The sequence below is a fragment of the Triticum aestivum genome, chromosome 2D (assembly GCF_018294505.1).
Source record: "Triticum aestivum cultivar Chinese Spring chromosome 2D, IWGSC CS RefSeq v2.1, whole genome shotgun sequence".
Lineage (NCBI taxonomy): Eukaryota > Viridiplantae > Streptophyta > Magnoliopsida > Poales > Poaceae > Triticum > Triticum aestivum.
Window position 1 is genome coordinate 2,688,734 of NC_057799.1, and position 72,089 is coordinate 2,760,822.

Here is a 72,089-nt window from a genome sequence, read left to right on the forward strand (position 1 = left end):
TTTTGTCGGGTGCTCCAGAGCGACATGTAGCTGGCCGCCAAACGCCCCTGCTGCATCGAGGTGATCTTCGCGGCCTCTTTGCTACCACGACCGCAAGGTGTTTGACACTTTGCCCACAAAGGTATGGACAGTGGAGATGATTTTTTCTTCAACCACTTCATTTATTCATTGGATGATTCGTCCTCGGATGACAAAGATCTTGTGGTGGTTGCACTAGTCGCTCACGACCACATTGAATGGCAGTGGCCTCGGTACAGGGGGTCAGTCCCTGGCCGTGCTCCCAACCTGAAGTGCAAGAGAGAGAGAGAGAGAGAGAGAGAGAGAGGCCAAGCCCTACTCTATGCCGATTACTTTGAGAATACCGCGCTCTTCAAACCGGAGAAATTCCATCGCCGTTTTCGTATGGCAAGGCATGTGTTCAATCGTATCCGAGAGGGCTTGGTTGGTCATGTCCCATTCTTCGAATGCAAACCGGATGCCCTTGGCAAGCTTGGATTTTCCTCTTATCAGAAATGCACTGCGGCCATCCGTATGCTTGCATATGGAATTCTAGGCGATGTTGTGGATGAGTACGTTCGCATGAGTGAGTCCACATGTCTGCTGTCAATGTACAACTTCTGCAAGGCCGTGGTGGTAGTGTTTGGCCCTGAGTACTTGAGGCAGCCAAATGTCGTTGATACAGAAAGGCTGTTGGCGATCAACGCCGATAGAGGCTTTCCAGGCATGCTTGGCAGTATAGATTGTATGCACTGAGAGTGAAAGAACTACCCATTTGCTTGGCAGGGCCAGTACAAGGGGCATGTTAAAGCATGCACTATCATATTAGAAGCGGTGGCTTCGCAAGATCTTTGGATATGTCATTCTTTCTTCGACATGGCAGATTCTCACAATGATATCAACGTGTTGCAGCGTTCTGCAGTCTTCGCAAGGCTGCAGAAGGCCACTCCCCACCTGTCAACTTTGTGATCAATGGCCACCACTACAACAAGGGATACTACCTAGCTGATGGTATATATCCTCAGTGGTCAACTTTTCTGATGACAATCTCGAACCCCCAAGGTGAGAAGAGACAGAGATTTGCCCAAATGCAAGAGAGTCCTAGAAAGGATGGGGAACGTGCTTTTGGTGTGCTTCAATCCCGATGGGGTATCGTTCGAAACCCTGCACTGACATGGGATGAAGGGAAGCTTTGGCAGGTGATGACTGCTTGTGTGATCATGCACAACATGATCGTCGAGGACGAGCGTGATAACAGCATCTTCGACCATGAATTTGATTTTCAAGGTGAAAATGTTGAGCCCCTGCACCAAGAACCGGCCATGTTTGCACAGTTTACCCAATTTCATCGTGAAATGCATGATTGGCACACTCATTTGGATCTTCAAAATGACTTGATTGAGCACATGTGGAATCACATTGGCAAACAATAGATGTATTGGTTCATTATGTTTATTCAAGATAATTTCGATTTGGTTGCAAAACTATTTTATTCGAGACAATTTCGATTGGGTTGTAAAACTATTTTTTTATTTGACAATTAATATTTGGACGTGCAAACTTGTTTTAAACATTGAAATATGAATATATGGGCATATTGACCGTGGCCGATAGGATGGGCCAAAGGATGCGTCCGCGTGTTGGGCGCACGACCATCGCATCTGTTTTAGTTTTATCCTCTATAAGTATCTATCTACCGCATACGGTCTGTTTTTCTTTCGTACCAGTGAAGATCTGGATTGCAAATTTACACCCACTAAAATCGTATAAAGACGAAAGAAAACATCGATAACCACACATGCATACGTGTAAAAAACCTTATTGGGGGAAAACAACGGATTTCTCATCGCGAGAGGGAGAGACAGTTAGAGAGAGAGAGAGTGGTGGTTGGGGGGGGGGGAATGACACCTTAGGATTAACCATATTCAAACACGTTTTGGTTTGGGTGACCACCGAAGCTACACCACAAAACAAATGTGATGTCTCGCTAAAATAAAGGACGTGAGCCTATTGTGATCTTGAGTGGTGGTTATTGGGTTATTAAGAGCGTGTGTTTTTTCCCGTTGCAAAGCACAGGTTCTTTTGCTAGTGTAGTACTATTTGCATAACTCATGTTACTAATTTAAACACACAGTAATTATCCCCCTACCCGCTCCCGTGCCGCTCCCTGGCGGCACCGGGACGTCCAACCCAGCCGACAGAGGAGGGCTGTGTTTGTACCCGTCCCGCGGCCGCCGCCGCCGGCGACGACCGCGTTGGCGGCGGGCCCCTGCTCCTAAGGTGTGAGGGCTCCCGCACGCTACTCTTGGTGGCGGTTCTGGTGGCTAGAGCGGCGGCTCCAGATCCGGTCGCGTCGGCGCTCTGGCCGGGCGGCGCATCAGTGGGCTGCTGGTGGTCTCCGTCGGCTGCGCGGGCGGCGATGAGGCTGCTGGTGTGCTAGGCGTCCTGCGGCGGCGGTGGGAGGTGCTGCCTGGCGAGATCCGGGTGTTGCCCTCGCTCTACCGGCTGGGGGCGGCTTGATGGTGCAGGACGGCCGACGCGCCCAGGCTTCGGCAGCGCTGCGGCTGCTGGCCTGGTGGTCACGCAGGACGGCCTCAGCGGGTGCATGCGCGGACGGGAGGCTCTCCCCTCGGTGCTCTGCGGTGATTTTGTGGGCGGTGGTTTGTGTCCGGCTAGTACGGGCAGTTGGTGGTCGAGCTCCACCGGGAGAAATCCTTTCTCTGGCCTTTGCCGAATCTAGCGTCGGCGGCGCTTGTGGGCATCGCACACTTCCTTGAAAGCGTCGTTGTTGTGTGGTGCTCCTCCCCTCTCCCCATGGCCATGGCCCGGAGGGAAACCTCAGATTCGTGGGATCGGGCAATGAAGGCGTCCTCACGTCTTCTTCCTCCTTGGGGCATTGTCTCGGAGCCGGCTGCAATCTTGAGACTGGTGGATGGCGGCATCTTCGCCGCGTGGTTTTGCTGAGGCGGCCATTTCAGGGGCGCGGATTTCTGTTTGGTAACGATGCTAGCATTGAGAGGAGCTCGGGTCGCGGCTCGGGCTTCGATAGTCGGATCTTCCTGGCGTGTCTGCGGTGCTATTCCATGGTTGCCTTGTTGGTCTGATGTCAGAACTGCGGTGGAGCGGGTCCAGATGGTAACGATGACAGGTTCTCGGTGGTTGTTTACGGAGGGCACGGTCGGCGCAAGCCTTTCATATTTCCCTTGTAATGCTCGTCGTCAAAGTCGGAGCTGTCGTTGTTCGCGCGTGTGGCTTTCTGTTGGCTTGGCCATGTTAGACGGTGGTGCCCATGTTTAGGTTGGGATGTATTTGTTTTAGCGTGGTTTTCCATCAATTAACCGCCCAATTCTCACTTCTTCTTAATCAATGAAAATGTCAAGTTTTTGCCTCGTTTCAGAAAAAACACACAGTAATTTGTTTTCATCCAGAAATGTCCGTACTATATCAATTAAGAATCTTCTATTGCACTTAATGGTGTTCCAAGTGAGCGTACTGCCTAGCACAGAAATTCCAAGATATCGGTCATATTGTAAACTTTTTTTTTTGAACAAAGTACAGACACAAGCGTCCATAGATACGTGCACACACTCATTCATATGAACGCACACACGCACCCTACCTCTATGAGCACCTCATAGAGACTGAGCCGGTATATCATCTTGAGATTTACGAAGTCGTCGTAGGCGCCTCGTCGTCGACGGAAACGTGTCCCCCCACTGAAAGCGCATTGCCGGACATCCTGAAATAAATTCAGAAATAATGCGAGCACCAGGACTTGAACCCTGATAGACTGGAGATACCACTGTCCCTCTAACCATCCAACCACAAGTTGGTTCGCATATATAAAGTTGAAAATACCAGCGCAATCTTTTTGAGTATCTAAAATTTGAAAATATTTTTTTGTTGATTCAACTATATCTGAAATACTTATTCCTAAAAAATTTAAATGTTTGTAATACCTAAATGAAATAACGAATATTCAAAAGAGATATTGTTGTTAGACAACATTATACCTACGATACACAAGGAAGCGTTGATGGGCCCTGACTCCGGAATTGGCTAAATGCCAATACAACCCGAGTTAGTTTCCATATAAGTGATTTAAGATTAAAGCCTTGATACACCTTTCGGAAGACTTAGAGTCTAAAGAATATTTATGGAACTTAAAACTGATACGGATAAAATGTTTTATCCATAAAGCTCGACTTGTTGAAATAACAAGTTCAAGAGTTGACTACGATGAGGTTGTTTTCATCGTAGCGATGCTTAAAGTCGGTTCGGGTTGAACTAGCAATTAATACATATTTCAATCATGAGATATGAAACATGGATGATAAAAGGATTTCCATCTGATGGAAATGAAAGCTAGGACTTGTATATGATACAGTCCAAAGTAATTTGTCGATCCAGAGGATGCTAGTAGGTATGCAAACTTCAGAGTTCCAGCAATGGACAGAAGAGAGCAAAATGGAGTTGGAATCTTCGGGTTTTGATGAAATGGTCAAAGGGGTTTTGACTTCATCAATGGGTAACGAAGATGCTTGTAATTCAAGAAACTAAGTGGGAGCGTAATAATATTTCTAAAAACCTTATGTGCTTGGCACATTGGTAATTGGAAATAAATTTCTTGACACAAATTAGGACTTCATTTGAAAATAGTTTTTCGATGAAGTGCTTAGGCTAAATAGCCTCAATATTAGGCATGATGATCTATGGAGATAGATTTACCTAATGGGGCTAAGCAATGAATACATATTGACAAGATGCTAAAACCTTTTAGCATTTAAAACGCCAAGGAGTGATTCTTGCCAAAGTCACATGGAAAGAGTTTTTGCAAGACTCGGTGTCCCAAAACACTGATGAGTAAAATACATGATGCAGATTCCACACACTTTTGTGTTTGGATTAATCATGTATTCCATGGTATGTAAAACAACCAGATATGTCCGATACTCCCATGGTGTTGCGAGTATGGATACTAAAGTGATCAAAGTACTGATCGTGGGACAACAGTGAAAGATGTCATTGAGTACTAGAGTAAGTACTGATGATATGTTTTCTTGCAAGCGGAGATCATGAAGAGTTCGTTGTAAAATGTTACATCGATAGTCTTCATCTTTTCACCGTGCGATTTTCGATTTAAGTTAAGGGTTTTGTGTAACACACAATGTGGTGGCACAGTTAGTTGGAATTTGTTCAAACTAGTTACTGTGGCGAATTCTATAACAAGGGCTAAGTATGTTGACGCTTTAGAAGCGACAAAGAAGATGTTGAATCATATAGTTCATTCATGAACTTAGTATAGTTCCAAGATGGCTTTTGACAATGGGACACTACTGCAGGTAGTTGCTCCAAAACTCAGTCTGAGGAATCCAGGTTCGACCTGTGATTCACATACATACAAAGCCAAGTCCACACAAAATATGAATTTTGTGAAAACGTGAAAACGCGAGGACATGCAAAGATACACACGGAACTGAAGTCGTGAGATCCGTTGGACATCAGGCTATACCACAAGCGAAGCATATTTACACCGGTGTGCCACAGGTGTAAAGTGCATTAGCATTAACTAGATTATTGACTCTAGTGCAAGTGGGAGTCTGTAGGAGATATGCCCTAGAGGCAATAATAAATGATATTATTTATCTCCGAGTTCATAATTATGTTTATGTTCCATGCTATAACTGATATGGTTCTCGAGTCTGCAATAACCACGAGGCTCGGAGGAAGACTCATATGCACGTGTGGAATAATAAACGGTAAAATGTATTCCTAGTCTGGCCTCTAAGACTAGCTCAAGTGTTGCATGATGGTTATGTTTTCCTGATCATGGGCATGTCTATGTCAGCAACCTTGAGGGCATAATGTTAAGAGAACATTTGTGTTGAATCGACCCGGCATGATGTTATGCTATGAGATTCATTCGTCACAAGTTTATTGGTACATAACACAGAGATGGTTAACGTTTGCATGATTCCTTAGACCATGAGAGTATCGAGTTTCTTAATGCTTGCTTCATGAACTTTGGGGTTTGTTAAACGTCATCCGTAAATGGGTGGCTATTACGGCGGCTTACAGGTTCATGAAAAAGTGTGTCAAGTAACTTGATAGCTCAAGATTGGGATTTGCTCCTCCGACGATGGAGAGATATCTCTGGGCCCTCTCGGTGTTACGGTATCCATCATCGTCTGGCCAGACACTTTGTGATTTGATCACGGGGATGCCGGAACACGATAACGAGAAAAGAGAACAATACCGGTAACGAGGTAACTAGCATAGTGGACAAGTTGTTGATCCACGGGAATGCCAACATGTCTCACCTCGGGTATTTGTAACATATCGCAAAGCAACAGGAATAGCACACGGCAACTGGAGGTTCACTCGAATATTTATTCGTGTGGGTATAGGGGGTCAATATGGGTGTCCACGGCTCCGATGTTGATCATTGATCGGAAGGGGTTCCGGGTCATGTCTATACTTCACCGAACCTATAGGGTCACACGCTTAAGGGTCATCTATCTGCTGAATACTAGACAGGGAGTCTGAGAGAAAATCACCGGAAAAGTTTCGGACACCGAAAAGTTTCGGACAGCGGAATCGTACCGCAGAGAGAGGTCATCGGATATGTTTCGATGATACCGAAAAGTTGTTTAGGGATACACCATTAAGTCAAATTGGTTTCAGCACATGCCTGATAATTCTTGGAGGATGCCAGAATCATTCTGGAAGCTTTTTGGAATTTTCTAAGATAAAAACCGGAAATGTTCCGGAGCTGCCGGAGCCACTTCAGATGCGTTTCGCAGATGAAAATCACTAAAACCGGAATTGTTTCGGAACGCGTTGAAAATCATTTTAGTGGGTACTGGAAATGTTCTTAGCCCACATAAATATTTTCAGTTCGATCAGACGCTGAAAAATGTCGTCGTGAAAAGTGAAAATCAGCTTTATGGTTACTTTAATGGAAAGTCACCTTTTGGGGCTTTGCTCCAAAAGATCTTGGGGATGACATGGATGGATAGGAGCCATTTTTTGGGCCCCTCATGGGGGTGTGGCCAGCCACATGGGGTATCCCCCCTTGGGGACCCTCTTGTTCCTTGGTTTCACTCCTAGGTCCTTGTGGAAGGACTTCATTCATGTGCATTTTGGGTTTTTTGTGAAACTACCCTACCCCCTTGGGATTTCCTATAAATAGAGGTGGAGGGGCAGCCCTCCACACTCATCCCTTCCTCTCATACACATGCCATGCATTATCTGGCTTCTTCTCTCCCTCCCACGAAAAGAGTTTCGTTGAGCCGTAAGGCTGTCTGGGTTCCGGCAGGAACTAGTTCTGGACGGCGAAGCCCTGCCGGATAGATGACACCGTATGTGTGCAACTCCGTAGAGAGATCGTAGTTTCGGTCTTAGTTCGTGAGTGCCTCCCGAAGGGCTGTCCATGTGACCGTCCGAGTTTTGAAGGTCCTCCCGAAGGGCTGTCCGAGTGACCGTTCGAGTTTCGAAGGTCCTCCCGAAGGGCTGTCCGCGACACCGTCCGGGGGGCTGTTCGACCGCCTCCCGGAGGGCTGTCTGAGGAGCAGATAAGGGTATACATCCTCGCGGTTGGGAGGTTGTAAATCCTAGCTGCGGGGATCTGCACCGCCGATCGTCATCGACTCTACTTCCCGCTGCGCTACGAGTCGGTAACGAAAAAGATCAAACCATGTATGCAGTCTCCATAGTGGTCCTGGGCTGGTGTGTAGGTCGGAAATTTTTTGTTTTCTGCTGTGTTACCCTACACCCCTGCACCAAGAACCGGCCATGTTTGCACAGTTTACCCAATTTCATCGTGAAATGCATGATTGGCACACTCATTTGGATCTTCAAAATGACTTGATTGAGCACATGTGGAATCACATTGGCAAACAATAGATGTATTGGTTCATTATGTTTATTCAAGATAATTTCGATTTGGTTGCAAAACTATTTTATTCGAGACAATTTCGATTGGGTTGTAAAACTATTTTTTTATTTGACAATTAATATTTGGACGTGCAAACTTGTTTTAAACATTGAAATATGAATATATGGGCATATTGACCGTGGCGGACAGGATGGGCCAAAGGATGCGTCCGCGTGTTGGGCGCACGACCATCGCATCTGTTTTAGTTTTATCCTCTATAAGTATCTATCTACCGCATACGGTCTGTTTTTCTTTCGTACCAGTGAAGATCTGGATTGCAAATTTACACCCACTAAAATCGTATGAAGACGAAAGAAAACATCGATAACCACACATGCATACGTGTAAAAAACCTTGTTGGGGGAAAACAACGGATTTCTCATCGCGAGAGGGAGAGACAGTTAGAGAGAGAGAGAGAGTGGTGGTTGGGGGGGGGGGGGAATGACACCTTAGGATTAACCATATTCAAACACGTTTTGGTTTGGGTGACCACCGAAGCTACACCACAAAACAAATGTGATGTCTCGCTAAAATAAAGGACGTGAGCCTATTGTGATCTTGAGTGGTGGTTATTGGGTTATTAAGAGCGTGTGTTTTTTCCCATTGCAAAGCACAGGTTCTTTTGCTAGTGTAGTACTATTTGCATAACTCATGTTACTAATTTAAACACACAGTAATTATCCCCCTACCCGCTCCCGTGCCGCTCCCTGGCGGCACCGGGACGTCCAACCCAGCCGACAGAGGAGGGCTGTGTTTGTACCCGTCCCGCGGCCGCCGCCGCCGGCGACGACTGCGTTGGCGGCGGGCCCCTGCTCCTAAGGTGTGAGGGCTCCCGCACGCTACTCTTGGTGGCGGTTCTGGTGGCTAGAGCGGCGGCTCCAGATCCGGTCGCGTCGGCGCTCTGGCGGGCGGCGCATCAGTGGGCTGCTGGTGGTCTCCGTCGGCTGCGCGGGCGGCGATGAGGCTGCTGGTGTGCTAGGCGTCCTGCGGCGGCGGTGGGAGGTGCTGCCCGGCGAGATTCGGGTGTTGCCCTCGCTCTACCGGCTGGGGGCGGCTTGATGGTGCAGGACGGCCGACGCGCCCAGGCTTCGGCAGCGCTGCGGCTGCTGGCCTGGTGGTCACGCAGGACGGCCTCAGCGGGTGCATGCGCGGACGGGAGGCTCTCCCCTCGGTGCTCTGCGGTGATTTTGTGGGTGGTGGTTTGTGTCCGGCTAGTACGGGCAGTTGGTGGTCGAGCTCCACCGGGAGAAATCCTTTCTCTGGCCTTTGCCGAATCTAGCGTCGGCGGCGCTTGTGGGCATCGCACACTTCCTTGAAAGCGTCGTTGTTGTGTGGTGCTCCTCCCCTCTCCCCATGGCCATGGCCCGGAGGGAAACCTCAGATTCGTGGGATCGGGCAATGAAGGCGTCCTCACGTCTTCTTCCTCCTTGGGGCATTGTCTCGGAGCCGGCTGCAATCTTGAGACTGGTGGATGGCGGCATCTTCGCCGCGTGGTTTTGCTGAGGCGGCCATTTCAGGGGCGCGGATTTCTGTTTGGTAACGATGCTAGCGTTGAGAGGAGCTCGGGTCGCGGCTCGGGCTTCGATAGTCGGATCTTCCTGGCGTGTCTGCGGTGCTATTCCATGGTTGCCTTGTTGGTCTGATGTCAGAACTGTGGTGGAGCGGGTCCAGATGGTAACGATGACAGGTTCTCGGTGGTTGTTTATGGAGGGCACGGTCGGCGCAAGCCTTTCATATTTCCCTTGTAATGCTCGTCGTCAAAGTCGGAGCTGTCGTTGTTCGCGCGTGTGGCTTTCTGTTGGCTTGGCCATGTTAGACGGTGGTGCCCATGTTTAGGTTGGGATGTATTTGTTTTAGCGTGGTTTTCCATCAATTAACCGCCCAATTCTCACTTCTTCTTAATCAATGAAAATGTCAAGTTTTTGCCTCGTTTCAGAAAAAACACACAGTAATTTGTTTTCATCCAGAAATGTCCGTACTATATCAATTAAGAATCTTCTATTGCACTTAATGGTGTTCCAAGTGAGCGTACTGCCTAGCACAGAAATTCCAAAGATATCGGTCATATTGTAAACTTTTTTTTGAACACAGTACAGACACAAGCGTCCATAGATACGTGCACACACTCATTCATATGAACGCACACACGCACCCTACCTCTATGAGCACCTCATAGAGACTGAGCCGGTATATCATCTTGAGATTTACGAAGTCGTCGTAGGCGCCTCGTCGTCGACGGAAACGTGTCCCCCCACTGAAAGCGCATTGCCGGACATCCTGAAATAAATTCAGAAATAATGCGAGCACCAGGACTTGAACCCTGATAGACTGGAGATACCACTGTCCCTCTAACCATCCAACCACAAGTTGGTTCGCATATATAAAGTTGAAAATACCAGCGCAATCTTTTTGAGTATCTAAAATTTGAAAATATTTTTTTGTTGATTCAACTATATCTGAAATACTTATTCCTAAAAAATTTAAATGTTTGTAATACCTAAATGAAATAACGAATATTCAAAAGAATCTTCCCGTGCTAACCTGAATATGTCTATAGTGGTGCATGTATTAGAATATAAACTAGTGGCCAAAGTATTCACATAAGATGCATACTGGGAGAAACCCAGCCTCTTCACACCTCAGCGATTCCTGGTCATCAGATCGATTTCTTGATGCGTTTTTAGCTGTCGGATCAAGCAACTGGAGGACCTTGGCAGTCGGATCGAGGCCTGGTACTGCTACAATGAATAGTGATGAATAGTGCGCCCTCCTGCAGTGTGCCACCGCGTGTAATTAAACTGCCCCCACCTAGGACATTTTCGTCATTTCACAGGGCTGGAAAAAGACCCAGTAGCGACAGGGGTGAGACCGAGAGTGAGGCGTTGAGTAGCGGCTGGAACCCTAGCCGCCCCCTCTCTCCCACTCTCCCCTCTTCCCCGCCCCTCCCCTTCTCTACTGCTTCCGCCCCACGCCCCTCCCGTTCTCTACTGCAGTCGCCGCCGCGTTCTTGTCCTCCTCTCCTCACCACCCCGTACATCTCCCGTTGGTGAGCTCGCTGCCGCCGGTGCTCTCCCACCAACAACTCATCGTCGACGGCCAATCGGGTTAGCCTTGATTGTGATAAACCAGCCCGCGCTCCTGTCCTCCTCTCCTCTCCTCCCCGTACATCTCCCGTCGGTGAGCTCACTGCCGCCGGTGCTCTCCCACCACCAACTCGTCGTCGACGGCCAATCGGGCCAGCCTTCATGATGATAAACTAGCCCGCGCCCCTAGCCGTCGAGACATGGGAAGGAACCAGAAGCAACCTCCACTAGGACCAGCCGGGACGAGGGCGGGGATGGAGAACGCGGTGTCCATCTCGTGGATCTGGGCCACGGCACCCGCTGCAGTGCCCGCAGCGGTGCTTTCGGAACCGGGCCGTGGTCAAGTGCTTCTCCAACCTAGGTCGCATGCTGGGAGAGGAGCCTTCGGCCGCATGCTTATTCTTGCTCTCTGTCGCGAGAGGCCTCGACGATGCCAAGGTCCACCATCCCTCTTCTTCTCTCCGCGGCTTGATTGCTTCGATTCCATCCATTTGCTCATCTTCACCTGATGTGGTCGATTTGTTTCTGTTCCACACGCAGCTGCATAGGAGGGGGACCGTCCGTCTGGTTAGTGTGCGAGCGCCCAACACCACATCACTTGCCATGCCTCTCTGGTACCTGATTCTCCTCCTCCTCCTCCTTCTTTTGCGTCTCCATTCACGGATCAGCAGTTCAACCCTTCTCCTCCTCCTTCTTTTCACTCTTCTTCTGTTCTAGGGTTGGATGTATACCTGTATGGCCATGTGCTTTCGTATACTCTTTTCTTATTTGTCTTGATTCTGGTATGGCCAAAAGTACTTGTGCTTGTTTTTAGTGGGGTGTGGGTGGGCTAATGGCGTGTTTTTGTAGAATAGGTGCAGTCCCATGTTTTGTTTTTTGCATTACTTTGTTGTTCTCCATAGTGAGACCAAATTATTTTTGGTATATTCCTTGCATAAATATTTACCATCATGTGGTCCATATGGCACTCACGTAATCGCATAAAACATGAGAAGGAGGGACTCGACCCAGCCACTTCCATCCAGTGAACTAGAGAGGCTCTTGCAGTCCTTGAGTTGCCAAGAGAGATCCCAGTTATCCTGCCAGGACATGGCTGGAGGCCGCCGGAGGAGAACATCATCAAGCTCAACACGAACGGCGCTATAAACTTTGCAGAAAATTGTTGTGGTTTTGGTGGTGTGGCTTGCTCGGAAGGAAAGTTCTTAGGTGCGTGGTGTAAACCCCACGCGGGTATTTCTGATCCACTTATAGCTGAAGATTTATTAATGCGAGATGGGGCTCTCTTTGCTAAATTACGAGGCTTCATGCATGTGATAATGAAAGTGGATTGTCTGGGGATGGTACAACTCTGGAAAACTTGCCACAATTCTCGTTCAATTGTGGCTCCTCTGTTACTTGAAATTGGAGAGCTAGTTAGTGATTTCTCTTTATTTGATGTTCAACATGTAAATCGATCAGCTAATGTCCCAGCTCATCTTTGTGCCAAGCGTTTGTGCATTGAGTGTGACTGAAAGCTTGCTCGATATGACTCCAAGCTTCCTAGTCACCAGTTTATTAGTTGATTGTCCTAGGAATGCTTTTGTTTGAATAAAAGCTTTCTGAATTGCCCAAAAAATGGTATCTTCCAGAAGCATGCATGTCTTTCTGCCATCAACTTACGGGCATACGGACCTAGTTGTAGAGTTTGGAAGTCTAAAAGTTAAGCGAAAACATCATCATAATCTTGCCAACACTAAGCTTTTTTTTTAAAGAATGGTGTTTATATTAATTTGGGCACACAGAATTGCTAGAACTGTGATAGACCAGGCTCAGCGCACAACAAACAAGTCAGTACTGACTCGATCGAAGCATCACTACTCACATCTTTTCTAGTAAAGTTAGCTAGGGCATAGGCGACGATGCCACTCCTGGGAGTCATCGGCAAGTCAAAGACATGCATGAAGCAGGTTCAACAATCGTTCTTTCCTTTCACTTGTGTGTATAATGTCATTGCCTTCCTCATAACCCTAGGTTGTGATAGCAGCCGTGACCTTTTCTTGCAGGACGGATGTGAGAGGGAAGACAGCAGTTTCTCCAATATAGATTTTCTTTCCATCTTTCCGACCTTCTCAAGGGCTCGAGGGGCTTCACGTGGATCGTAACCAGCAGCGGCGAGTAGCATCATTCCGATATAATCTGCTTCTATCTCCTGCCTGCATAAATAGTTAACATGATCAATATCAGTTAATTTGCATGGTTAATTTAGTACGTACAATGCAGTTAACTAATTAGGGTGCAGTTAGGGTTCATCATGGATCTGATTGCTTTGTTTTTTTTTCTTTTTCCTCATCTACGCAAAGCGTCTCATATGACTTTCCTAGCTGCTGGCGTGTTTTTGTGTGTGTTCGTGTTGCTGTGTGCATTATAGCTATGCAGAGAGTGGTTGGGTGTGTACTCATTGTGTTTTGTATCCTCTAGATGCTTCATTTTAAGTCAATATAATTCCCCCGTTGTCGAAAATTGTAAACACAATATGAACGATAAATTACGTACCTTCGTAGGAATGGGGCGGTGAGGAGGGCCGGAAACCACTTGTTGTCGATCAAGTTTGCGATCATCTCTGACGTGTGCTTTGCAAGAACGTGTCCGAACTATACATACAATATGTAGTAGCGCAAAAGAAAATTTAATACTACTATGTATGCTCCGCCTGATGAACAGATGATCTGAGCTACGTACCTCGTGCCCAAGAACAGCGGCGATCTCGGCGTCGGTGTGGAGACGGCGGAGCAGCCCGGTGAAAACTACGATTTTGCCGGTGCACAGCACATAAGCGTTGACGCTGTCGTGTCTGAGAACAACCGCCTCCCAATTGAGATCGTCCACCCAGTGGAGAGCCTTGTTGAGCAGGCTACGGTGGACGCCGCCGACAAGCTCCATGACGATGCGGTTGACGCGGACGCTGTGGTCGTCGTTCTCCTCGAGTATCCAGGATGCGTACTGCTTCTTGAAAGCGGCGAAGTAGGAGTCGGCGGCATGGCGCTCGCGTGCGGCCCGGCCGGAGCGGGGGACGAGGTGGGCGCGGTTGGTGTAAGGCACGGTCTCGACGTGGTAGCCAACGTGCATGGTGATCATCCCCATCGCCGGCCGCCGTGGGCTACGTATACGGTATACAGGAGATTCATCGGGGGTGCAACGTGTACTACTACTTTATACTAGCATAGCAGGGAGTGAGTGGAGGAGTATGAGTCGGAATTAAGTTCTAATATGGCACTGGATCGAATTGATAGATCGGAGCCGATTATGAACTGCAGCTGCAGTCGGAAAAGGAAACGGTTGTTAATCAATGCATGCTTCTTTTTAGATGAGATATACTAGCTCCCTTCGAAAATACTTGTCATTCAAACGGATATATCTAGTTGTATTTCAGTGCCAGATACACCTGTTTACTCCTATCGGCGCCGCCGCCGATCTGCCCCATCTCTGATGGCCTCTAGGCCATGGTGGTGCGGAGGTTTCTCAGCCGCCACGCCGGTAGGATGGATCCCGTTCTCGTCTTGTGTGGCGGCGGTGATGTCCCTCGGTAGGAATAATGTCTCATGTTCTATCCCCGTCCCAATGGTGCATCTAGCATCGTCGGAGGGCTGTGGAGGTTTCTCTACATCGGATCTCGCGGAATTCGGCCGGTCGTGGTCTTCGGTGGATCTGTTTGGATCCGGTCTTCGTTCGTCTTCGTTTGATGTTTACATGTTTGATCCTTCTGATCTATGACTTTCTTCATTGGTGATGGTTGCTGCTCTGTTGCGCTGGTCCTATGAGGCCTCACGACGACTTCCGGACTACCTACTACAATAAGGTTTGTACGCCTTCCCTAAGGGAGGGGCGATAAGGGCGGCGCGTCTTCGGCTCGTTTAGTTGCTTGTAGTTGTTGCTAGGTGTCCACAAACATGTTTGTAATTTTTATTACCTCTTTTGTTTTTTGTAGTGCCATGTTTAATGGTGAATAGATTTGATGTTTCTTAAAAAAAATAGATGCAACCGTTTAAGCGACAAGTATTTCAAGGAGGGAGTACTAATCACTGCACTACTAGTGCATGCATGCATGTACGATCACCATCAAGATCGATCGAGCTAGCCAAAGGAGAGTTTGAAAGCCTGGCTAGCAGGAAGGGAGTATAATGTAGTTACTAATGGCATCTCTAACGCGGACTATCAAATAACCCGTAAAACATCGGAACAAGCTATCCGGACACACTTTGTCATTAATGTGAAGTCGTATTTGTCCGTGAAGGTGTGCACACTTCCGTTTTCCCTCAAATCGGATGTAAACCCAGGGTGCTTTGTGAGAGTCCGGACCTATATAGCATAGGACTCCGACACCCACTGACTACCCAAAACTGAGATGAAGCCCGCGCATTTTGACCGGTCCGTATTGTTTCCGCATCAAAACCCGTGTTTTCACCCACTTGTTTTCTCCACTCTCGCCTCTTTGATCGCCGTCACCCTCAACACTAATTCGCACGACTTTTGCTGTCCACCGCCGCATGAGCCCGTTCGAAGATCTATTGAAGACGGCGGAAGTGGAGTATCCGCAGATGGTGGCCACTCGCAAGATCAACTCAGCAAGACGACAAGCCCGCCACCTCAAGAAGAAGGCCAATGACCGAGAGGAGAAGATGGCCGACAAAAAGAAGGGCAGCAGGCGAGGATGGGGGCAGGGGCCGGGCAGGAATAGGAGGCACCGCCGCGGTTGCAGTCCATGCACAAGCCGCCCTGGCCGGAGCAGTTTCAGCTGTCCTACTACTACTTCACCAAGCAAGCTCGGTCTCAGGAGCAATCCCCAGCCACGGCTACCACGTACATGACGTAATGCGTTGACCTCACCACGGCGGCACTCAATTTCGCCAACGCGACTGCTGGTCTGGAACTTTTGTAATCGGACGCATATAAAACCTACAAACATCCGCCTATTTTTGTTGTGCTCGGGCGCTATGAACACTACATTTTAATTTGTTCATACTGCTATGCATTCAAAATGAAGGAGGCAGGATCTGGGTGAATATTTAGAGAATATGGTTGGACGACCGACTCCCGTATTCGTGTCCGTAGTTTTGGGGAAAATCATGAGTAATTCCAGTAGTTGTTGTCACAGTGCTCTTATCTTACCACAGGAAAACGAGAAGGCAGATAGAAACTAGTAGTTGTTGTCACAGTGTTCTTATCTTACCACCTCTGGATCTAGATCGGACGCCCACTGTTACACGGTACCAATTGAGAGGGCCGAACTGGACTAGAGTAGCAGTATTGTTTTTCTTGACTTCAGCTGCCCCATTGTTTTTCGACATCAAGTTTTTACTTATTGCTACTGCTGTTTGCATCCACCACAACACCCGTGGTGACTAGTATAGGATCTGTCCTTTAGGTGAGATCATGGAATGAACCCCAAAATTTCATATTCAGACAATTCCGAAAATTCTGAAAAGAAATTATAACACACCCGCGGGATATGTCCAGAACTCTAAAAAATTCAGCTCAAACACAAATCTACAATCAGATAAAAAGAAACAAGACTATGAGTAGTGTAGCTTTTGGGGAATAGTATTTGATACTATTCACATCCACCACAATACCTGGGTACATGGGCCTGGCCGGCTGGTCCCATTTTCGCCTGTTAAGAAAACAATACTAATAGTTACTAAAAAAAAGTTACTTAAAAAAAGAAACAATACTAATAAATAGCTGCTGTCATCCCTGAAATCACTAATTAAGAGTACTACTTCCAAAGACCACTCCCAACTTCTCAGACAGTGCCCCACTTGTCGCGACCTGAGAGTCTTCTTTTTTCGTACATCTATTAACGTTTTATCTGTTAAACCGTGCGTCCAAATCTCGAACCGTCTTCACCATTGGATTCTTCGATGCGGGGTCTTTAAAACTAGATCCCATGTCGATAGATCTTGACGAACTTTTATTTTCACGAAAAAAACCGGGCGGAAAAACGAACCGGGAGCGCGTTTTTTTCCTTTCCGAAAGAGGCACGGCCGTGCCTCCCGCGAAAGCACAACCGTGCCTCTCGCGGAAGGAAAAACAAAACACGTTTTTGTTTCCATGTCAGAGAGGCACGGCCGTGCCTCTCACGAAAGCATAACTGTGCCTCTCACGGAAGCAAAACAGTGCCTCGCGTGGAAGAAAAAAAAACATTTTTTTTCCGTTTCAAGAAGCATTGCGAAAGAACACCCGTGCCTCTCGCGGAAGCAAAACAGTGCATCGCACGGAAGGAAAGAAAATATAAAACACTTTTTTTTGTTTGCCTCTTGCGAAAGGGAAACCGCGCCTCTCACGGAAGCAAAACCGTGTCTCTTGCGGAAGGAAAAAAATGTGTTTTTTTTTTCATTTTTGAGAAGCATGGTTGTGCCTCTCGCAAAAGCAAAACTGTGCCTCTCGCGGAAGCAAAAGAAAAAAAAAAGAAAAAACATTTTTTCGTGCAAAACTTTTTTTGTCCAAAAGCTAAGGAAGTCCGTTGAAAACCAAAAAGTCGAAAACCCCAAGAAATTTTTTTTAAGAAGCCGAAAACGCGTGTGAAAAATTAAAAAATTAAAATAAACAAAATCCGGTGGGAACCCCAGAGGGCGACACGTGGCGGCGGCTGAGAGCACGCTCAGTCCACCCCAAGTGATCGTTGTGAGGCTTCCGAAGGTGCGCTCGTCAATTAGTTGCTCTCGTCATCCCGTCAAAAATAAAAGCTGATGCATAATAGACAAAAAACTGTTGCTAATAGTAGACACTAGTATTCTCAAAAAATGAAAAGAAGACAATAGCGCCTTGCATTCATCTTCGGGAGCGAAATTAGTGCCTCCATGTGCAGGTGCTACTTAAATACTCCATCTTCGGGAGTAATAGTCTTGTCTCAAAAAAAAAAACTTAAAGAATAGTCGTGTTTTTTCCTTCAATAAAACACAAAATACCATAATAATAAGAGTTTTCTTTCAGCTACACATGGAGGGACATATTTATGCTAACAGGGGGGACATATATTTATCCTAAATTGTGACAACTCTACCATAATCCTTCGGGGGGACATATTTTACTCAGATTCGTGCCATAACGTGGGGAGTAACAACGCTACCATAGGGTTGGTTCTCAACTCATATTTTTTGTTCCATCTAGATGCTGCAAGTGCAATATTGGTTGATGTAGAATATGTTAGGCTTAAATAAATGAGATATCGAGGTGTCGACAGCTACAAATACTTCACTGTGCTGTCCTGATAAGAAAATTGCATAATCCGTTCAACACATAACTGTTAATTTTGTGAACATTATTAAAAAAATTGACCAATTTTCAAAGCGGATGATTTCTCTCGCAAAAAAAGTTGGCGATTATGTCTACGACCTTTTTTCTAAAGCAGCGAGTGGAGGAAAAAAAAGAGTACGGAGATGCCGTGGAGCGGACAACAAAGGAAAGATCGGGATCCCTATTTATCACCTCGGTCAACAGTAGTTTTTTGTTGTTTGAAACAATATCCGACCAAACGCACACCCGCCCTCGCTCGCTAGATAAATTGGGGCCGACCCATTCGCAGGGACCGTTTTATGGTTTTCCTTTTGTTTTTTTGTTTTTCATTTCATTTATGTTTTTGTTTTTTTATTTCCTTTTATTTCATACTTTATATTATATATTTTTCTTTGTTTTATATTTCTTCCTTTTCTTTTTCTTTTTTCTTTTTTCGTTTTCTTGTCTTTTCTGTTTTTCAATTTGTTTTTGCTTTTTCCAAATTTGCAAAATCTTATAGAAGTTTTTAATACTTTTAGGGAAATCACGGACAATTTTCAAATTCACAAACTTAATGAAATTTATTAACATGTTTGATAAATTCATTCACATTTTTATGAAATCATGGATTTTCCTCCAAACATGGCATTTTTTGGATTCCCTAAAATTTTTTCAAATCATGAATATTTTTTGAAATAAGGAACATTTTTAGAATTTGTGAAAAAAAAATTACAAGTTACAAATAATTTTTGAAATCTAAAACAATTTTTCGTAATCATGAACATTATATGAAATTTGTGAACATTTTTCAAATAAGGTTTTTTAAAAATATATGAATATTCTTGAAATTTAGAACAATTTCTTAGATTCGAGAACATTTTTTTAAATTCATGAATAATTTCAAATTTGAGAACATTTGTGAAATTCCCGAACATTTTTAGAAATCTATGAACTTTTTGAAACGCAAGAAATATTTCCAAATTGGTGAACAAGTTGGTGCACTCTAACCACCGCCACGTGTGGTTGCGATGGCCGGCTTCGCACCACATCATGCGGGGAATAGGGGAGCAACTAAGAGCATCTTTAGCAGACCCCTTAAAACTGTGACCCGTATAAGTGTTTTACGGGCCAAGAAAAACGCATTATAAGAGCCGATTTTAGCTGCGGCCGAACAGAGCCCGTATAATCGACCCGTAAAAAGGAATATTCTATGAATATACCTCCGTCCTCTCCTCAAGCCATTCCGATCTCCACCTCCGTCCCAAATAAATCCACAAATGCGAGAGGACGGATGAGGTGCAAAATTGAGCTGCCCGAGAAGAGCAGTACGCACAGGCTGTAGCCAACTAGCCATTCGTCCTGCGAGGAAGGGGAACAGGGGACGAGGTGGGAGAGGCTCACGGCGAGGAGGGACTCTTTGGCGGAGAGGCGCTCCATCTCGTGGGCGTAGCTGGCAGCGGGCTCCCACGCCTGCGCGTACTACACGTCGTCCCGCCGGGAACGGACGGGCGGCGGCCTGGATTAGCAGCGCGGTGGCCGGGGACGGACGGGGCGGCGGCTCAGATGAGCAGCGCGGCGGCCGGGGACGGACGGGCCGGTGGCCTGGAGCGAGCCATGAAGACTCTGATAGCACTTGGACTCCCGCCAACTGTCTTCCGCATATACAGGGCCCTTTGGGTTGGCTCCGCAATCTTTATTTTCACGTGTTTGGCAGGGATGTTTTCCGCGCCCCTAAATTTTTTTTACAGGTCGGGGTCGTTTACGGGTTCTATTCGGGTTGCTTTTTCTGTCTAAAACTGTAAACTGGCGGTTATTTTACAGTTTCGTGCGTTTTAAGGGGTCTGCTAGAGATGCTCTAATGAATGAGTACTCATTGCGGGAGCTCCACAAGAGTCACTTTTGGTGGGCTGAGAGCGTGTCACTTGTCGCGCTCTCTGCCACGTGTCACATGCTGGACGCTCCCTCGAAATTTTGTTTTGTTTTTATTTCTCTTTACGCGTTTTCGGGTTTTAGATGATTTTTTCAGTTTTCTTTTTGCTTTTTGTTTGGAGAAAAAAATGTGTGTAAAACACATTTTCTTCTTTCTTTTCTTCCGGGAAAGGCACAAATTTTCTTCTCATGGAGGTAAAGATTTGCTTCCACGAGGGGCCAGCTGTGCCTCTCGGAAATAAAAAAAAAATGCATTTTTTCTTCTTCTTCCGCAAGAGGTATATATTTGCTCTCTTGGAGGCACATGTTTGTTTCCGCGAGAAGCATAGCGATGCTTCTTGGAAAGTGATTTTTTACTTCTGCCAGAGGCAGAAGTTTGTTTCTGCGAGAGGCATAGATTTGCGTTTCGTGGAGGCACATGTTTGCTTCCGCAAGAAGCACAACAGTTTTGCTTCTTGTGAAGGCACAATTTTGCTTCTCGTGGAGGCACATGTTTGCTTCTACGAAAGGCATAGATTTGCTTCTCGTGGAGGCACAAATTTCTTTTTGCGAAAGGCACAGCTATGTCTCTCAAAAAGGGGAAAACCCGTGGTTCCAACTCGGTTTTTTTACATCCTGTTTTTCCAGTTTTTTTGTCGTGATTTTCTTTACCGAAACCTATTAACACAGTATCTAGTTTGTCAACGGAAGGAAAGAAGGTTTCTAACATCAGCAGCTTTGCACAATGCATGAAAATACTTTGCCAAGACTCCACCAATGAGCTGGTGGTGCACAACGTCGCGGGCCCTCGTCGGAGAAAGATGACCATCGCCTTGACATCCTCGAACACCGTGCACAACGACCGCTGCAGCTCGAACCTTCGGTGGATGGGGTATAGATCCCATGTGTTCTCTTTTCTTTCCTCACCTTGCCTGAGAGCAGCATGTCTGAACTTGACAAATTAATAGATTGTGCACCGTCTGGTTAGCTGCCCATTCTTAGGGCCATTTCTGTTAGAGTAAGCCACACAACGATGGTGATCAGCATGTGCGTGTATTGGTCGAGTCCGGACGCCGGTGCATGGCCGTGGCGAGTGGAGTCTCCGAGCCGGCCGAGTATCTGTGCGTCAGTTCCTGCATGTGTGGTGCGTGGGAGCTGCGTCTCCGCAGGCTACAAAGCCGGCCACGTCCAGGTTGTTAGTAGCGTGCATGTAGCTAGGTTGTTAGTGCATGGGTTAGTGGCCACTCTGGGTGGCTGGGCTCTGCGTGCCTCTGCGTATTAAAATGGCCGCGGTGCTCGTGTGCAGAGGAGCGAAAGGGAGATGTAGCCTCTGGGAGTGTATGTGCGCTCACCGTACGGTGGTGTCGAGTTCGTGCTCGGCGGAAAAAGATCCTCGTTGTTGCGGCGGGCGTATGTGCGCCGGCGAACTACCGTGTCCCTGTGTTTCTTCCCTTCCTTCTTCTTCCTTCTGTTGTTCGAGCGCAGCAAGCGTGAGGGAGAGAGCTAGGGTTCAAGGTTTCGGTTCCAACAATTTCTTTTGACAGCTTAAAAAAAAACTCTACGTCTGCATCTACATGCAAAGAAAGAAAGAAATCCACATAAACCTTTGCATTGTTAAAAACTAATTAAGCTCTGTTTTTGCGTTCGAGCAACAACACTCAGACAAAATTTGAACAAAACAACCCCCAACTCCATTCTTGTTTTTTTACACACAATTGTAATTTTTTTCTTAGAAAGAAGGCTGGCGCCCGGCTTTAAATTAATAAAGCCCTTACAACCAACGATAAAACACAACACCACACCGCACAACAAAGAGAGAGAAAACAAAAAACACCGGCAAGATACAAGGGTGCGCAGGAACAACAACAAAGCCCAGACACAATGGTAATACACATAGCATGTCTAACATGTGGTTGTTAGACTTAATCTTGATTCCATGTTATGCATGTTTCGCTTTTGTTCAACATGTAGTTGGTGTCTAGTGATGGACCTAATTTTGTTTGTAAAAAATTTAACAATCAATTTTGCATTTTCTGGTAGAATATTGAGCTAATCAACAAAGTGAATATACTAAAACAGAAAGAGGGAAAATAGTGAAACCATGTTCAACTAAATATAGTAAAATAAGAAAAATTAAACACCGCTTAATCATGAGAAAAGTCGTAAAAGAAAGTCATTGCGCAGAGCTGCCCTTGGAAGCTACAGTGAACTAATGACAAAACATGCAACGAGGAATACGAAAGGCTAGCAGTATTCGCATCCTTCGCATCCCTCTCTTTTTGGCCGGGTATAAAGCAGAAAAATAACGTACATAGCCCAGCTCGGTAGACAAACAATTGTGTACATAACCAGAATCCCTTAGTGTGTTCTGGTGCTCCTTGTTATCTTTTTTGTCTCTGTGATCTGTCAAGGGCTCAAGATCATCTAATCAGTTTCTCTCTGTTTTCTCTACAGGTTTTCTGGAAATCATTGCCATCCGTCGTAAGTAAAGCTCCCAATCATTTTCCTTATTATTATCATTTTCATATTTCGAACAGAGTAAAAATGCTTTACAAAATCCACTTCTTAACCTGCCTTTGTTGTCAAAATTTGTTGCAATGGGTGGGTTCGAATATGAATAACATTTTGGGAGCACCCTGAGAGAGTTATACAAACAAAGATACTATACTTTATGATTGTTGCAGGGCTACTAAATTACTCTTTACAAATTCATGATATTTAGGGCCTTTCATGATTGAGACACTTGACCTTGGCTGCACTGCGGCGCTTCTCTGCTTCTCCCGTCGCGTCGCCCCCGCGGGCGACCCGGGGGGAAACCCTAGCCGCCGGTACTCGGCCTCATCCGCTTCTCCCCCTCCTCGCCACCGTCCGCAGTGCCGCCGGGCGAAGCCTGGCCGGCAGGGTGGTGGCGGGGCTTCTCCCCACCCTTTCCGTCTCGGCTGGCGCGGGACAATGAGATCGAGAGGACCGTCGGGCGAGCGTGGGGACCGGTGGCGCGGCGGGCGGGTCTCCCAGCGGCGTCGTGCGCAGCGCGGCGGCGGCCTGCTTGTGGCGAGGTGGTGGCTGCATTGGACATGACAGGTGGTCGCGGGTGCCGCCGGATCCCGATCGGATCCATCTGGATCCTGTCTTTGGACTCCGCCGGCCACTGTGGGGTGGTGGTGGTCATCGCTGGCCACGTCGGATCGCTGGATTCGGCATTTGGAGATCTACGATGGGTTCTTCTCGGTCCTCCTTCCTGGTGGGCTGAGCCCCATGGCTCTTTAATCTCTGCAGGTTTCGGTTCATGGCTAGTTGCCGGATCCGGAGCAGACGTAGGTTTGTGGTATAGGATGGGACCAGAGGAAACTTTGGTTGGCTTGTTTGACCCGGCATCGGCGACGTCACTCAACGCCGTTACCCTCCATGCAGGCGAAGCCGAGGTATGTCCTATCCACCCCTGAACCCCTCCCGGACGAAAGTCCAAAATTCTGTCTGGATTGGGCGGCGGCGGCGTCCTGCGCGTCGTTTCCTCTATGGAGGCGCCGTCTGGGGAGGACCTCGTGTTCGGGGGAGAGATGATGTGGGTGGTGTGCTCCGCGTAGCTCCAGTAGTGGCGACGATGTGGAGGTTGCCATGTGGTGCGGCGTTGTATCTACCGCGTCGATGACGACAAGTATTGGCGGCATGGTGCAGCTGGATATTGTCGACAGATGCAGCTGGATGGTCGAGCGCAGGGCGGTGGTGCCGTCTGGCACCATGGTGGCGTCGACGGCAGGCTGGCAAGGTGTGTCAGTCCCTGCTCCGGAGATGGATCGGTGGAAGAAGGCGGTGGCGGGCTCGGATAGTGCGCCGGACCGATGTGTGACCCTGTCCCGGTATGTGGCCATGATGGGGCATCCGGCATTAGACGTTAGGTTTTGGTGTGATGTTTGTTTGGTATTAGGCTCGGATATTCGGCAGCCCTACATCAAGAGGATACGAGTAGCGACATGTGTTGCTAAGATGATGGCTCCAGACTTACTGATGTACTACTTTGTAAAGTCTCTCTGAATAATTAATAAAGTGGTTGCATGCATCGCCCAGATGCAGAGGCCGGGGGTACATCCTCCTTTTTGAAAAAAAGATTAAGACACTTTCTTTAAATTTTGTGTCACTGGTAGTACGGTTTTGTATTTCTCTTATTTTATGCATGTACACGGTTTAGTTTCCCACAGTTCATATTTTGAGAGGGCAATTGGGTGTCAGCTAATTAATTATGCACAATTGGAGATTAGCTGGCTCTTAAATATCACCTATGCATGCGTGCCTCGTGATATAGCAGCATCAGATTAATATGCTATAAGCATATGATGCCTACCAAGTAATTATGCTTTAGCTATGAGCAGTTGGCTATCAAGGCGGTTAGAGTTGTGTCGAATATTGTGTACAAGGTAGGTTATAGTTGGACTATGAGTTGTATTGTGTTTACATATAATCTGAAGTCGTGTCACTTGTATCCTAGGCCTTTCATATATAGTGGGGGTAGACACATGATATAACCTATGGCAACATAATAGCACAGGCGCGCAAGGGGGAGCCGGCGGCGTGTGCCGGCGTCCGGGTGGCCGGTGTGCGGTATTGTGATGGTGTCACGGGGAGGAGCGCCCATAGTCAGGCCCCGCGGATGTAACCATATCGGTGAACCTTGTTAACAAATCTCGGTGTCGTGCTCGTGTGATTGCTTGGGTCCTTGGATGATCGACGGTATGCCTCGGATTTATTCTAACATGTGGTATCATGAGCAAGGTTCGAGGAGGCCACAGATCATTGATCTAGAGGAAGGAACGGATGGATTCGTGGAATCAGTCGAACTCGGTCGCGGACGGCGACTGGACAGAAAAAACTGATGGCGCGGCGAGATGTTCTGTTCGGGTAAGCAATCGGAATCAGCCTGTGCTTGGAAACAGATCGGATCGATCTCGATTGATGAATAGCGTGCAGCGTCTGCGGCAGCAAGGAGCAGCGAAGGTACCGACCCAACGTGGAGAATCCGGCTGGTGGCGCGTGACCTAGGCGGGGCGGCAGCCGCGGCCCAAAGGCTAGCGGGAGCGGCGTCCCGAGGCAGTTTGGTCAGCGGGAAGCACGAGGACGACATGTTCGCGTGGGAGCTCCGTCCATGCGTTGCTGCTGCCCAGAGTAGAAGCCAAGAGGCAGGCACGTGGAATCATCATGCTAGTATTTGGGCTGTTGTAGACATAGGATTTGTTTGAGAAAAAAAAATTGTCACAAAGACCAGTCAAGACCGGGATGCTATCAAGAAAGAAAAAGAGATAAGTCCAGTAGCTATATACGTGTGGTGTTCATACGAGAAGGCTGTGAGGGATTTTGATTTGGTTTTCTTTGCTGGTACACTTCTGTGTATGGATGGCGTTGGTTACGGTGAAGGCTTGAGGAGTCTGGAGCGTGTCGCTGCAGCTGAACAAGGGCGGGTGGGTCAGACTTGCCAGTCTGACGGATCGACGCAAGTCGGTTGGTACAGAAGACGGTATGGGATCGGCGATGACGACATAGGAGCGTGATGCTGATGATGACCGACTTCTGGAACATGGAAATACGTGGCGCAGGCTTGAGGGCTTGTGTGGCTTTGACAAGACTATGGCGCGGAGTTGATTCAAGACGGTGCACATGTGAGCTTGAAGTCGACGGGGCGCGTGGTTGGACTGATCATCTACCATGGAGTCATGTTGAAGGTGGAGCTGTAGTCTGGAGGACTTCACTCAATGCTGATTGAGGGGCTACGAAGTAAGTGCACAGAGAGTCGAAGCCTATTCAGCGGGAAAAAGCGAGTGACACGTAGTTCGGACTGGAGCCCAGTGGTCTGATGGAAGCGTGAAACTCGTCATCGGTCGGTGATGGTCGGTGGTACTCTGCAGTGGGGGTTGAGTGGTGTGGTTTCGCGACCCTTGAGACTCGACCGGGACAGCGGAAGCTCGACGCGGTAATAGCGGCGAGGCGTGCGTAGACATGGAGACGGGCCAGGGCTCTGGTGGTCATACATGCAGTGAGACAACTGCGAATTTGACTCGGATGACTAAAAGCAACGGTGAAATTCCTTCAAGTTTCAGACAGGCGGTCAAGAAAGGAGCGGTGATGTTGAGTTCAGGTAACTCTTATGAGTGACACCCAATGTGAGTTGTTCACTTTTATGCAGGTCAGTGATCAGTGTGTGATGGCGTTGGACTGATACTCTAAAACTTGGGAGCACAAACTAGAGTAACAAGGAACTTAATTTTGCTCGAGTGTTGACCGTGGTCAAGAAAAGAAGGGACTATAAGTTGCAGGTGGAGTCATATGAAGTCTTTGGAGTAGCAGCGGTGCTCATCGGATAAGCTCAAGTCCAATGTACATGGAAGTTTGACGCATGGACGAATTCAAGGTGGTGGAGAATATTCGCCAAGGTGGAGTTTGTTAGAGTTGTGTCGAATATTGTGTACAAGATAGGTTACAGTTGGACTATAAGTTGTATTGTGTTTACATAGGATGTGGAGTCGTGTCCTAGTAGGACACTTGTATCCTAGGCCTCTCATATATAGTGGGGGTAGACACACGATGTAACCTATGCCAACATAATAGCACATGCGTGCAAGGGGGAGCCGGCGGCGTGTGCTGGCGCCCGGGTGGCCGGTGTGCGGTATTGTGACGGTGTCACGGGGAGGAGCGCCCGTAGTCCGGCCCCAGGGATGTAACCATATCGGTGAACCTCGTTAACAAATCTCGGTGTCGTGCTCGTGTGATTACTTGGTCTTTGGATGATCGACTGTATGCCTCGGATTTATTCTAACAAAGACCCCCCATCTTCAGGAATAATATAATTAGGTGTTGACGTCTGGTAGAGGGATCGGGTTCATATATATGTATCACCTAACCTAACGTGGCCTTGTTTAGAGTATTCAGGCTAACTCTTCTATTTTCCTGATAGGCAATCAGGGAGCAGTTGGCTCTTGAACGTCACCCATTTGGACAATGCTTATTGTTTATATAGGTAGCTTTAATTAGGAGATATTTTGACAATGTAAATCGCACTGTTTGTCGTACTGTTTGGAGAGTATTTGGAATAACTATCCTTCCTTCTTTTTTGATAGCCTATCAGCTCAACACGATCGACACATGTACGATTATGTAGAAGCTTGCCAATTAGTTATGCACAAGCGCAGGGAGTAGTTGGCTCTTAGGCATGATCCAAACTTTAATATAGTCTCATGTAATAATGTCCTTAAGTATATGTGAATAGGGAGTAATACTTCTTCGTTATACTTTGGTTTTTCTTCTTTGTTATACTTTGTTTTTTTGTTTTTCACCTTTTTTTTAGTTTTCTTTCTATCTTCTATACCTTTTTTCTTTTTTCTTTCTTGATTTTCTTTGTTTCTTCACTTTTCCTTTTGTTTCTTTGTCACATTTTATTTGTTTTCTTTCTTTCACTTGTCTATTTTTCTCAGTACACAGTGCACATTTTTTGTGCAAACATGAAACATTTTTTATACATGTTATGAACACATTTTCAAAAACACGGAAGCAGTTTCCAAAATATGTGTTGGTACATTTTATAGTGGCAATAATTTTTTAAAACTATTCGAACATTGTTTCACATTGTATAAACATTTTTAAAATTTCGCGAACATTTTCTTGAAACACGAGAATCTTTCTTTTAAATGTCACAGTACATTTTATAAATTGCAATAAACATGTTTTAAGTAGGAAAAGAGTTTTTCCATTGTTATAATTTTTTTACATGTCACAACCTTTTTTTTGAAACATGCGAGTATTTCTTGAAAATGTCACATACATTGTTGAAGTGGAAATAAACCTTTTTTAACGTACATGAATGTATTTTGATGTTTTTCTACCATGATAATATTTTTAATGGTAGAAACATTATTTTTCCATTGTACATGCATTTTAGATTTCAGATACATTTGTTTGAATCATGGGAACATTTTTCTATTGCAGCAATTTTTTAAAGCGATCAACATTTTAAAAGGTGCGTTAAATACTTTTTATACTATGTTAACAATTGTTTTTTTCCCAATTCTTAAAAACTTAAGTAAATTTCTGTTTTTAAAATATATATTCATTTAAAATAAAAATAAAATGGGAAAATGAAAAATAAAATAATGTGACATCATTGTGATGTGTTATTGTGACCTCAACGTCACCAGACCAAACCTCTATGGGGTCGGACCATCACCGGCTCCTGTAGGCACCCGCGCGAGGCTGACTTCTGCCTCACTATAAAGCGAAGCAAAGTCACGCCCACTCCCCCGTCCTGCGTCAGACACCTGGCCCTACAATCGATCAAGTTTGGTTCTTGTCATGTATGGCTTCCCCACCCCTTCGTCCTTACCTAGATCCCGTTCTTGGTTCCCCTTCCTTCCATCCACAAATGGACGCGAGCGCGCCCCCCCCCCCCCCCCCCCCCCCCACACACACACACACACCTGACGCTCAACGCGACCACCGACCAGGGCCATAGATCTATGCAGTCCAGGGGCGCAACCTACGCCCTACTGAGCCTTTCTTTCGAGATGGCTGATCGACACGACAACGCTGGAACCGGCCATCGACACAGAAATGTTTGAACTGGTCACTGTTCCTAGTGCAATAATTTTTCTAAAGATTTCTGTAATAATTATTTGATCTCAAATCTTGCCATTGCCATTATGATTGAAATGTGTAGGCTATAGCACAGTTGCAGTATATTATACATGTAAACCATACTTCCGGTTTTGCAGCATTGGCTAGGGTGTCCAAAATAGGATATAGCTCATTCGGTCAGACAAGTTTCTGTTCTTTGCTTCATCATTATAGTAAGCATTTTGAGTGCTACTTTTTGTGTTTGTACGCCGTCTTTTATTACGTCATTAACACATGTCTTTTATTATGTCCATTAACATATGCTAGAAGCCACGAAATACATTTTTATTTAGTACTCCCTCCGTAAACTAATGTAAGGCAGTTTTGCAGTTCAAATTGAACTGCAAAAACGTATTATATTAGTGTACAGAGGTAATACATTGTTGCTTGGAAATTATTATTTTTTGAAACGAGGCAAAAGACTTGCCATTTTCATTGATTAAGAAGAAGAGAGTTGTCCGGTTAATTGACAGAAAACCGGGCTAAAACCGATATAACACCGCCCACATGACATGGGCACCACCGGCCAACCTGGCCACCGACATGGAACAAAAGCCACGACGGCACATGCCAACAGATGGCCACACGCGCCAGCAACTGACAGCTCCGACTTTGACGATGAGCAACGCAAGGGAAATATGGAGGTCTTGCGCTGAACGTGCCCCCGCAAACGACCACCGAATGCCTGTCATCGTCACCACCTGAACTCGCTCCAACGCAGCTCCGACTTCAAACCAACCAGCAACCACGGAAGAGCACCTCGAACACGCTGGGAAGAACCGACTACCGGAGACCATGCCGCGACCCAAGCTTCGATCGACGCCATCATCGTGCTACTTTTTGTGTTTGTACACCAAGCGCTGCCGCGACCAACGCACGCAGCCACAGCCGCTCGTTGCCGCACACGTAGTCCACTCCCAGGCCGCGCCGATAGCCCGGGCCGAGGCCGCAGCCTCAGCACCCCACAGCTCGAAGCCGTGCCCAAGCGCACGCGCACCGCCGCCCACGGACAGCCGGAGCCGCGCCAGCCACCAGCCCGCGCCGGTGCCGCGCCCGACCTAGCCCGCCGCGCCCGCGCGCCAGATGCGCCCTCGCGCCTCGTAGAGAGATGCCCCGCCGCCACCCTCCCTGGAGCCAGACCGGGTTTCGCCGGCGGTCTCCTCAGGCGGCAGCGAGGTGAGGCGGTGGAGGGAGGAGGGAAGGTGGCGGCGCCGGCGGGGTTCCCCCCTTGTCGCCAGAGAGAGGCGACGCGGGGGTGGGATGGGATTTTCTGACTTGTCCGATCAAGGGCTCTGATTGCTTGGAAATTATATGGCGTGTTGAAGCAGTGCATCAGAGTGACATTCAGAATAATATATGATGATGGGCACACGATGCCTAATTAACGTCCCCCATCTTCTGGAATAATATAATTATTTGTTGACGTACGTCTAGTAGAGGGATCGGGTTCATATGTATGTATCACTTAATTTGACATTGTTTAGAGTATTCAGGCTAACTCTTTTATTGTCGTGACAGGCCGTCAATTTAATATGACTCCCATATGATTAGTTGTTGTCTTTAATTAATTATGCGCAATCAGGGATCAGTAGGCTTTTGAACGTCACCCATTTGGACAATACATATAGTTTATATAGGTAGGTCATCCGCCCTTGCCATGAACAGTAAACTAATAAAAAATAATAGGAAAATTCAAAAAATCTGATTTTTTATGGAAGATGTTTCAGTGCGTGAGATCCGTGCCAATTTTCAACGCGTTTGGACATCTGTGTTGCTCTCAGCAAAAAAAGTGGTACTCAGATGTCCAAATGCACTGAAAATTGGCGTGCGCCTCACTCACTGAAACATATTCCATCCCAAAAATTCAGATTTTTTAATATGTTTATTGAAGTTACAGTTCACTAGGTGCAGATGAGTGCAGGCTCAGAAATGGATTTTCTTATACATTTGTGTACTATTACTTTCTGAAAGTATCTGTTTATTGTCTTACGGACCACACACATGCTTGTGGGCTGCCCTTATTTTTTCATCACCCACGACCTAATAAATGCAACCATCTATGAGAAAGTCTTATTCACCCTGAGCTTAAATGTACCCTGATAAACAGTAAAACCAAAATATAGCAAAATAGTCTAAAAAATTCTGAAATTGTTTTGTGGCAAACTTTGACAAACGTTTTGTATGCTTAACAAATTTCAGCATGAAATGACATTCGGGGAAGTCTTGGCCAAAAAAAAATCAGTACTCCAAAATGTTTTCAGAACTAGCTTTATTTTTGTCACGCCGTCCAAATGTCATTTCGCGCTAAAATTTTGCAAGCATACAAAACATTTGTCAAAGTTTATCACAACTAAAATTCAGATTTTTGTTTAATTTTTTCACAATTTGTTTGGATTTACTGTTCATAGCGGTGCATTTGAGCTCGGGAGAAGACACTCCACCTCCCCATCTATGATTCTACTTATACGATACTTTGCATTATGAAGATAGTAACATAGACTAGTATGCAATGAAATAATGCTAGCATCCTCTAGGGCAGCCTATGATTACGCAAAAAGTTAGTAGCAATAGCCGCATTAGAGTACTCGGAACTACTCTTGTTATTTTCTAATGCTAAAATGGAAAATCAACATGATATGCACATGTTTAGTAGAAGCATGTAAACTAATTAGGCGCTAGCAGGCATCTGTTGGCCCTTGAAGGTCACCCGTCCATATAATACTCGTGTGTCTTGATTGTCTTGTTCCAGTATCAGGTTATTATAAATGATTCGATGTACCCCATTTTTAATTCAAGATTGTCCACCCCACCTAATTTATTTTCATTAACTTTTTCCTCTGTTCAACGTGATTAGCAAATTAGCCGTTGAATGTATATTTTCAACCGCATACAAGGAGTAGTTAGATCTTATTATATTAAACATTAGCTTTCTTATTTGTCCTTATACATACTCCTTATATATTTCCTAGAGGTTGTGGTAAAAATTGGAGAAGGTTTCCAAAGTTGCAACGTAGAATCCTTAGAAACATAACCATTTTTTAAAGGAATCGTGATTTTGGTATGAAACAAGGCAGGTTTGAAGGTGAAGTGATGGTTGCTTCACCGTTTCACCTTGAAATTCTACTACATAAAACAAACACCATCACATGTTCCATGTTAAACTTTAGCATTTTTTTCAGACTCATTTGCCATATTTAAGTCACTAAGTTCATTTCTAAGCATTTAAGGAATAAATTTGAATTGCAAATGCATGAAAAAGTTGGTAAAATGGGTTGAAATCCTATATGTGTTAATGATTTACGTTTCGAACTTATCCAAACAAAATTAAGAGGAACTCCAAACATCAGTGTGCTAAGACTCAACTCCGAACATGGAGCTTATTTATTTTCAATTCTAGAAAATGCAAACGAAGTCTGAAAACATGAAACTTGGCATGGTATCATTGTATGATCCCTAGAGGTTCTGGTAATATTTGAGGAAGTTTCGCAAAGATTACATCATAGACTACTTAGAAACCGAACAATCATCGAAGTACAATCATGGTTTTCAGGGGTGTTTCAGGGGGTCTTTCCTGGGGTTTCAGGGGAGGATAGTTGGTTTGGACAACGTGTGATGCCGCTTTTGCGCAGATATATACACCACACAATACAAAGTTAATTAGGAGTAGGGATAATATTGGGAAAGACAAGAGAGCAAGCAGAAAATGAAACCATGGAAGGCAGTCCCTGATGCATTGCCTACCCGTAGAGCATGCAATACCGGCGCTTACGTACTAGTGCTACTTGCCTAGGCATGGGACCCGCAGGGTATGGGTACGGGTGGAGGCGCCCCATACCTTTACCCATCCCTCCCGAGCTTACCCATCACTCTTACACATACCCGTCAACGGTTACAATTATTTTTCCATACTCGTTACCCGACAGGGTAGACGGGTATCCGCTGGTAAAATTACCCATGTTTGCAAAGCATCAATTTTAACAACTCATAGTCATAAACAACAACATATAATGATGATTTATATACAACAACAGATCATAGCAACAACACATACTTATAAACAAAAGCACATTTAACAAACAACATCAGTTTCTCGTGAACATCAACACATCAAAACAACATCACATAGTCATAAACAACAACACATAGTCATACATTTTGAGTCCACAAATTCATGAAAAAGTGTAGAAATAATTTTGAGTTAACATAGATTGTATACGAGTACATGGGTATATGGGTATGGGCTATACACGATCCTATACCTGTACCCACTCTACCCAATGGGTTCGGATTTCCCTATTTATATACCCATGAGTAACTTTTTGTCCCATACCATTACCCTAATAGGGTTTTTACCCACAGTGTACATGGGTAATGGGTACCCATTTCCATCCCTATACTTGTCCACTTCGTGGAATGGAAGACGAGGGTTCTTTCCATTCACTAGTTGTGTGTACAAGGCCGTGGAATTGTGGATTGGCATGCGTTCTAGGTGGCCTTTGCTGGGGAACGAGTACTTGGTTGGCAATGGTAATGAATGGCTGATGAATGTTCTTGCAAATTGTTCTGTCAAAGTGTGGGATATGGTAATCATGTTGATCTGGTGAGTGTGGCAGGTTTGTACTATCTCACCCATGGCAAGGAAGCTGCTCCGATGGAGGCCTCAATACACTTCGTGGACATTTATTTTATTTCAGTCCAGCAGGAAAACAAGTATAGTACTGAGGATAGTGTGAAAAGAGAAATGCGGCCGGAGGAGTGGTTGATGGTCTCAACTAAAAGAAGCCCAAGCAGTGTGCAAATCCAGGCAAGGTAGCTTAATCAGTGGATGGCTCCTCTCGACAACTGACATTTGAGCCGGATCAGGCATGATACTTCATAACGGAGTCATGAGCATTATTTTCTCTGAACACCGTCAGTTGTTCCATTGCAATGATGGTTTTGAGGCGGAGTTACATGCGATAATGGAGGGGATGGCACTGTTTGTCGAATTTTCTCCTCTTCCCATGGTTGTTCGATCAAATTCAACAATGACGCTATCTAATTTATCTTCTCATGAATTGGACAAGGCGGCTTATGTGCATCTCATCTTAGAGATCAAGGAACTGATGGTTGGTAGGGAGTTTGTTCCTATGAAAATTTCTAGGGAACAAAATAGATTAGTAGTCTGGCAAATTATGGTAGAATTGATCATAGCACGACTTCTTGGGTAGGAAGAGGCCACCTGTATTCCTGAACTTTCGTCGGCATATTGTAACTCTACATCTTTGGAATAAAGCTCTCCTTTCATCCGCAAAAAGAAAGGAAAAAGAAAATGAAAAAGAGAGAAATTGCATTCCTATGATGGAGAATATTTTTCAAGATTGCAAGTATTTTCAGTAAACGAATGTAACTATTCAGAACAAAACTTAGGATTATAACAAAATACGATACTGCCTACCCCAAAACTCAGACTTAATCTGTTAAAAAAAAACTCGACTTAGTCCTAGGCACAAATAAGGCCTCCCTAAGATTCATGGGATTAAAAAAAAGGCGTGGCTAGGTGTCAGTCGACTAAGACTTAACAAAATCTAAGTCAACTGGCATAACATGTAGGAAAGAAAAAAAACTAGAAATAAAATTTTGCACGGATCTCCATGTAAGATCCCATGAATATCGCGTCGACCGAGACTTCTCGACTAAGATTTAGCAATCCCGTTAAAAAATAAAAAATCACAAGAATGAAAAAAAACACATGCATGCTTTTTAAAAGAAAATCATAAGCATTTCATGTGTGACAAATTAAGTATAGTAAATGTATGTCAAGTGGCACTATTCAATCAATTAACTGCGACAGCACCAATACATACTCCGCTTGTATGTATATATATATATATATATATATATATATATATATATATATATATATATATATATATATATATACACACACATACATACATATATATATATATGTACATGATACCTATGATCCACATCAAGTTGAGCCTCTGTCTGCTTTAGACCACCGAGACTAGCTAAGCTAGCTAGCAATCACGATGAGGTTCGCGGTGAGCAAGTCTCCGCCGGTGATGGTCCGGCCATCGACAGAGCCGGTGCTGGTGCCGGGGAAGACGACGGCGACGCAAGTGGTGCAACTGTCGTCGTGGGACACGACCTACGTGGACTTCCAGGTCACGGTGCTCCTCGTTTTCGACGGCTCGGTTCACCAGCCCGTGGAGGCCATCAAGAAGGGCCTCTCCCGGGCGCTCGCCCACTACCACACCATCGCCGGCCGCCTCGCCGCCACCGCCGACGAAGACGGCGTGCTCCTGCACGTCGCGTGCACCGGCGAGGGTGTGCCGTTCGTGGCCGCGTCGGCGGGATGTGCCTTGCAGGATCACGGGCTCCTGGACGCGCCCTTCACGACCAGCCTCCTCGACGATCTCGCCGTGTACTATCCGGCACCTGAGGGCTGCCGGAGCACGGACCCGATGCTGCTGATGCAGGCCACCGAGTTCCCCTGCGGCGGGTTCACCGTGGGCGTGACGTAGAACCACACGCTGGCCGATGCCACCGGCATCGCCCAGTTCCTGCAGGCCGTGGGCGAGCTCACCCGCTCTGAAGCTGATGCGTCGGCGGTGCCGTCCATCACGCCGGTCAGGGACGGCCGCGCGGCGTCCCTTCCTCTGCTCTCGGCGCCGGTGGTCGCCGCGAAGCAGTCGCTGATGCTGGACCTCGGCGGCCAGGGCCTCATCTACCTAGACACCGTTGTCCCGATGAAGCTCATCGACCGCATCAAGTCCGACTATAAGGCCGCCCATTCCGGGTACTGCACAACGTTCGAGGCGACGGCCGCCGTGCTGTGGCGGTGCCGCAGACGCGCGATCATCGGCGACGACCCCGACGGCTATGACATGTCCACGCCGGCACCGCTGGCCTTCTTCGTGAACGTGCGCAAGCACGTAGGCACGGCGGCGGGGTATTATGGAAACTGCGCGGTCGCGCAGCTGGCGTTCGCGACGACCGGAGAGGTGGCCGGCGCAGGGGACGAGGGCATGAACGGCTTGGTGGACCTGATCAAGCGCGCCAAGGACGGGGTCCCGGGGCTGCTGAGAGGCATGAGAGCCGGCGGCAGCGCGGTGGACGGGATGGGGGAGGAGGAGATAGCAGCGGCGTTCGGGTACAACGCGCTGATGGTGACGTGCTGGCGGACCATCAGGTTCGACGACGCCGACTTTGGCGGCGGCGGGCCGGCGAGGGTGGTGGGGCGTTGGCAGCAGACGACGCTGCCGTGCGTGGCGTTAGTGTCCTGCGGGGCCACGGGCGAGAGGCTGCTGACGCAGTGCGTCAGGGCGGAGCACGCCGCCGCGTTGCTCGCCGAGCTGGACCAGCGCACACGCCTGGCCTGAGTAACTATGAACTGAATTCTTGCTGCTGTTTGCTGGCACGTACGTATGTGTGGTAGGGTGGTGTGCCGTTGTCGATCGTTGAGTTGTTCCGGTGAATAAGGTACTCCATTATGTTATGTGCAAGTCAAGTTCCCTGAAAATTAGATTAGGGTAACTCCATTTTTACCTTCTCGGACCACCGCCACACGCTCTCCCAGTACCCACCGGTGGTTAATACGACACAGCACAAGTATTTTATGTTAAGTGGTAACATTTATTTGGCATATCAATCCGTCTATTCCATTCGATCGACCCAACCTAGCCCATAGAAGACAATAGATAGTGTACCTCCTGATGTGGTCACTTTCTTCCTTCATAAAAAACACACCATAGCTGAAGCAAAAGGGGGCAATGCCTGTTGACAAGTATTCATGAGAGCTCTAAAGATTTTTGCTCGCTAAGCGGAAGAAGCTTAATGAACCGAGCCTTAACAAGCTATGCATCTTGTTAATTTACCCCGCCCCCCTTGCGACATAGCGGAGGCGAGATGCACCCTGAGGAAGATAGGTGAGTGTGGTGGCGGCGACGACAGGATGATGTGTGGTTTATATACCCGCGAGTGGCACCCTCTGGCGGGGAACAGCGGCAGCAGCACAGGCGATGGGGGGGGGGGGGGGGGGGGGGGGGTTCAGACACCCGCAGTCATAGTGAGCAATGGCCGATGGGAGAGAATAGCATGCGGCGTGAAGAAGCGGGGTGCCAGAAAAAAGAGAAGTGGCGATCTCATTATGAGGGGAGGAGGTATCAGCAAGATCATCTGGCTTTGCTAGGAGGGGGCAAATAGGCGGGGAGGTCAGCCAAAGTTGGCACTGCAGCTGCATGAAAGCAGTGGAAGGCGCATGATTCGCCTGGGCAGGAGCGTGGGCCAGACAGAGCACAGGACCCACATGGTTGTAGAGGCTAAGGCCTCCTTTGGTTCATAGGATAGAAATATCGTAGGAATAGAAAAATCATAGAGAAAGGCATGTCATTTGATGCATACGATAGGAATTTTTCCATTGAGTCTAGGCTAATGTTTTTTATCCTTTGAAATGTGAAGGATTGATTCCTATACTATATAGGAATAGGAATGCATTCCTATAAACCAAAGGGTTCCATGGGAATTTTTTCTTCAAAAATCCTATCCTATGAAATTCGTACAAGATTCCTACAAACCAAACGAGGCCTAAAGGGCACGGGACCCTCCAATATTCTCTCTCTTGTCATCTTAATTTCCCTCTAAATCCATGGCTGCACTTGTCCGTTGTTATGTGCTACTCTTTGCCTATGATTTGGCCTCTTGCCTCCTGTTTTTTTTCTCCTTTTTGGTTGAAGCACCAGCCTCCTCTACAAGAGACCGTTTGGCTCTGCAAACAACACTCTTTGTCTCTCTCTCCTCTTTTCATCCGACGTGACTGCAGGGCAGCACTCCAGCATGGAGCGTTGGCCATGCCCTTAGTGGCAGAACAACGATTTAAAAAAAAAGTAGTGGCAACCATGGAATATTGGATCTGGTAGTGGGACAGGTCTAATTTTCACTTTTCTTTTGTTAGTGCTTACCGCTAGAATTTTGTGTGTCAACTATAAAAATCGCGAACTGAGTGTAGCTCCGATGGTTATATTCCTTGTGGTGAAACCAATCACAAAAGTTCAAGTCCTAGACTTGGCATTGGTGGTCACTTTTTTCGGATTTATTTCAGGTTTTCTGGCTATGTGCCTTCAGTTGGAGGAGACGTGTCCGTCGACCGACTTTGTCATCTCAAATTAAAGTGTCGGCTCAGTCTCTCGGAGATGCTCATAGGGGTGTGGTGTGTGTGCATGTATTCATATGGGTGAGTGTACGTGTGTATGTATAAGCGTCTGCATCTGTACTGTGTTAAAAAAAACTAAAAAAACCTAGAGATTTGGTTCCGCATTATAGCAAACCCTGAAGTGGTGTCTTGTTGCATTTTCTCTCTGTTGAGAATGTGTACTACTTTAGGGATACAAATGTATAATGAGATTGCACTTTCAGAAACATAAATCTGCATTGTATTAAGATACAGATGTATAATGAGATTGCACTTTCAGAAACATAAATATGCATTGTATTATGATACAAATGTGCATAGAATGGGTCAATGTTAGTTTATCTAGACAAATAAATTTGTTTGCATATATTCATTTTGGGCAGTACCATTTGAATTAGTTACGTAACTAAAATTTCCCTCATCCCAGATGTAGGTGGGTTTTTCCTAGACACCAGACGCAAACGGATTACACAATCTAGTATTGCACATAGCGACCCACACTAATGCTCCGATGTACACATTCTATATACCTAAATAATTCATCTTCACTACTTCTATTTATCTCAACATATATACATGCCATTTCATCATATGTGTCACATCATCATAGACCCATCACAGCATGCCACCTAACATCGCATCTCACCCCACATGCCACCTAACAAAAGGCACTCAACATGCATGAGATTTTTTTCTCCCACTATATTATACATATTATATTCAATAATATTTTTCAAATACAATATATAATATGTATTTAAATCTTAGTTCTTATACTATTAGTCCGAACATGCTTGTTTCATGCAAGCAAATCTCATTGAACATATTGCAATCGATTCCCACAACAACATGCGGGATACCAACTAGTTTTTTTTTAGTAAAAACATGATTCCTCCCGGCCTCTGCATTAGTCACATGCAACCATCCACTGTTACTATGGGAACATATGAGAAAGCTTTGGCCACTGCCGCCGAAAAAAAGCTAGGTGATACAGGTTCGGATTGGCTCCTGCTAGCCCTTGCGGCTTGTTCAGAAATTGGCCATAGTATGGTAATTCTTTTCATATGGAGAATTTGGCAAATTAGGAATTATACTTCCCATGGGAAGGAAGTCGTCCCGATAGAGATTTCTGCAGAGATTTTACAAAGCTACTAGCAGTCCCTGTACAATGCTAAGAACTACTCGTCTGAGGAGATTTTTCGGGGAAAAATGCCTTTGGTTTTTGACGTGGAAACACCGACGCCAAGGCCTGCTAGACCTACACTGTCTTGGCCAGCACTACCATCAACAAAACAACTTTGCCAGTTGATGGTTCCTTCTCGGTGCTTGATGGCACGGCGGCTGTAGGTATGATACTTCGAAGTCATGACGGGAGTGTCATTTTTGCAACTTAAATATTCTTGTTCCACTGCACAGACGCTCTCAAAGCAGAAATAGATGCCCTGATGCAGGGGATGGCCCTTGCTTTACAGCATACGGACCTCCCTATAATTGTCCAATTGGATTCGTTAGCAGCTCTATCCATATTATCTCAAGATTCACTGGACCGCTCCGCGTTTGGATACTTTGCTTCGGAGATCAAGGTTTTACTGGTAGATAGAGAGTTTATTCCCGAGAAAATTCATTGTGGCCAAATAGAGTAGCAGATTTGTTGGCAAGGTACAGCCATACTGAGTGTACCACAGTTGTGTGGCTACACAGAGGACCCCCATGTATCGAGGAACTCTTGCCTCTTCACTGTAGCTCTATAATCTTGGAATAAAACTCTCTGTTATCCCGCAAAAAAAAGGTCGACGGTGGAGGCGGTGCGACAACCATTGTGGCAATCATTATCCACAAGCACAACATTCTTTTCAAATTGTGTGTTTTGTTTACTACGCTTTTGAAAAAAGGGTTTATCCCCTGAACAAAAAGGAAAAAAAAGGGTAAAAAGGGTTTACAGATAAACTATCTGTATATAGAAGTCATCTCCAATAAATTTTCAATCAACTTAATTACTACTCCCTCTGTCCCATAATATAAGATTGTTTTGCAAGCTGTTTGAGCTTGTAAAGCGATCTTATATTATGGGACGAAAATTGTTTTGCAAACTGTTTTAGATTGTAAAACGATCTTATATTATGGGACGGGGGGAGTATGACTTAAGCATATAAATTAGCAAAAAAAACTTCTACATGACTAATTAAGAAAACCTGTCGTAAAGTGATGAAAGGCCTCACCTGCGAGTAGATGGATGATGGATGACCTAGCTAGTGTGCTCTTCAGAAGGAAAGATTGGAATGGATGCATCACCAGAGCAGCAGCTTGCCGCAGACTTTGACCAGCTCAGCCTCGGCTCCGCAAGCATAATGATGAGGAGGCAGATGACGAGGCGCTGGCCAGCATGGGGACGAGGCCAAGGAAGAGCGTGAACACTTCGAGCTTGAGGTCGTCGTGGTCGCCATGGTGGTCACCGATGGAGAAGGAGATCGCGTCCCACCGGCTCATCTCCTGGGCCTCCACCGCCATCTGCTGCTGCTGCTTCTCGGCGTCGGCTATCTCCCATGTACAGTACTATAGTACCTAGCTGGGGTTAAATTTGCCAGTTTGACCTGGATGGGTACGTAATTACTTTTCTTGGTAATTACTAGTATTGGTTATTACTAACCCCGTCCTGGTTTATAAGTCCCCTTTGTAGTTTGTGCCAAATTTTGACCAAAGATTTAACTAAAAAAATATCAATGCATGTCAACAAAAATTACACCGTTGAATTTGTATTTGAATATAGTTTTTAATGATATAATTTTTTGTGACATGCATGAATATTTTATTAGTTCAATCTATGATCAAAATTTGGGATGAAATACAACGGAGACCAATGAATCGGGACGGATGTAGTAGGATCTTTATTGGTTGCGATGGATATCAACCAACCAACCAGGTGACAAGAAGGTTTGGGTTGGGAGCTGGGAGTGGAAGGTACGTACACTCGTGCATGCCTTCCTTTTGTTTTTTCTTCAACTCGTGCGCGGTCGATGCTTTTCTCTTCTCATTATCACGTACATCCTCTATAACACAATGCCCCCTAATTTTAAAGAGCTCACATTCAATTGAGATCTCCAACTAAAATGATCGAATGCATCGTCCAGATATATTACTTTGTAAGGTCTTTATAAATAATTAATAAAATGATCGAGTGCATCGCCCAGAAACAGAGGCCGGGGTATATCCTCCTTTTGTAAAAATATACCATATAGAAACATATTTCATGGTAAATCTAATTGTATTGGTTTGTTATCCTAGATGTTGATAATTTGTTCTATAATCTTCGTCAAAGTTTACCAACAAGTTAGACTTTTAAAAATAATACACACTATCTTATGGGGAGCTTTGCTACACCTTCATGCGGCTACGTGCATAGGAGCCTTATGTAGTGATGTGGCAGTAGTTAACTGAACATTAGTTTGCCACGGGGCCCACCCTGAAAATCGGGGGGACGGTTGGTTATATATTGTGAAAGAGAGTTTCGTAGGATTAAGTATATGATGTACGTAAGTGTATCATTTTCGATATTATCGTTATCGTTACATCATTTGGTATCTTCCAGAAGCATTGTGTCTTTCTGCCATCAACTTACGGGCATACGAACCTAGTTGTAGAGTTTGGAAGTCTAGAAGTTAAGCGAAAACATCATCATAATCTTGCCAACACTAACCTTTTTTAAAAGAATGGTGTTTATATTAATTTGGGCACATAGAATTGTTAGAACTGTGATAGACTAGGCTCAGCGCACGACAAACAAGTCAGTACTGACTCGATTGAAACACCACTACTCACATCTTTTCTATCAAAGTTACCTAGGGCATGGGCGGCGATGCCACTCCTGGGAGTCATCGGTAAGTCGAAGGCATGAAGCAGGTTCGACAATCGTTCTTTCCTTTCACTTGTGTGTATAATGTCATCGCCTTCCTCATGACCCTAGGTTGCGATAGCAGCCGCGACCTTTTCTTGCAGGATGGATAAGAGAGGGAAGAGAGCAGTTTCTCCAATGTTGATTTTCTTTCCATCTTTCCGACCTTCTCAAGGGCTCGAGGGGCTTCATGTGGATCGTAACTAGCAGCGGCGAGTAGCATCATTCCGATATAATCTGCTTCTATCTCCTGCCTACACATATAGTTAACATGATCAATATCAGTTAACTTCCATGGTTAATTTAGTACGTACAATGCAGTTAATTAATTAGGACGCAGTTAGGGGGGAATACCCTTTGGTTTCTGGTTGTATATATACACCCCATATGGGGAATTTTTTTAATAGTTCAAAAATATTTTTAGATTAAACTTGACTTTGTTCTGCACTAGTATATAAATTTTCACAAAAAAAAACCAACATTTACTTCAGGGCAAAAAGACAAAAATCATTTGCTATTATAGGTCACCATTCATACAATTTTGACCGAAATTTTGTCTTTTTCGAAAAGAAGTCAAAGGGTGATTTTATTTTTGTGAAATTTTTCTCACAAGTATAATAGAAGGTCATGTTTATTTCTAAAATATTTTCAGATTTTTTGACTTTTTTTTGAATTGCTAATTTATTTTTCCATATAAGGTGCATATACACCAAGGAACCAAACGTTCCTGTCCGCAGTTAGGGTTCATTTGGAAGTCTACTTATTCTAATACAAAGCCATTACGGATCTGATTGCTTTGTTTTCTTTTTTCTTTTTCCTCGTCTACACATATCATTTTATACGACTTTGCTAGTTGTGGTGTGTTTTTGTGTCGGTTTGTATTGGTCATGTGCATCGCAGAGGTCGGGTGTGTTCTCATGGTGTTTTGCATCGTCTTGATACTTTATTTTAAGCCAATAAAATTCACTTTTTGTCAAAAAATATAAAAACGATATGAACGATTAATTACGTACCTTCGTAGGAGTGGGGCGGTGAGGAGGGCCGGAAACCACTTGTGTCGATCAAGTTTGCGATCATCTCTGACGTGTGCTTTGCAAGAACGTGTCCGAACTATACAATATGTAGTAGTGCAAAAGAAAATTTAATACTGGTATGCATGCTCTTCTGGATGAACAGATGATGTGAGCTACGTACCTCGTGCCCAAGAACAGCGGCGATCTCGGCGTCGGTATGGAGACGGCGGAGCAGCCTGGTGAAAACTACGATTTTGCCGGTGTAGAGCACATAAGCATTGACGCTGTCGTGCCTTAGAACAACCGCCTCCCAATTGAGCTCACCCACAGCCACACGGTCGAGAGCCTTGTTGGCCAGGCTACGGTGGACGCCGCCGGCAAGCTCCATGACGATGCGGTTGACGCGGACGTTGCGGTCGTCGCTCTCCTCGAGTATCCAGGATGCGTACTGCTTGAAAGCGGCGAAGTAGGAGTCGGTGGCATGGCGCTCGCATGCGGCCCGGCCGGAGCGGGGGACGAGGTGGGCGCGGTTGGTGTAGGGCACGGTCTCGACGTGGTAGCCACGGTGCATGGTGATCATCCCCATCGCTGGCGGCCGTGGGCTACGTATACAGGAGATTCATCGGGGGTGCAATATGTACTATATACTCTATAGCAGGGAGTTAGTTGAGGAGTAGGAGTCGGAATTAAGTTATAATATGGCATTGGATCGAATTGATCTATCGGAACCGATTATGAACACGTATAGCTATATGAGCTGCAGTTGCAGTCCGGAAAGGAAACGGCTGTTAATTCTATCCATCAGCAGGCTTCTGTTTAGATGTGAGATAATGCAGGCCTGAGCCGATTCATCATGAAACGAATTTTCAAAAAAAAAAACAATGTGGATGTCGATATTGTGACTATGAACTTGATCAGAGTTAAAAAAAAGTTGACTTCTAAAAAATAATACACCTTATATTTTGGAATTGAGGGTATATTTGGTTTGGCGAGTGTGGAAGATGATCGAGTGTGTTTCTTTATTTATGATGTGTTTTGGTGGGACTTTGACACTATGATTCCGTGTTATCTGCTAATCTACACTTACTTATGTGGTGAATTTTCTGCATCAGTGTCTGCAAGCACTCTATTTATGCTACAATATCACGTACTGACGTTTTTTTACGCGATAAAAGGGTGTGCGAGGTTGATATGTTTTTATTGGATGTACCGACTAATTTGAAAAATCATTGATCCGGTCAAAATAAGAACTAAATCCTGAATACTTCAATCGAATGGAAACACTCCAAAATTAAGGAACATAGTGAATTAAAAGAATTAAATGAGAGTTCCTTAAGAAATTGTTGACCCGATAAAAATTAGATGGGCCAATTTTAAATTGGAGACCTTAATTGATTGTGAGGCCTCAAAACTAGGGAGCACAATATTAGAGAGCATAGTGTATTGATGGTAAATTAAAATAATGAATGAGAAAGCTTGTTGAAAAATTGCTGATCCGATCAAAACCGGATGTCCTAATTTTAAACTAAAGACATCAGTTAAGCCTTTAAAACTAGGGAGCTTAATGTATTTATAGATTAGATAACCACTGCACTGGTGGATGCATGCATGTACGTGAAGATGGATCGAGCTAGCTAGTGGAAAGAGTTTGAAAGCCTAGCTAGTAGGAAGGGAGCAGAATGTACTAATGGCATCTCCAATGCGGACCCCTAAATAACCTGTAAATGTTCGGATCAAGCTGTCCGAACATACTTTGTCATCCATGTGAAGTTGTATTTGTCCGTGAACATGTGCACACTTTTGTTTTCCCTCAATATGGAAGTAAACTAGGGGCTTTTGCAGGAGTCCAGGCCTCTGTCACGTAGGAATCCGACACCCTCGGCCCATCCAAAACCAAGGTGAAGCCCGCATATTTTGACCGGTCCGCATTGTTTCCGTGCCAAAACCCGTGTTTTCCCCGGTCTCTGCGCTCTGATCACCGTCACCCTCGCCCCAAATTCCCGTGACTTTCGCTGTCCACCGCAGGATGAACCCGTTCGAACAGCTTCTGGAGCCGAGAGAAGCATAGATCCATGGTTGCTGGAAGCCCACAAGATCATCTCAGCACCACAAGCTCGCCACCTCAAGAAGAAGGCAAAGGATCAAGAGGAGAAGGTGGCTGGGAAAAAGAAGGGTGGCGGCCGCGGACGGAGGCAGGGGCAGGTCGGGAACGGGACGTGCCGCCGCCATCGCCGTCCATGCACACGCCACACTCGCCGGAGCAGTTTTCAGCTGCCCTACTACTACGTCACCAAGCGGCTACGTCTCAGGAGCAATCCCTGGACGGCGCCACTAGGTACAGGTCGTATTGGGTCAACCTCACTGTGGCGCCGTTCCATTTCACCAACGCAACTGCTGGACTGGAACTTTCACAATCTAGTGCATGTAAAAACAATGAATATCCGTCTATTTTTTGTTATGATAGGATGCTATGAACATCACATTTTAATTTGCTCATATTGCTATGCATTTAAAATGAAGGAGGTTGGACCTGGACGGATGTTTAGAGGATGCGCTTGGATGACCGACCCCAGTATTCATGTCCGTAGTTTTGGAATATTAGCCAAATCGTGAGTAATTTCCAGTAAATAATTCATGAATAAAACAACAACAACCATGTATATATCAAAACATACTACACATTCTAAACAGCATGAACATCATTACTGCACATGCAATTACAAAGTAAGAGATTGGATTAGGTAAGGACACACATATTGATCATTCATAGATGTGTCCGTTGCTGCTAGTATGATGCTGTCGACCACTTGATGCAAATGGTGTTGGAGACGACGATGAGTAGCATCATCTAACTTGGATGAAGGACGACCCGTGGTGACGAACTACAAGCAGTCACGCAAAGCACTTCCCAAAAACCTTTCGTAGGAGGAAAAAAAAAGATAGATGCCCCCCAGCTTGCAGAAGGGGGTGTATGCCCATTTGCTAAATGTAGGCCGCCGGATCCACGCGTCTGGATCGTTTTTACTCCCTCGTAGTATAGGTTTTTAGGCTATTCATCGTCTTAGTTTTGACTGCGACGATGACGACACTGAATAAAGCTTCGAATCCTTCCCTGACGAGGGCATCGGTCCTATGATTGGAGATGGATTTGAAAATCAGTCTGTTCAAGCAAGGATGGCATGGCGACGGCGACATCCTCGTGGTGGACCTGTGTCCTCGGGCTCCATCCTTGCGACGATGTTTGCTCCAGCATCGGCACGGGGTTTTGGAGGTAGTCCAAGAGCGAATGCAGATTGTGGTCTGCATCGACGACATCTGGAAGACGGAACGTCTGCTGGGTTCGTGCTTCATGGATGGCAGGTATGGTTTCAGGGTGTTGCCCTGATTCGTTCAACGACAAGGGCTTCATTTTTTGTGAGCCACTTTGGAGGTCCGCAAAGCTGCATATCGTGTCGAGCTCGGGTAAGGAGGTGATCCGTCATTCTTTTCTTTGATGGCTGCTGTGGTGGTGCCGGAGGCAGGTGACATGCGTTGATGTCAAACTCGGAAATATTTTTCTATCTTTTCAGTTTTGCACCTGAAGCGCCAAATAGGAAATGTCACGGCAGTAGATACTCGAACACAGGACCTCCCATGCTCACACCAACGAGCCAAACCACTAGATTGACCGAGCTTTCTTGACAATTGAGCAGCGAAGAATATTAAGAACCATGCAAACCAACAGATTTAAACTTTTTTTCTGGAAATTTGAACGTAGTTTTTTTTGTATGTGATCAATTTTTTGAATAATCGAATAATCTTTGAAGAAATGGAACACATTTTGAAATGATGAACAAAATTTGAAAAAATCAAAACAAAATTTGAAATTAACAATTTTTTAAGACATGAGCAAAATTTGAAAGTGAGTGTCTAGAAAGTGCTCTTATAACCCCTGAATCTGTATTTTTCAATTGACTTCGCCTACCTCCAAAGTCTTTGACATATTATTACTACTTGTACTGTTTGCGCCCACGAGAATCACACGGCTGTCAGTTTCACCAAGAACTCCATGATACTAATTTCAAGGAATATTATTATACTATATTTCTGAGAAATTATTTATTTTTTAGAGGGGAATTATTTCTTTTCTAACAAAGCTGAGGCATTCAGTGTATTCATTCTGGGATTTCTTTTGGGAAACAACTCGTGATTTTCTTGAATGCAAATTCTAAGTGAACAACTAGAAATAAACATGAGTACTATTTGTGGGAGATTCTAACATCCTAATTCCGAGAAATTATGCCTCTTCTATGAAAACTAAGAAATTAATGATACTTTTTCTAGGAAAGTTTGCAAATATACATCCAATGGTTTCATCGCTACCTGATGTTTTTCCAATATTCAAATTTTAAGAATATGACTGAGAATTCCACAATTGCAAATCCAGGTAATTTATTATAATAAATTTCAGGAAATTATGCATGTTCATAAGAAAACTGAGATTTACATGCAACTATTTATTGATTTTCTTAAATCAGCATACAAACAGAAATTAATATAGGATATACATAATCCATACTACTTAGTTCAAAAATTCTGGTGTCAACCAAACAGAGAGATAAACAAATGTTACGGTACTTAATTTGTGCATAATTATTATAAACCACTATAGCATTTGTTGGCTTTTGATCGCTAGACCAAAATACCGGGAGCAACCGCAGACGTATGTGCACGCTAGCAAGCAAGCTAGCAGCTTAATTGATAAACAGTGCACACGCACATCACGGTACTTCACGTACGTGAGCTAGTGGATCTAGCTTTGATCGATTCGATCGATCCTTCTGTCAACAGTAACGTCTCGGCAAACTCTCACACGAACACAGCGAAGGCACGAATCGATGTATTGCCACAGGCCCGTCTCGAGCCTATTATACGCTTTATTGCTTTGAACTTTTTGTTGTCTTCTGGTGAGATTACAACGTGGGGTACATAGATATATATAGAAGCTAACTAGCCCTATAGCTAACCTATTCGGTGAATACTTGGACTACTACTCGGACCGGTACATCCACGTGTACTCGGACGTCAGGTTTAATCCTAATATTCACCCTCCTAAACATGACGTATTCGATGCGACCTGGATCCCAAATGCGATTGCTGCTTCTTGAAGGTGTTATCGTCGGCATTGTCTTCGCTGTTCCTTGCAGCATTCCAGGAAGCGACTTTACTTTCGTGGCTCGTTCATAGCTTGACAGTAGCACTTCTTCTTGGTCGCGTCTTCAACCTTCAACTGTTTTTCGGTGCTTGGTCGACTGTCTTTCTGATCCTTGAGGGGACAAATTCTGAACCCGAGTGAGACCAAACTTCGGTCTAACTTTGGGTTCCAAGCTCTTGGCGCTTGCTTCAGCCCGTAAAGGGCCTTCTTGAGCTTGTAAACTTTCCCTACTTCTCCTTTCTTCTCGTAGCCGAGGGGTTGTTCCACGTACACTTCTTCGTTGAGTCGCCATTGAGGAAAGCGGATTTCACATCCATATGATGAACCTTCCAATCCTCTTGTGCTGCCAAAGCTAGGAGCACTCTTACCGTCTCAATTCGAGCAACCGGTGCAAACACCTCCTCGTAGTCAATTCCTTGACATTGTACGTAGCCCTTTGCAACGAGTCTTGCCTTGTACTTCACAATGGCACCCTTCGTGTCCTTCTTTAACTTGTAAACCCACTTCAAACCTATCGCCTTTTGGTTTGGATGTCGGGTTACCAAAGTCCACGTGCCATTGCTCTCGATCGCCTTCATCTCCTCATCCATGCCGTGCATCCAACTTAAACTTTTGCTCGCCTCTACGAAGTTCGCCGGCTCCTCAACTCCGAGTAAACCCAGATCGGAGTACTCGAGCGTCACTGGCTTTGCGTACTTGTAGACTTTCTTGAGGTTCTTGTAGCGATGAGGCCCAGAAGAATCCGTTGTGGCTTGCGAAGGAGACGACACAAATTGTGTTAGTGTCGATGCACTTGAGGAAGACCGTTGAGTCTCGGACGTGGTAGATGCCGGATCGTTGGCATCCTCGTCGTCGGCGTAGTCGTCGTGACGGTGACCATCATCTTGATTGTCATCGTCACTATGCGCCTCGTTGTCGAGATCTGCGCCTGTGTCGTGCGCGTCGTTGTCGCTATCACCTTGCGACCCATGCGCGTCGTCGTTGGTGTCGGCACCATGATGATCACTACCATTGTGGTCACCTTGGTTGGGCATCTTGCCAACCACCTGGACGTCCTCCCCTGCATCATCATCAGTTGGAAATTCAACTGTGAATATGTTACCGTTTGGAGCATCGTCGACTGCTGTGCTCCAATTCCACGCTTGGTTTTCTTCAAACACTACGTCGCGTGAAATCCATAGGCGCTTGGTGCGTGGTTCGTAGAAGCGGTATGCCTTGGTGCCGGAACTCCTCTCGTATCCGATGAACACCATCTTGGTGCTACGATCGGCAAGCTTTGAGAGATGTGGCTCTGCCGTCTTCACATGGGTCACGCACCCAAATGTCCGTAGATGAGACACATTCGGCTTCCATCCGTAAATTGCTTCATACGGAGTCCTGCCGATCACCGCCGTCGAGACAACTTCTCCCCAAAAAGTCCCTGGCAAGTTCTTGCTCTTGAGTAAACTTCTCGCCATATCAACGATGGTTCGATTGCGCCTTTCAACAACCCCATTCTGCTCTGGCGTATAAGGTGCCGTGAGGAACCTCTTTATGCCAATCTTCGCGCAGTAGTCGTTGAACTCATTCGACGTAAACTCTCCGTCGTGATCTGTCCGTAGAGCGCGAACCTTTAGCTTGTGTTCCATCTCCGTTGCTGCCTTTAGCTTCTTGAACGCTTCAAACGCCTCATCTTTAGCTCGTAGGAGAACGACCCACATGTATCTCGAGTAGCCATCTACCACAAGGAAGAAATACTTCTTTCCTCTGTGAGTTGCTGGGGTGATAGGGCCACATAGATCACCATGGAGCAGCTCGAGTGCATGCTACCTCTTGAGCACTGCGTTGGTTTTCCCTTGAAGAGGAAAGGGTGATGCAGTAATGTAGCGTAAGTATTTCCCTCGGTTTTTGAGAACCAAGGTATCAATCCAGTAGGAGATCACGCACGAGTCCCTCACACCTACACAAACAAATAAGAACCTCGCAACCAACGTGATAAAGGGGTTGTCAATCCCTCAACGGTCACTTACGAGAGTGAGATCTGATAGATATGATAAGATAATATTTTTGGTATTTTTATGATAAAGATGCAAAGTAAAATAAAAGGCAATAAAAATAATTAAGTGTTGGAAGATTAATATGATAGAAAATAGACCCGGGGGCCAAAGGTTTCACTAGTGGCTTCTCTCAAGAGCATAAGTATTACGGTGGGTGAACAAATTACTGTTGAGCAATTGATAGAATTGAGCATAGTTATGAGAATATCTAGGTATGATCATGTATATAGGCATCACGTCCGCGACAAGTAGACCGACTCCTGCCTGCATCTACTACTATTACTCCATACATCGACCGCTATCCAGCATGCATCTAGAGTATTAAGTTCATAAGAACAGAGTAATGCTTTAAGTAAGATGACATGATGTAGAGGGATAAACTCATGCAATATGATATAAACCCCATCTTTTTATCCTCGATGGCAACAATACAATACAATACGTGCCTTGTTGCCCCTGTTGTCACTAGGAAAGGACACCGCAAGATTGAACCCAAAGATAAGCACTTCTCCCATTGCAAGAAAGATCAATCTAGTAGGCCAAACCAAACTGATAATTCGAAGAGACTTGCAGAGATAACCAATCATACATAAAAGAATTCAGAGAAGATTCAAATATTGTTCATAGATAAACTTGATCATAAACCCACAATTCATCGGTCTCAGCAAACACACCGCAAAAGAAGATTACATCGAATAGATCTCCACAAGAATCGTGAAGAACTTTGTATTGAGATCCAAAGAGAGATAAGAAGCCATATTGCTAATAACTATGGACCCGAAGGTCTGAGATAAACTACTCACACATCATCTGAGAGGCTATGGTGTTGATGTAGAAGCCCTCTATGATCAATGCCCCCTCTGGCGGAGCGCCGGAAAAGGCCCCAAGATGGGATCTCACGGGTACAGAAGGTTGCGGCGGTGGAATTAGGTTTTTGGCTCCGTATCTGATAGTTTGGGGGTACGTAGGTATATATAGGAGGAAGAAGTACGTCGGTGGAGCACGTGGGCACAACGAGGGTGGAGGGCGCGCCCCCTGCCTCGTGCTCTCCTGGTTGATTTCTTGACGTAGACTCCAAGTCCTCTGGATCACGTTCTTTCCGAAAATCATGTTCTCGAAGGTTTCATTCCGTTTGGACTCCGTTTGATATTCTTTTTCTGCGAAACACTGAAATAGGCAAAAAAACAGCAAATCGGGCTGGGCCTCCGGTTAATAGGTTAGTCCCAAGAATAATATAAAAGTGTATAATAAAGCCCATTTATCATCCAAAACAGAATATAATATAGCATGGAACAATAAAAAATTATAGATACGTTGGAGACGTATCAGTGCATCACTTGCACAATAGGTAGACTGAGCAGGGAACGGCCTGCGGTGCTGTTTTCCAACCAAGCACCCATCACAAACTCGATCAACATGGTCGATAAACGGCATCCCAGATACCATCTCCATCTTCGACATCTTGTTCAAGGCATAGAAGTTGACGTGTCCAAATCTAGCATGCCATAACCACGAACCATCATCACTCTTGGCCAGCCAACACTCCGGTTGAGATTGATCAAGGTTGAGGATATAGAGCCTGGTCCGCGTGCGATTCACATGCGCTAGCACGTTTCGGAGGTTGTCGAAGATCGTCATCACTCCATTCTCAATATCCACCTTGCATCCATTCTCATCAAGTTTCCCGACAGAGATGATGTTGTTGTGAACCCGTGGGATGTAGTACACTCCGGTCAGTATGCGATGTTCTCCTTTGAGACCCTCGAAGAGGACAAAACCTTGCCCGTAAATCTCCACATTTGAACCATCAACGAACTTGATCGAGCCTTCAACATCATATTCTCGCTCGAGGAACTTCTCCTTGCACCCCGTCATGTGGTTAGTGGCACCTGTGCCTAGATACCATGGCACGTTCTGGTTCCCGGATAACTTTGGTGTTACCTTTTTTTCATGAAGTAGCACCTTCCGGTTTGGTTTCACAACCGCTGTTTGGACGAGATCACAAACTTCGTCCATCAAAAGACCTGGACGTTCGTCTTCCTGCTTCGCCAAATTTGCCTTGATCTCTCGCTTGTTAGGCTCCGGACAATCCTTGGCAAAGTGACCCATCTCGTTGCAGTTATAGCACTTGACCTCGGACATATCCAAGTTATGTGGCTTCCGCTCTTTAAATCGGTCCGCCTTACCACGACTTTGTGGCTTGCCTTTTCCTTTGCTTTCTTCGGTTTGTCCGCCGCGCTTCGCGTTGCTTGAGCCTTCGCCAACATTGCGCCTTCCTTTGCTACTTGGTGACTCCCAATCTGTGCGTGAGTACATGAGTTGGTCATCACCTCCTCCTTTGCCTTTCCGATAGCCACAAGCATTCTCTTCCCATGTCCGCAAGCGTCCGATCGCCTCCGTTATGGTCATGTCGTCGATGTCGTAAAGCTGCTCGAGCGTGCCGATGATGTAAGTGAATTTATCAGTCACCGAACTGAAAAACTTCTCCACAATCTCGGTCTCGTCGAACTTTGCACCAAGCGCGCGGATCTCTCCCACCAGAGTAGTCAGACGCATGGCATAGTCGTTCACCGATTCAGTTTCCTCCATCTGCAACTTGTGAAATTGGTGCTTCAGCACTTGTGCCCGAGCCTTCGTGACGCGATCTTCTCCGATCCTCATCTCTTTGAGTGCGTTCCACGCCTTTCTTGATGTCTCGAACTCCGCCAATGTCATCAGCATGGAATCTGGCACAGACTGGGCTATGGCTGCCATGGCACCTTCGTCGCACTCCTCGTCGACGTCGTCGTCCGTAATGGCCTGCCACACTCGCAGGGTTCGAAGAATGATCTTGATCTTCACTGCCCACACGCCGTAGTTGGCGTCGTGAGCATCGGATACTGGATGGGGATGTTGCGATGCGCGAGTACGTTGGCGCCGCCCTTTCCGCCACCACTCGTCGCTGACTTGCCGCCCTTCTTCACCTTGTCGCCGTTCTTGTTCGCCTTGGAACCGCCGTCGCCGGACTTGGTCCCCTTGGAACCGCCGTTCCCGAACTTGACTAACTCAGCGTCGCTATCCGTCATCGTAGATCGTCGAGGCTCTAGATACCAATTGTTGGCTTTTGATCGCTAGACCAAAATACCGGAAGCAACCGCACACGTATGTGCACGCTAGCAAGCAAGCTAGCAGCTTAATTGATAAACAGTGCACACGCACGTCACGGTACTTCACGTACGTGAGCTAGCGGATCTAGCTTTGATCGATTCGATCGATCCTTCTGTCAACAGTAACATCTCGGCGAACTCTCACACGAACACAGCGAAGGCACGAATCGGTGTATTGCCACAGGCCCGTCTCGAGCCTGGTATACGCTTTATTGCTTTGAACTTTTTGTTGTCTTCTGGTGAGATTACAACGTGAGGTACATAGATATATATATATATAGAAGCTAACTAGCCCTATAGCTAACCTATTCGGTGAATACTTGAACTACTACTCGGACTGGTACATCGACGTGTACTCGGACGTCAGGTTTAATCCTGATAGCATTCACACTTTGGTTTTAGTGGTTCCCCGCAAAATAAAATAGTGTTGGACTATAAAATGTAAGTATGAGAATGCTGGTGATAGCGTTGTCCATACACAATTATACATTTTCACTCATTACTGAAGGACACAAAATTAGGGAGAAAAATTCCCCGTGGCAGTCTGCTAAACCAAGGTACCATGAATTGAATCATGTGTGGCGACTTTTCGTGGTTGGTCTTTTGTTTATCCAGATTTTTGGCGAACGTTTCTATACAGACGACATTAGTTGCATGATAGATCAACCCAGCCTTCCATCATGTGTGTTGAGTGGACCATGGTCGTTGGATCATATGTCGTTGATCATCGGGTTCAAAGGAGTCGTGTGTGCAGTTGTTTTGATTTTTGGCACTGCCAGACTAACATGGTACCAAAACATCATGAACATGTCGTTTGGTTAGCATTCAATGAGATGGTACTATTAGTGCTTGATTGAGTGTCCTGCCACCCTCTCGAGTTGTTGGGGTGCTACTCTCACCGTGGACCAGATGCATTTAGTTGTTCGGTGTTTGTTAGCCAACATTTCATAAAGAGGATGGATATTACTATTTTTGGCTCTTGGAGTCAAATCGTCCGAGATGGAGACTATTCTATTTCTAACCCAGGTTGTTATACATCCAAATTTCAAGACTACTAATAGGTTCTAAAAAACAAAGCATACATGTTGCTACATAAATACAAGCATAAAACAAAGCCCACCAATCATGCTAGTGTTCACCCACTCATGTTGGTTTGTAATCGGTCTATATCACTATAGGCCTTACTTTTCGAGAGAAAATGTTAAAAAGTTGTATGCCTTCCTTTTAGAAACGGAGGGAGTATGTGGTTACTCTCGCTGGGAACTGACGAGTGGGCACATAATCTAAATTACAAAGACAAGACAAGCCGCCCATACCAAAGATGACCGCTACAATTCCCGAAAATTATGCAAGTTCTAAGTGAACTTAAGATTTCATTACATTAATTCCAAGATCTTTTTACAAAAAATATAGTTATTTTCATGACATTTCATGATTCTCAAAATTTCTTTAGTGGGATACCAAGAATTCCATGATACAAATTCAAAATAATATTATTGTACTAATACCAAGAAATATTTTTTCTTTTCAGAAAGGCAGCAAGTCCATGATATCAATTCTGGGGATTATTTTTCAGAACAACACGTGATTTTCTAGAATTCAACTATTGAGTGGATAACTAGGAATCAGACAGTACTAATCCTATGAAATTTTAGTGTGCCAATTTAGTGAAATTATGCCTCTTCTAAGAAAACTAAGAATTCATGATACTTTTTTTAGTCTTCTGTAAAACTATATCCATGGTTTCCATGCTATTTTATGAGTTAAAAAACAAAATTTAAAAGTATAACCGAGAATTCCACAATATTAATTCCATGTAGTTTTATTATAATAAATTTCAGGAAATTATGTATGCTCATAAGAAAACTAAGGATTCGATTTATTACAGTAATTGAGTGATATTTCTTAACATTTTTAAATCCCCAAACAAACAAAAATGAATCTACATATACAGATCGATAAGAAAATGGTATGACACTTAATTCGTACATAATTGTTGGTCTAAGCCACTATAGCATTCACTCCTTGGTGGTAGTTCTTCACCACAAAAAACAAACTTCATCGTTGGATATAAAATGCGTGGAGTTGATGGACCTTAAAGAGAAAACGTTGTCCCTTTGGTTGATAGTATAACTATACAGTTTTCACTCAGTACGTACTAAAGGACAAATCACACTCAGAGAATTTTCGTCATTGTTTCCTTTTTCTACATTTTAAGCACTGCCAGATTGACATGGTACCAAAACATTATGAACTTGTCAGTTGGTTAGCATCAAATGAGGAGTACAACAACGGGTTCATGATATTCTTGAGTTGGTGGTGATATTACTCTCACCGAACTGGAGCAGATGCGTTGGTTGTGATGATTGTTGAGTGTTTTACAAGCTGTCATCTCAATACATGCTGTCGTGATGCCTGATCCTCGTCAATACATCACGACATGGTGCAATGCTGGACAGATAAAGAGACATAATAATTTTACTGCCCATTTTCACTATGTTGTTGAAATAATGTAGGCAGCCTACTGGTTGCTCGTCATTTCGTATATATGATAATTATCCAAATTGTGTCGATAATTTTCCCACATGTAGATGATTTCGGGTTTTGGATTTTGTATGCATTCAACATGTCAGAAATGAAGCTCACACCCTTGATCCAAAGATGAACTTGGAGGGTGTTTCAAGAACAGAATGAAGCACACTGCAGTACAGACTTCAGTTTGCTATTATTAGTTTTCGTTGTTTCAAAATTTGGGAGTAAGTGAGTTCATAGTTTGTACTCATGCGCAATATTCAAAGGTGCGCGCGCTCAAACACATCATGTATGCTTAGATAGAAAAAAAGTTTTAAAATATAACCAAGCGGTAATGTTGCCTGATTACTAGAACACGAGAAGCCTAATGAACCAACTATGCTGGAAAAATACAATGTGAACAGAAATGAACAAGATGAGAAGTAGAGATCACGAATCGCCAAACATCTCCCATTCGTTCAGTCCTTGATCGGGTTTTCTTGTGTCCTAGATGGGATTCGTTGTTTCCCCGTGTCATTCTCAGAGCCCTGGCTATAGTGGGCTCGGATCACTCCCCTCTGATTCTTGATGATGGTACTCGTTCGGTTGCCTTCCCGAGGTTTCAATTCGATGCCTCCTGGCTCCATGTTGAGGGTTTTGCTGACTGGATTGCGCAAAAGATTTCGTCTTTCCTGTCTTCTAACCGCGGATCTTTTGGTCCGATGGACGACTGGCATCAATGCTCCTATTTTCTTCGTAGATTCCTTCGGGGTTGGTCTAAAAATCACTTTGCTGAGTCAAGGCGTGACAAAGTTAGGCTGGCTGCTCAAATTGATGTGCTTGATGCTCGCGCGGACAACTTAGGCCTCTCCCCGGCCGAGTGGCAGATCCGATACGGTCTTGAAGAGGCACTTTTGGGTATTCATCGTCAGGAGGAAGTGTATTGGAAGCAAAGAGGCACTATTAATTGGACTTTAAAGGGTGACTCGCCCACGGCCTATTTCTTTGCCGCGAACGGTAGACGTCGGTGATGTCTGATCGATAGCCTCCTTATCGATGGCGTCAAGGTCTCTGATCAATCTGTGATTATGCGACACGTGGTTCAATTCTTCTCTACTCTCTTATCTGCTAAACCCGAGGTGGGTTTTAGGTTGGTGCCTACCTTTTGGTCTCCCCTCGAATAGATTTCGAGCGATGAAAACGAGGGATTGATGATTCCCCCTTCTGAAGAGGAGATCTTCGATGCGATCCGAACTGCCAATTCTAACGCGGCTTCCAGGCTTGATGGTTTCTCCATCCCTTTCTTTAGGCAGTTCTGGCCTCAGTTAAAAGGCCTCATTCAGGCAATTATTCAAGGTTTTTGGCTGGGAACTATTGACATCTCTAGATTGAATTACGCGGTGCTCACTCTCATCCCTAAGGTCAAAGGTGCTGACTTGATCTCCCAGTTTAGGCCCATTGCCTTAATTAACAACTTTGCGAAGATCCCGGCTAAGGGTCTGGCTACAAGGCTTTCTCCGATCGCCCATCGCGTCATTAGCCCTTTCCAATCGGCGTTTATAAAGGGTAGATTTATTCTGGATGGTGTTCTATGCTTGCATGAGATTGTCCATGACTTGCGGACCAAGGGCACTAAGGCAGTGGTTCTTAAACTTGACTTCGAGAAGGCTTATGACTCGGTGAGCTGGAATTTTCTTCGCCAAGTCCTTCTTGCTAAAGGTTTCGAGGGTGAGGTAGTTCACCGTCTTATGCAGCTCGTCTCGGGAGGGCACACGGTTGTGGCGGTTAATGGGCAGATTAGTAATTTCTTTGCTAACGGTAGGGGCCTTAGACAAGGAGACCCGGCGTCCCCCCTTCTCTTTAACTTCGTTGCGGATGCTCTTTCTCATATCCTTTCTCGAGCAGCTAGTGCTGGTCACATTACACCTGTTAGCTCTCACTTGATACCCAATGGCATCACTCACCTTCAATACACGGACGACACCATTATTATGGTTGAACTTAATGAGGCCAGTCTCACGAACCTGAAATTCCTTCTCCTATGCTTTGAAGCGCTATCGGGTCTTAAAATTAACTTTTCAAAGAGTGAAGTAATTGTGACTGGGGTACTCGACTCTGAAGCTCAGAGAGTGGCGCATGTTCTGAACTGCTCCCTTGGTTCTGACCCTTTCAAATACCTGGGTCTCCCAATCTCCCCTCTCAAGCTATTGGCAAAAGACTTTGCCCCGACAGTGACTAAAGTAGGGATCAGAGTCCTGCCGTGGAGAGGCCGTTATAATTCCCAGGCGGGCAAGGTTGCCCTCACTAATGCGTGCCTCTCCTCCCTTGCGATGTTTCCAATGGGCTTTTACCTCCTGTCCGGAGGGACCCATGCTAGTTTCGACAAGCATAGGGGTGCTTTTTACTGGAACTCCTCTGACAATAAATGCAAATATTGGATGGTTAAGTGGGATCTAATATGTAGGCCTAAGAACATGGGGGCTTAGGCATCATTAACACGGTGGTCATGAACAAGTGCCTCATGATAAAATGGTGGTGGAAAATTATGTTCCTCGAGGAGCGCCCCCTCTGGCTATCTCTTCTCAAAGCTAAGTATTTCCCCTCCTCGAGCCCCATGTTCGCCTCTTCCTCAGGTGGTTCTCAGTTTTGGCGTCAGCTTGTTAAAGTTCGCCCGATATTTCGGTCCCTCGTTAAGTTTGTAGTTAGGAATGGTAAGTCCACTCGCTTTTGGTTAGATTGGTGGGTTGGGGATACCACTCTCGCGGTGGCCTACCCGACCCTGTTCTCGTATTGCTCTTCTCCCGAGATCTCTATCTCTGAGCTCTCGGCTCACAATTGGGACCTTGACTTCCGGCGAACCCTTTCTCCTGTGGAGTTGGATGATTGGCAACGTCTTTCTGCCTGCTTCCCCTTGCTCTCGGAGGAAGATGACTCGGTTGTCTGGCCTCACTCTTCTTCGGGGCGTTTCTCAGTTAAGTCCGTGTACGCCAAACTTATCTCGGGTGCCCATACAGTGAAATTCAAGGATATTTGGTTGGCACGTATTCCTCCTAAGATAAAATTTTTCTTGTGGCAAGCTTTCCGTCGTAAACTCCCTGCGGCTGATCAAATTAGGAAGAGGAACGGGCCGGGCTCTGATAGATGCGCTTTATGTGGGGCTCTTGAAAACACCGAGCACATATTTTTTCATTGCTCATTGGCTAAATTCCTTTGGAGTTGTATTAGACATTGGCTTCATGTTAATTGGAATCCATCCTCCTTTGAGGACCTGCAGCGCTGTGTCAGTACTTTATCAGGCCGGTCTAAGAGGGTATTCTGGGTTGGTTGGGCAGCGATCTGTTGGTCGTTGTGGACTACTAGAAACAAGTTCACTATCGAGCATATTTTTCCGGCTAACCCTGTGAATTGCTTATTTAAAGCCAATGTCTTTTTGCAGCAGTAGAGATCATTGACTAAGGAAGTGGACTTAGAGGCTTTTGACGACATGTTATCTAAGATGAGATCTACGGCTTCTTCCCTGCTGCGGCGATCTAGGAGAATGGCTTAAACTCCTGTTCTTTTGGACTCTAGGCTGGCCTGCGTGCCATGTTTGGCTGGTTGCCATGTACTCGTACTTCTTAAATTTTGCTATGCTTCTGTGATGTTTGGTTGGCTGTGTCGTGACTCTGCCTGGTGGCTTTATTTATAAAGTCGGGCGTATGCCTTTTCTCTAAAAAAAGAAATCAGCGATGAAGAGGTGGTGGGGTAGAAGAAGATGAGGACGTAGCTCTCGGGGCAGTTGTGAATTGGCAGCTAAGAAAGATACACCGCTTAGTTAATAGGGGGGCTGTTGAAGATAAAGTGTGAACATATGCGACCTTTAATGCTCAATGGAGAAGAATATAGTGAAATGAACATGAGACACACACAAGCTTGGGAGTGCCAACAACCACTGGTTACTCGTCCTTGACCAGTGGCGTGACTTTTGAGTATATTGGTTATTAGGAAAGATGAGATAGATTTGGATTTGTTCCTGCCTTGTCTTGTACTCCAAGTAGATCATTGTACTTTTATATATATGCCTACAAGGCTCAAGCAATACAACGAACTATTCCACCAAACCTCTCATATTCCTTCTAACATGGTATCAGCCTAACCGATCCAACCCTAGCTGTCGCCAGCCGCTTCCGCTCCGCGCCGCCCCCGGGGTGGTCGGCCTCCATGACCGCCGCCGGGGGCCGCGCCGCCCGTACCTAGGGTTCGTCCGCTGGTCGTGTTGACCGGCTGTGTCCTAGGAGTCTTTTTCCCGAGCCCTTGCTCCGGGTTTTTTCGCTCTCTCGCCGGTCGTTTTGATCGGCGTTTTTCTTTTTGGTTTTCCGATCTAAACTTGACCGGTTTGCGTCGCCCGCCGCCGTCGTCGACCCCCGTCCGCCTCTACTCTGACACCGGCGCGACCGACAGGCTCTTCACCGACCCGACGGCCTCGCCCGACAGGCGGCCCCTCACGGCCGTCGTAGGCGCGCCGGCCCACTCGTCGATTAACGCCGGCCGTCACCGCCTTCTCCGACCGGCACACCTGCATCGCCCTCCTGGCGGCCTCGCCATGCGGCGGCCCATCATAGCCGCCGTTCGCACGCCGACCCGCCCGTCGATCCACGCCACCCGCCTCAGCCGCGTCTGCACGGCGCGGCCCTACATTCTACCTCGACGGCCTCGTCCCCGACTGCGTCAGGCCAACTGTGTTAGGCTCGTCGGCTGCCTCAGCTCGGGCCCCGCTGCTACATTGGTCGCTCGGGCGCCGGCGCTGCTTTGGCACCCCAGGTGCCGGTGCTGACGCGCTCGTCCGCATGACGTCACACGCCGTCCTCCACCGTCGGCTTCATCTCGGACTCCGCCGCCACCCCGCCTCCATCGAGCGGCATCCCCGACCTCGCGCGCTATCGGCTTGATCACCCGCTCGCCGCCGCGATCCACCTCACCTACACCGCGCGACCAACCTGGCTCGTCGGTTACGCGCGCCTCCGCAGGTCCCGTGAAGATCGTCCCGAGTACCGCGCGCCTCTCCGCCGATCGAGCACCGGGCTGCTGCTGCGTCGCCCCGTTGGGCCGCAGCATCGCCGCCCCGTGGTTCTCCTCGCGGCTGCATCGACTCATGCGTCGCCGCTGCGTCGCCCCTTCGGGCCGTAGTGCCGCGATACGCGGTCCCCGCCGCCGTACCGAGGCCGTCCCCGCGGTTGGAACGACCGCGCTCCGCCCCTGCGCCGGCCCGTTTGGGCTGTAGCGTCGCGGCCCGCGGTCCTCGCCGCCGCCCCGAGGTCTTCCTACCGTTGCCCTGACCTGCCCGTCGCCGCTGCGTCGCCCCTTTGGGCCATAGCGTCGCGGCCCACGGTCCACTCCGCCGTCACAGCGCGTTGACTTTCACGTGGGGTGCGCCATGCTACCTCCCTTGGCGCGGGAACGCCACCGTCCGCGCCAGTCTTCGTCATGCTGTCGGGTTCTTCGCCTCCTTCGAGCATCGCGGCCGCGTATCTAACCTAACCGCCGCCGCCGTCAGGCCGACGTCACCGCTCTTCTTCGGCCGCCGCCGCCGCTACCCACGTAGCCGCCGCAGCCGCCTGTCCACCCCGTTCGTCTTCGTCCAACACCAGCCTGTCACTAGCATCGTCGTCATCTACCCCGACCACTTCGTCTACTCCGACAACCGCGGGCGACATCGGCCCCCGCGCTGATTGGCGCCGCAACCGTCGTCGAGTCCTTCTCTGCTGGCCTCTCCGACTTCTCTGACATGGCGTACAGCTTGTGCAGGTCCTTGTCTATGCATGCCCGGTGCTGACAACACCGACGCATGCCTTCGTCCACGACGTGTCCTCGGGCCTGGCAAGCCTGGTGCGGCACTTTGTCAACTTCGTCTTCGTCCGTCTACGCATGCTCGGTGTTGGCAACACCGATGTGTGCCTTCGTCCACGATGTGTTTCCGGGCTTTGCAAACCCGGCGCGACGCGTCGTCAACATCATCTAACTCCCGGCGCACCACTACTTCGACACCACTGCGCCCATGACTAACTCGGCGCCTCCATGCGCCCGCGGCTCCACGGCTTCCTCGGCACTGGCTACCCCGACTCGACGTCAACCACGGTATTCTTCGCATGGCTACCTCGACCACGGCTACACCACCGTACGCTCTCGGCTACTTCGACAAACAGCACAAAGGGCTACCGCCTTGCTTGAGAAATCTCGTCGGGTTTCCACTCCAGCCACGACTTCCGCGATGCGTCGACCGTTACGACTGTGGGGGGTGTCCGTCGGCTTGCCTTTGGATTCTTCTCCAGTCTCACTATCTGCGTCGCTACCATTGTCACTGCGGGGGATGTTGAGTATATTGGTTATTAGGAAAGATGAGATAGATTAGGATCTGTTCCTGCCTTGTCTTGTACTCCAAGTAGATCATTGTACTCTTATATATATGCCCACGAGGCTCAAGCAATACAATGAACTATTCCACCGAACCTCTCATATTCCTTCTAACAGTGACAAGTGGATATTATGCTTGACCTGATTTGGCTATATATATACATACATGCAGCTCCATTCGTTTCAGACCAGGTCCAGTGGATAAATGAGAATTCAACCATATTGATTGCAGGTTATAATGTGGGTGACACAAGGACGGACGGGTGGTCTCGTGTTGTTTGAACGCGCAGTTCCTGGTGCAGGCGGCGCTCTCTCGGCCGGTGCGCCGCTTTAATGCCGGCTTCATTGAGCGACCACGTCTGCTCTGACCGGGCTTGAATGTGATTACTGATCCTCTGGAGCGACACTAATCGAAAATGTGCGGGAGGGGGGAGGAGTTTTTGGTGAGGCAGGCCGGTCAGAAGTTGGCTTGGGATCGGTCCAGACTCCCGCAAAGCTCTCCCATTTTTGTCTTTAATTTGCGGGAGAAAATGCGTCCGAACCGTGCCGCGGACCGATATACGGCCCTGCATGGCTTCCGCGGTGTGGCAGCACGGGCCGAATGGTTGCAGAAGATTTGAGCAATTAATATTGAATTAATTAGGTCGTTTTGAGTGGGCGTAGGCTGCATCCCATGCATGCGGTCTTTTACCTCCACCACTGCATGCGCTAGGACTCTCGTTTATTGGCTGTGGGACACACTGCATTTTAATTTCTCCACTAATTAGGCGTCCTAATTAATAACCGATGCTATTTTCAGTACTCCAATCACTAACCATCTTGGTCCCAGAGATTTTTCCAGCGCGCCCTGTAAACTGTGACGGATGGAGTAGTTAGCTATGTGGTCTGGAGCATAAATACTTCCGCGCGTGACAGGTTGCCTTTAGTCGACTAGTTTGGACACTAGTGACCGACATTTCCTTAGCCTGCCAACTGCATGTGAATGTGTTTGGATGACTCTTGCAAAACCCGGCCACGTGTGGGCTACCAACGTGTATATAAAGGCCACTCTTGCAAATTGCTGCAAAGCTAAACACAAAGATACTTGTGCAAATAAGTATATTCCAAATGGTATCTGGCGCTACGACCACTCCCGAGAGGGTCAGCATCTTCGAAGCATCGGTGTGGGATGCCTTCTTCATCCAATACGAGCCAGACCTGCTGCCGGTATATATTTTTCTCTGTTACAAAATTAGCATAACTGACAATCTCCTGTGGTTTTCATGGCTATACTATGGTTGTTCGTTTGCCTAGTAAATGCGAGTGCACCATCCTTAGTGCGTTATAAGTGTTAGACACACCTTCAAGCTTCCGATTTTGGTAGTAAACACTCATTTACATTTAAATCAGATGTAACATGTACTTGTCTAGTTGAACTAATAATTAAGATGTGCACTTGAAAATATATTGTGTGTAACATCTATCCAACTGCAACTATGGTGATCTATCGGTTGTGACTTCTCTATGAGATACAAAGATTTACTGGTTATGATATGTTTAGATACAATTATGAAGATCTAATGTAAGTGATCTGTTTAGGTGTGGCTATGTAGATCTAATGGATTGGGTCTATTTGATTACAATTATGTAGATCTAACATATGAGACCAGTTTAGTTACGGTGATGTTGATCTAACGGTTATGAATTGCTTAGGTAGTATTATGAAGATCTAATGGATGTGATCTTTTTAGGCACGATTATGCAGATTTAGCAGGTACGATCTAGTGATACCGTTATGTAGTTCTGACAGTTGTCATCTACTAATAAAGAGATGGTCCACCAGATCGACAAGCGGATTTTTAATGCGCATTTCTAGAACAGCCCTTCTATCTTCCAGTGTTGTGCTTTTAATATATAATAGTCCGATATTGAGGTCATACACGAGTTACTACAACCATCTTAGTAACCACTACTGAAAATGCACTTGGGGCGAGTCAGACATCATGGTACAAAATGACTCTTTTACTCGACTCGCTTATTTGGAACACTCAACTCGTTCCCAGTCTGGTTAAATTTGGGCAACACCGGTTTCACTAAGGCACACCATCTGTTAGGCCAAAAGTTCCTCATGATTCGATTACAAGAGGTGGCCTCAACGCTTTTATGAGAAGCTTAGGATATACAAATCTAACTCAGACTCTACTTGTAACCTATATCCACACACCTTGTAGTATCCTACAGGTTATAGCTTATGCCTAACTCCTATATCTTATTCACCTATTTGTATCATGATTACAAAGTCCAACACGTTTTATCTATTGATATATCTGGTTGATGATTTAGAAAGTCTATTCATGCCATATTTGAGAACTTCTACGAGAACTTGATGTTTAAATCGAGACTTATAGGTTTATAGCATAAGTGTTGTCCTAGCTAGAGGCTTTTAGTATGTTGATTTATATCCAACTGCCACTTTTTATGATGTCTAATTACATACTCATTTACAAATGACCGCAACATTGTTTTACTTGAGAAGCTAATTTTTTTGACGTATCATAACAAAGGATTTTCCCAAGGAAGTATTTATTTATAGTTATTTCTAAGTCAATAATATTTTATATTGATTTATCATTAGTGGTTACTTATTTCAGAAATTATGTGCAACCATAGAGTTTAGAGATCTACAAATATGCATGTGCACGTTAGTATCTTCAATAATGTCATAATCATGATACTGCAACCTAGAACCTGGTGGGCCGAGAAATACCAAATACATCTATTTAATTGCATAACTACTTATTTTCTATTTTATTTTGTATCATGTTTCAACTAATTCTGTATAGCTAACTTTCACATAATCATTTGTATAGCATCTTATAAACCATGTCATGAATGCAACCAGAGCACCAATTTTTGTATTTTTTTCCCAGATCATCATACCTAATGCTTCTTAAAAAATATGTAATTAGAAAAATCGAACATGTTCTTTGCAAAAAAAGCAGATTTGTTAAAACATTATGTACACTACTCTCCATGTCCCAAAATATACCCACATTACTTTGAAGTAGCATACAAAGAAGGAGTTAAGAGGGGTCATTGGCTCATCGTGCCTCGATTTCCTGATATGTGTTGCGCTGTGAGTAAAAATGTGAAAACTAAGATGTGGTATATGTTGGGATGGAGGGAGTATATATGTACTAGTAATTTCACTAATCAATATGCAAGTGTACTCTCATATGGTTGTCTATTCTATCTATCCATAAGTTGTCTTTACAAAGGCACATCGGCACGTGTCTTGCATTGAGTCCATTAATTGACCTTGACAAGTACAAAAGGCAAACCAATTTCAAATATCTTTATAAATTCGAGGTGATGGTGTTGATGGTGGAAACGAAATGCCACCACACCGTGCCTTCTTGACCCCTTATGCTGCCTCTCAATGTCTCTAATCCTCTAATGTCTTCCATGTTTGGCCTCTTATATTTATAAGACAGTGTCCCGAAATTAGTTTACACTCGAAAGAGCCCACTGTGAGCAATGTGAGGCCCACATAGTTCCGCCACGGTATGGTTGCAATGGGGCCCACCTCTAAAATGTCCATAAAATCCTTCGTCGTGCACTTTTTGGTGCTTAAACATAAAGTAGAAAATATATTATTAAGTAAATGGTAGTAAAAGTAATAATTATTTCTTAAGAAACAACATAAACTCAAAATAAGGTGGTATTAATAATGTGCATTTCATATTTCTTTACATTCGATGTATCCCCTTTTACCTTTTGGTTAATCATAAGTTCTCTAAGCATGCAGATATCTGAAGAATGCATGCATGTGAAAGTGGCCAAATTGAAGGAGGATGTACAGATGTTGTTTAAGACTTTCAACAATACTCCGTTAGAGAAAATGACATTTGTGGACACACTCGAACGTCTCGGAATTGATCACCTATTTGAAGAACATATCAACATGGCGATAAATGAAATCCACCAGAGTGAATTCAATAGTTCCGGCCTCTATGAGGTTGCTCTTTGCTTTCGCTTGCTTCGGGAGCATGGGGTTTGGGTATCTCGAGGTATCTATATCTCTATACACGTTATATATACATATACATATGGAATTTATGTTTATATGTAAAGTCTTCTCAATCTGTCATGTCACTTTATATTTTCAAAACTATTTTGATGATTAGATTTGGAATTCAAGGTTAGGGCCAAATAATAGAGGATTGTAAGTTATATGCTCGCTTATTCCAAAATGTAGTGCATATAGATTTTGTCTCAATCCAAACTCTATAAACTCCGACAAATTTTATAGAAAAAAATTCAATATGTACAACACCAAATGATATAAATATATTGACTAGATTTTGTAGATGTTGACATTTTCATAACCACGATAGTGGCCCATGCAAATGCACGGGAAACATCTTTGTTTTTGGAAATTATACTTAGCTCTATCTATCGAGCTTTTTCTCATAGTGTTTGTCAAAGTGAATTTTGAGGTTATGAGTATACAAAATGGCAACCAATTAATATGCAAACATGTATATAACCATGTTGTTGTGTTGGAGAGTAAAAATTTAGGTGGCTAAAAAGTTGATAAACTATTCTTTGTATCTTTGTTTCTTCCAAAGATCTGGACCTTTTCTAGTCTCGCAAATAAGAAGAATTTCGCTGAGTAATAAACATAATACCTGTAAAAACAAAATTATATAGCTAATCTGTACAACATTGGTTACATGGATACCACTCTCGGGGGACATTTTTTTTCTTAAATAGATATGCTTCCCTATGCATGTTCGATTGCTTATTAAGAAGTTCATATCAATATTCCAATGCATCCAAAAAATATTATTCTTGAAAAATCATCAGACAGTTCAAAGTAGAAAAAAATCAATATAACAAATGAAATAAAATACAAGAAACCAATAGAAAGTAGTAAAACACTAACTGGCGGACTATAAGTTGGAAGGAGAGATATATAGTGATCACCTGAGATGGAATGATGGATAGTGACATTGGAAATAGGATGTATGACCTCTTCGATTTGTTGTATGTTAGTATGCTGCTAGGGGATCCATCAGAAAATCAACAACATTAGCAAAAGGAGCTACACCTTGATGAAACTTTTTCCAAGAAGAGGGGAAAAATCCGGCCTCTGCATCAATTAATTCCCATATGTTTTAAGTTCCAAAACATCTAACACCCATGTACAAAAAGTTACAAGGCTAAAACAACTAGAAGGTACTAAGAGTACGTGATGTACCATGGTTAACTAATCCTATTATTGAACCATGATCCTTATCCCTTGAATATAGCATGTTCTCCCGTCTCCCATTGGCTGCATCCAGAGTCCATGGATGTGCGACTCCCGTGCATCATAGATAGTATCACATATGGATCCAACTGGTAGCCTTGAATATAATTTTTGAAAAAAATAGAATTTTCATACTGTTAAAAACACAATCATTATGACTGTTCCATATTTGCTAAACTAAAGCCCATACCCCCATAAGGACTTGAGCCTTTAGCCTAGGATGAATTACGAGCAACCAGTTTATGAGCATATTCATAATAATTATACTTGTAGGTGGTGGTAAATTATACTCTACATGAACAACACGTTAGAGAAGTATGGCCAATGTGCAACCTAGAAATAGATGTTGGATTGATTCATTGTTGAGATAGAAACACCATTTTGTGTGACCTTGGTACCTACATTTTTTGAGGTTATCTTTAGTCAAGAAAACTTCTCTATCCAAATATCATATAAAAATATTTATCTTTAAATGGATTTTGAGTTTTCAAATGAATTTCAAAACATGGCCATTAATGACGAGGTCAGTGTACATTGTTTTCATGGTGAAAATACCCGGAACATGTAATCTTGAATGGAAGACACCTACTTCACATGACAGGTTATTGTCATCAACCTATTAGCTAGATGTGGAAATGTCGTCCACGTATCTCCAACAAGAGCCCGCCAAAACTCAATATTCAGTAGAACCTCACCTAAAACGGATGCAATGGAAATATCTTTCTGTTGAATGATATTGTGTATGTTTGGGTATTGTATGCTTAGAGACACATGCCCTAGTTACGTGCCTTCCTAAAATCTCGGGTTTAGGTCCGAGCAAGAGCCTGTAATAAAAAATACATTCTTTTCTGACAAAAAAGGCATTCTTAATTCTCATCAACCCTTTCTAGGATGGAGAGTCCACGAGCTTTGTTGTTACTACCCCCGTTTCTTCTTAGTCTGCATATAAAATTTTGTCAAAGTCAAACTTACAAAGTTTGACTAACTTTGTAGAAAAAAATATCAACATCTACAATATTATAGGATATGAAAATTAATTTCATGAATCATGATGCATCTAATAATATTGATTTCATCATGTGAATGTTGATATTTTTTTCTATCAACTTAGTCAAAGTTGATAAAGTTTGACTTTGACCAAAATTTATATGCAGACTAAAAGGAAAGGGATGGAATACGTAGGACAGGGTCTTTGAGTGAATGCATTTATTGTGCCACATCTCTTACCAAACTCTCCCTCATTTATTAATTACCATGAGGCTAGAACATACCTAGAAATCAATGAATTTGTGAATGTTGGCGATGATTTGATGTTGTCGCTGGTGCAAGGTGGCCTTTTGACATGGACTAGACAATGATCTGAGAGAGCATTGATCAGGTGGTCATTGATTAATTAAGCACAAGGTCGTAAAGGGATGAGTTGTGTTGCTGTGAAGTACGGGATGGAGGAGGGCAGGGGTAGGTGCCGACGGGGCTGTGTGGTCGACATGTCTAGTAAGGGATGTGCGAGGCTGGGAGAGGTCTTGTTGTGAGGCTTGAGTTTGGATAGCAAGGGAAGATCCATGTTATTATATTACCTAAAATCCATAGTTAAGATTTAACAATGATAGCCACGGTCCAAACAAACAACGATATGATGCTTTGCTTTTTTGTGAGATTTTCTAGCATGTCTTTCTTTTTTCTAGTTAACCCGTCATAAAATTTTAATATATATAATAGATATATATTTTAGTCAAACATTATAAATATTTACTCAAGATAAAATATATACACATTGTATTTTGAAACAGAAGGAGTATATAGTATGGCTGTAGATAAGAGAACACTAAGAAATGTTCTTCTTTGACCCCAAATTCTGCTGGTACTGAAGTGGGAACAAATTATTCATTGGCCCCACTGCATCTCTGCACATGCATGGAAATGGTACATATGTTAGTAGTGTGTCGACTAAAGGCTGGCTGCTCCTCACACTATTGAGTGGTCCGTCGGCCTTTCAGTCGTGGCATCACAAGGCTCTTATCGTGCAATCACCAATGATGTGCCTCGTCCTGAGGTGAATTGTACTGCTATCATTAGGCCGAATGCCCGTTAGTGGTCACCGACATGCTAATATTGTCTTTACAGGTAGTGCATAAAACAATGAGAACTATAACTAAACACATCAGGGCACACAAAACAGAGAGAACTATACCTAAACACATACAAGATTCGACATAAGATACAATTCACTGAGACTGCCTGAACACGTATTTGATCAGATTGTGTGATAATAACATGAGGAACAATTGTTCATACACTTCCTTGGAAAATATGAAGCATCACTTCTTCTGAAGTATTATAAGGTAATGAAATAATTTATTCCTCTAATCTCTGCATAGTACCCAGCAGTAGCAGATGTAGGGGTAAGGTCATGGGGCCATGGCTCCCACAATCAATTTGCACAACTTTTTTACAAGTGCATTCATTTCTATATACATTATTTATTAACTATTTGTAATGTATTTTGACAAAAAAAAACTGCTACCCTCTGTAATGTTGCCCCCACGGTCAAATTCTAGACCCGTCACTGCTACCCAAGAAGTACGAATTATTTTTGTCCTGCACCTTGTTGAAATGTAAAAAATTTCAAACAACCTAGAAGATACTAGGGTTCTATAATGAACTAACTAACACTTCTGCTTTTATCCTTAAGCTAAATTGTCGTTTCGTCTCTAATAGGAATCAACATCTAATACATTCCACTAATTTATCTTACAGATGTATTCAATAAATTCAAGGCCGGAGATGGGAGCTTCAACAAGGATATAACTAATGAACCAAGGGCACTACTATGTTTATACAACGCAGCTTACCTTTCAATCCATGGTGAATCAGAACTTGATGAAGCCATTTCATTTGCAAGGCATCACCTTGAATCCACGAGGGGCAATCTTGAGTACCCTTTATCGGAGCAAGTCAAACGAAACCTCGAGATACCATATGCAAGGACTTTGAAGAGAATAGATGCACCATATTACATTGCAGAGTATGGACAAGAGCAAACATGCAACCCTTCCGTGCTTGAGCTTGCAAAGCTCAACTTTAATCTTTTGCAGTGTGTTCACCAGAGGGAGCTCAAGGATTTTTGTCGGTACGTGTTCTACATGTAGCTTTATCGTTGCTGGATCTCCAACTTAAATTATCAAGATATAGAAAAAAAATAAGTTAACAATATGAGGTTTTCTTCATTTCACCCCCTTCACAAAACTTGGAAAAGGTTATTTTTGTACTTTCTAGGAGTCCATGTGGCACTAATAAAAAAATTGACGAGTAATTTGGCGCAAGCTCTATATCTCTCTTGTTCCAAGATACACCTGGATCACCCGACACGGGGCACCCGACCGTGGGGGATTTTTCCCATCTATTTTATATATTTTTGTTGCGGTTTTCTTTATGTTTTTTCCTAGGAACCAGGTTTTCACCAGTTTTTATTGTCTTTTTCTTCAGGTTTTTCCTTTCCTTTTCTTTTACCTTTACATTTTCTCTTTATGTTTTCTTCTTTTATTGATTTATATTATTTTATGTTCTATTTGTTGTTTGTGCGAAAACTTTTAAAATACATGAACATTGTTTAAAAACAGGCATGGACACTTCTTTAAAGTACATGCACCATTTTAAATACGTGCACACCTTTTAAATTACAGGAACATCTTCTTTTGAAATGTGTGAATACTTTCTAAAATTACAAGATCATTTCTTAAATCATGTGAACATCTTTTTTATAATCATATGGACATCTTTCTAATGCATACATGCTTTTTAATTGCATGAGCATTTAAAAAATGAGTGAACATATTTTATATAGACGAACATATTTTTAGAATACATTGCCACCTTTTTAAAGTACATGAACATATATAAAAATAAGCATTCATGTATCTCTAAAATATATTATTGTATTTCGCTTAAAAGAACAGAGAAAACAGAAGCAAATATGAAGAACTGAAGAATACATGAAAGTGATAGAAAGCAACAGAGAACTTTTTAAAGTGCCATCTTGAACGTCGACATCACTTTTGTTTTAGAATCTAACGTTGACGTCACTTGGACATGGGTAGTACCCAGAGTGTGTCACCCTGCAGAACTACGTAGTTGGGCCTGGCCCATGTGCATTGCAACACTTTATCCGTGGGAGCCCAGTCTAACCGCAACCCCCTTCTTGAGTTGCAGCACTTTGTTGGCGACTACAGTAACGACAATGACTTTCATGGCAGCGACAATAACAAATCTATAAACTTGCATGATTCGTAAGCTAGGTTTAACGAATACCTGAACTTTTTGTAATATGTAGCGTAGAACCCTCGTTTCTTTTTGTTTGATTACTGGGTGTGGGTGAGAGAAAACTAAGAATGAAACCTTAGATTCGTAAAGCGGATGGGCCTAAATGAGGCTTGTGTACGTAACATGGGTTGCAGGAGGGTTGGGTACTTTTGCCATGACCACAATACCCTTTGTAATTAAAGGGGTAAATCTTACTATTATTCAATTGCACCAAAAAAATAAAATTTTGTAAAAAGGTATACCGAATAAATCTCTAACAACATCAAATCAACAT

General features: G+C 45.0%; 2 protein-coding genes, 1 long non-coding RNA gene and 1 pseudogene across 3 annotated transcripts in view; 2 read left to right on the forward strand and 2 right to left on the reverse strand.

Annotated features, from left to right (window-relative positions):
- Positions 1-12,728: 12,728 nt before the first annotated feature.
- On the reverse strand, positions 12,729-14,156 carry LOC123048114 (mitochondrial metalloendopeptidase OMA1). Its single transcript, XM_044471282.1, has 3 exons — positions 13,735-14,156; positions 13,549-13,646; positions 12,729-13,208 (listed from the first exon to the last, which is right to left on the reverse strand). The coding sequence occupies exons 1-3, from the start codon at positions 14,134-14,136 to the stop codon at positions 12,965-12,967; spliced, it is 744 nt and encodes a 247-aa protein (XP_044327217.1). The 5' UTR covers positions 14,137-14,156; the 3' UTR covers positions 12,729-12,964.
- A 20,706-nt stretch (positions 14,157-34,862) lies between these two features.
- On the forward strand, positions 34,863-36,215 carry LOC123050898 (acyl transferase 15-like; annotated as a pseudogene).
- A 5,605-nt stretch (positions 36,216-41,820) lies between these two features.
- On the reverse strand, positions 41,821-43,013 carry LOC123048115 (uncharacterized). Its single transcript, XR_006423242.1, has 2 exons — positions 42,926-43,013; positions 41,821-42,166 (listed from the first exon to the last, which is right to left on the reverse strand). It is a non-coding gene; the product is annotated as an uncharacterized lncRNA (long non-coding RNA).
- Positions 43,014-63,250: 20,237 nt separating this feature from the next.
- The window catches only part of LOC123048116 (tau-cadinol synthase), a 10,245-nt gene continuing 1,406 nt past the window's right edge, over positions 63,251-72,089 (forward strand). Inside the window, exons 1-3 of the mRNA XM_044471283.1 lie at positions 63,251-63,408; positions 65,990-66,251; positions 70,253-70,625. Of these exons, the coding sequence (XP_044327218.1) occupies positions 63,310-63,408; positions 65,990-66,251; positions 70,253-70,625 (734 nt within the window). The 5' untranslated portion in view covers positions 63,251-63,309. The remainder of the gene's footprint in view (positions 63,409-65,989; positions 66,252-70,252; positions 70,626-72,089) is intronic.

Excerpts from the sequence above, each read along its gene's own strand:
- LOC123048114 (XM_044471282.1), bottom strand. The coding sequence starts at position 14,136 with ATGGGGATGATCACCATGCACGTTGGCTACCACGTCGAGACCGTGCCT. Across the intron at positions 13,647-13,734 it reads CCGCTGTTCTTGGGCACGAG|TTCGGACACGTTCTTGCAAA; the intron begins GTACGTAGCTCA and ends TTGTATGTATAG. Across the intron at positions 13,209-13,548 it reads ACCGCCCCATTCCTACGAAG|GCAGGAGATAGAAGCAGATT; the intron begins GTACGTAATTTA and ends CTATTTATGCAG.